The sequence below is a fragment of the Nothobranchius furzeri genome, chromosome 8 (assembly GCF_043380555.1).
Source record: "Nothobranchius furzeri strain GRZ-AD chromosome 8, NfurGRZ-RIMD1, whole genome shotgun sequence".
In the NCBI taxonomy this organism is placed as follows: Eukaryota; Metazoa; Chordata; class Actinopteri; order Cyprinodontiformes; family Nothobranchiidae; genus Nothobranchius; species Nothobranchius furzeri.
Window position 1 is genome coordinate 71,987,429 of NC_091748.1, and position 61,675 is coordinate 72,049,103.

The 61,675-nt window shown below is 42.3% G+C and overlaps 5 protein-coding genes across 8 annotated transcripts in view; 2 read left to right on the forward strand and 3 right to left on the reverse strand.

Moving 5' to 3' along the window:
• Positions 1-5,881, reverse strand: part of tm4sf18 (transmembrane 4 L six family member 18) — an 8,463-nt gene extending 2,582 nt beyond the window's left edge. The window contains exons 1-3 of the mRNA XM_015971098.3: positions 5,565-5,881; positions 2,108-2,176; positions 1,480-1,622 (exon numbers count right to left, since the gene is read on the reverse strand). Of these exons, the coding sequence (XP_015826584.1) occupies positions 1,480-1,622; positions 2,108-2,176; positions 5,565-5,744 (392 nt within the window). The 5' untranslated portion in view covers positions 5,745-5,881. The remainder of the gene's footprint in view (positions 1-1,479; positions 1,623-2,107; positions 2,177-5,564) is intronic.
• A 3,097-nt stretch (positions 5,882-8,978) lies between these two features.
• Positions 8,979-27,730, reverse strand: LOC107392973 (glutathione hydrolase-like YwrD proenzyme). Of its 2 annotated transcripts, none has more exons than XM_015971082.3 (12): positions 27,110-27,730; positions 24,183-24,336; positions 23,780-23,909; positions 21,389-21,595; positions 16,520-16,672; positions 16,357-16,447; positions 14,286-14,457; positions 13,545-13,701; positions 11,156-11,341; positions 10,961-11,045; positions 10,655-10,750; positions 8,979-9,778 (listed from the first exon to the last, which is right to left on the reverse strand). In XM_015971082.3, exons 1-12 carry the CDS (start codon positions 27,207-27,209, stop codon positions 9,642-9,644), a joined length of 1,668 nt encoding a protein of 555 aa, XP_015826568.3. In that variant the 5' UTR covers positions 27,210-27,730; the 3' UTR covers positions 8,979-9,641. The 2 variants fall into 2 exon arrangements, with proteins under 2 accessions (XP_015826568.3, XP_015826567.3); XM_015971081.3 differs by having other exon boundaries at positions 23,756-23,909.
• Positions 27,731-28,517: 787 nt separating this feature from the next.
• Positions 28,518-36,126, forward strand: tm4sf4 (transmembrane 4 L six family member 4). 3 transcript variants are annotated; one of them, XM_054752080.2, is made up of 6 exons: positions 28,518-28,621; positions 29,022-29,232; positions 29,656-29,745; positions 34,867-35,003; positions 35,196-35,382; positions 35,507-36,126. In XM_054752080.2, the coding sequence occupies exons 2-6, from the start codon at positions 29,062-29,064 to the stop codon at positions 35,519-35,521; spliced, it is 600 nt and encodes a 199-aa protein (XP_054608055.2). In that variant the 5' UTR covers positions 28,518-28,621; positions 29,022-29,061; the 3' UTR covers positions 35,522-36,126. The 3 variants fall into 3 exon arrangements, with proteins under 3 accessions (XP_054608055.2, XP_054608054.2, XP_015826583.3); XM_054752079.2 differs by lacking the exon at positions 28,518-28,621 and adding an exon at positions 28,647-28,823; XM_015971097.3 differs by lacking the exon at positions 28,518-28,621 and having other exon boundaries at positions 28,648-29,232.
• A 639-nt stretch (positions 36,127-36,765) lies between these two features.
• Positions 36,766-38,056, forward strand: LOC107392981 (transmembrane protein 69). The gene is made up of 3 exons (XM_015971095.3): positions 36,766-36,805; positions 37,090-37,134; positions 37,218-38,056. Exons 2-3 carry the CDS (start codon positions 37,090-37,092, stop codon positions 37,935-37,937), a joined length of 765 nt encoding a protein of 254 aa, XP_015826581.3. The 5' UTR covers positions 36,766-36,805; the 3' UTR covers positions 37,938-38,056.
• A 2,724-nt stretch (positions 38,057-40,780) lies between these two features.
• On the reverse strand, positions 40,781-60,557 carry slc25a24 (solute carrier family 25 member 24). Its single transcript, XM_070553980.1, has 10 exons — positions 60,086-60,557; positions 55,531-55,657; positions 55,358-55,445; positions 50,907-51,018; positions 46,709-46,867; positions 43,512-43,664; positions 43,295-43,402; positions 43,005-43,172; positions 42,775-42,925; positions 40,781-41,663 (listed from the first exon to the last, which is right to left on the reverse strand). Exons 1-10 carry the CDS (start codon positions 60,263-60,265, stop codon positions 41,482-41,484), a joined length of 1,428 nt encoding a protein of 475 aa, XP_070410081.1. The 5' UTR covers positions 60,266-60,557; the 3' UTR covers positions 40,781-41,481.
• Positions 60,558-61,675: the final 1,118 nt, after the last annotated feature.

A 61,675-nucleotide genomic window follows, 5' to 3' on the forward strand; every position in this document is an offset into this window, starting at 1 on the left:
ATTTGAAAAATGTGACAAATGCTATCGCCTGGCAGACCGAGAGGGCGGAGCCGCTAACAAATAGACAAACACCCACAACGGCATTGTGACATCATATGGTACCAGCTCACATCATAGGGAACCTCTTAGCCAACAGCGATTTCAGATTTAAATTCAAATACAGTGCAGAGTTTTGACCTGAAGCAACACTGACAGTTTTTGGTAGAAAATTTAAAGAGGGACTGCAAACCATCAGAAAATGTAACTCCACCCCTAGTCAAGATTTGAAAAATGCCATGAAAGTGGGCGTTGCCAGGAGGCAAAGAGTGGCATGGCCAAGTGCAGGAAATTTCCATCCTGGGAGAGAGGGGGTGTGGGAGGAGACTTCACCGATGACGTGAAATTGTTCCAGCCCCAGCCAATCACAAGTTTAAAATGCAGCAGCTGCTGTTCTGCCACAGGGGGCAGCACTAAGACATTTTTTAGACCTAGATTCTAGATTTAATCAAATTTACACAACCATGTCAAAAAATGCACAGAAACTGAAAGATTGCATTTGTAAAGACTCAATTATACAGTTTATAAGCAAAACAATTTTACTCTGGGGTTTAGTTACTATTTATATTTTAACTAAGATGCACTAAAGTGCCAAATTATTGACTACACATGTCTACACGATTAGACTCGTTTATATAGTTTATCAGCATAAAAAAAGTTGATATGTTGACTTGCTCTTTAAGTATGCACGTCCCAAACCCTTTTAACTTCACTAATATAAAAACACTAGTCACGGTAATGCTAACAGCAGAAATATGCTATATCTAGGTATTGCTGATGTTACTGCTACTGCTAAGACTAGCTTGAGCTACTGTTAACGCCAGCCTGAGATAGTGCTAACGTGCTTTTGGGACGAGAGGAAAACTACAAAGAAGAATGTCGTAGAGCACACGTAACATTCCATGATGTACTTGGAATGTCCCGGCTTTGAACGAATGCCATCGCTTGTCCTTTGAGTTATCCAGAGAGTTTCTCATTTTAGCCAGCTCATTTAACATTCATGTCAAAAGCAGCCTTTCCATTGTAGAGCTTTCTTATGGTGTTGCGTTTAGCCGTTTATCAGTGCTCCTGGGCCATTTTGAGCCCCAACAGTGTTTTATATGTTATATTGAGGACCACTGAAACAGTTTCCAGTCAAAAGAAAAGATTGTTCTTGAACCATTTAAAAGTAAACTGTGGTTTTAATTTAAAAAGGAAAAACGTAAAACGAGAACTCCTCAGATTTGGACTTGGACCTCTTCAACATGGAGAACCAGCTCCACCTGCTGAGCTGTGCGAAGCTCAGCCTGAAAGCCTTTTACTATGCACTAAACACACTTTAGAAAATTCACCCAGGAAATCTACAAGTGTTTGAATATTTAATATTTAGTCAGATAAATCACCCTATACACAGTAAAAATGTGAGCCTACAGGTGCAAACACCACCATATTGTGTGTCCTCACCTGCCACCCTCGTCTGCAAAGGGATACTTCCACCCTAATGAGGTAAAGCAGTAGGGACCCTTCATTAAGGTGAGCCCTGAAATAACAAAACAATACCCAGACCCCACAAGGCCGATGACAGCTGCTAGCACCGACCCGCACATCTGTGGAGAAGCACCGACACACACAGAGGAAGAAAAAACACATGTCAGCATTCGTCTGCGTACTTTAGTCACTTTCTGTGAGCTGTTCCATTTATCCAAGTCATACTGGAAGCACATAGACAGCTGCTACACACACACACACACACACACACACACTCAGCTGTGCATGTGCCTTGAATGCTGTGAGTCCAGCTTAATTTGTTGCGTGTTATTTACAAAGAAATCATTGTTTAATAATCGTAGTTGGATTAGCATTAGCATTCTGTCTAAAAGGACAACATTACAGTATAATTCTGTAAGTGTGTCAGAGAGGAAAGCACAATAAAACCATTGGAAGCTTCAGGAGGTGAAAACATATAGTTGAATATAATAAATACAGACTGAAATCAGTTAGTAGAACAGGATGTTGTAGATTTCTACCGCATGAGCAAAATGTTCCTCTTGTGTAGTTTGAGGAACAGTTTAGAGACTAAAACGTCTCTTACCATTAAGCTTTCATTCCAGCAACAGCTGCATTTCCCCAGAGTGATGAAGACCACAGCGGGAATCAGCATCTGGAAGGACAGGAATACTTTTGTTTCATGACTCTTTCTGAGCTAACAGCAAAATACAATTTTTCCCATTTTCTTTCATTTTTTTTCTTAAATAATGAAAAAGTTTTTGTGTGTGCGTTTCGTTTTATTTCAGAGGCTCCCAATTAATGGGGGGCGTAACAAACCGTGTGTCATCAGAAAATAACAGGCTGCCAGGCAACGGTCATTAAGGTACAAAACAAACAAAAGATTCTGTACAAGAACCAAACCTTGTGGCACTCCCAAATTATTCTCACAGTTTAAAGCTGCGACAGCAAATTTGGAAAACAGTTTTAAAAACAGCAGGATCATGCAATTTTAAACCTTTTAGAGCGAAGGTAGGCACAGTACATATATGATAAAATATTATCAATGGCACTATTGAGATGTCGCTTTATCTTAACCCTTTAAGCGCAAAGGTCGCAATATTGCGACAAACCTCGTTACTGATTTTAACGAGCCACAAGCTGCAAATGCAATCCCTCATGAAGTTACTGCTTCACACCTGAAGATAGTGGAGATGTGTAACCTTAAGCTGAGCAGCACCTATGAGTGTGTTTATGTTGAAAGTTTCTGAGTTTTGAGGGTTTGAAAACCGCCGAGAGGTTCCCGGTCGGGGAGAGGACGAGAGGAGGGGATGAGCGCAGCACAGAGAGGGCGAACATTGGAGCGATTAAAACATCCAATTGCCAGCAGGTCTGGTCTTTGCTGACTGATATCTTTGTCTGGTCACAACTGACTCCGATTATGAAGCAGAATATTGACTCTATAATGAAGAAATTAACTCATCCAGCTGGAAAGATGAGCTGCTGCAGCGCACAGCAACAGACAGCTAGTGCTGCATGAGAGTGGAGCTTACAAGCTTCAAACGTTGGGTTTGAAAACGGAAAACATTTTTTTCATGGCTCTTAACTTTCTGACACAGTATAGCAATAAATATATTGTGGAAAAAGATCAAACGAATGAAGTTGTTCTCTTTCATCTGTCTAAAAACCTGCACCAAAAACATGTTTCAGATTCTCTCTCTCTCTCTCTCTCTCTCTCTCTCTCTCTCTCTCTCTCTCTCTCTCTCTCTCTCTCTCTCTCTCTCTCTCTCTCTCTCTCTCTCTCTCTCTCTCTCTCTCTCTCTCTCTAAAGCAGGAGGCGGGACTTAAATGCAGGTTTGGAGAGCATGGAGCACGCTCATGTCAAACCAGCAACACAAAATGAAAGGGCAGGGTGAGCACAGATGATCAAAAACTGTATAAAATAGACGGAGAACAGATAGATGAGCTGAGAAAATATCTCGTCTCGTCTTCCTCCGCTTATCCGGGTCCGGGTCGCGGGGGCAGCATCCCAACTAGGGAGCTCCAGACCGTCCTCTCCCCGGCCACCTCCACCAGCTCCTCCGGCAGGACCCCAAGGCGTTCCCGGACCAGATTGGAGATGTAACCTCTCCAACGTGTCCTGGGTCGACCTGGGGGCCTCCTGCCGGCAGGACATGCCCGAAACACCTCCCCAGGGAGGCGTCCAGGAGGCATCCTGACCAGATGCCCAAACCACCTCAACTGGCTCCTTTCGATCTGGAGGAGCAGTGGTTCTACTCCAAGTCCTTCCCGAATGTCCGAGCTCCTCACCCTATCTCTAAGGCTGAGCCCGGCCACCCTACGGAGGAAACTCATTTCGGCCGCTTGTATCCGCGATCTCGTTCTTTCGGTCATTACCCAAAGCTCATGACCATAGGTGAGGATTGGGACGTAGATCGACCGGTAAATCGAGAGCCTGGCTTTCTGGCTCAGCTCCCTCTTCACCACGACAGATCGGCTTGGGTTTTTAAGATGATTAAAAACTTCATTTAGACAAAACAGGAAGAACACTGTAAAAATATCTTATTTTGAAATATCTGAGGTGAAGTAAAATTTTCAGGAGCGAATAAGAAGAAGGGGGTGTTCCCGTTTTGGAGTGGGCGTTCCCATTTACAAACAAGAATGCCCCATTTAGCGGCTGGCCGGATGATATTTGGAAAAGGAAGGAAGGACGGGAGAGGATGGAAGTTCCCAAGGTTTACCCACACAAAAACCTACAAAATTCTGAACTTAGCTCCAGACGCATCCCAGATGTCACCATAACACCGAGGTTAAAAGAGTGGATGATGACAGAGAGGGGAAGTAGACCACAAAAAAGAGGAAAGGAAACAGATTTTCTCTCAGTGGGATTCGGTTTGCTCTTTGACTTGGAGTTTTCCATCTACAAAAAATAAAGATTAGTTAAATTCTTTTTTTTTAGAAACTCTTTAACTGCTGAAAACTCTGGGAGCAACAGGATCCGATATAGCTGTCATTAGCTAGTAAAACGACACAAGCGTAATCTCCACTGAAATCCAGCTTTTATTTACAGTTAAATGTACAAATTAATATAATTGTAGGGTCAATTTTTCCTTTTAATTCTCTTCCTTAAAAAGATTATTTTGCACAAATCTGATGTGGCGGTGAGAACACACTTTCTATGCATGAATGAGGCAGAATTAGTCTAAACACTGTTTAGGTTTATTGTCGAAACTTGATAAGTTTTCTGTTTTTAAATAAGAAAATAAACTCTTTTAAACTCCTTTCTGCTCGGTCAGAAGATAAACCGGATCAGCGTTTTGTTCGACGGATTAACAAACAGATTCACAAAACGCTCCATTGTTCATCCTGATAAATGCAGATTCAGACTGAACGTGAGAATGAAGTTAAACACAAATAACTTCAGGTTTTGGATCAGAAACTCTTGAAAATGGACTACATGGAAAAGAAAAGCACATTGTGCATTTAAAGATGGTCACATTTCACAAATCCCTAGCAGTGTTGATCGGACTAAAGCAGGAAGGGAGGTGGCTCATGAGTCACATGGTTGAGAGTTTTCAAAGAAACTCATTGAGTGAGTTTTTTATGTGGTTCCAGACGTGAAGCGAATCTCATTTCTATTTGTTTGGGAGAATCTCTCTCCTCACTTTTTAACTTCTCCCATTTGTCAGAGGCTTTTAAACTTTCTGCACAGAGGAAAACGTTGTCAGTAAGGTCGTAACAGGTTATTCCATTGTAATTCCTAAGCACTTGGAAATCAAATCATCAGATGCACAAACGAATGATCTTAATGATCAGAGGCAAAACTGCAGGCGTTTGTTGGGTTTTTAAGATGATTAAAAACTTCATTTAGACAAAACAGGAAGAACACTGTAAAAAAAAAAAAGTGATGAAGCAACGTTTTCAGTTCTCCTCCTCAGTAAACATCCCACTGAAACCAGGCCTGAGGATTTTATTTTACTTGCTTTCAAAGTTTGAGATACTTCATTTTAAACAGGGTAAAAAAAAAAAAAAAAAGAGAAAGTCTAACCAAATGTTTCACTCACCAGCAGCCCTCCACCTCCGAGTCCTCCAAAGTACCAGATGTAATTGGCCAGGCGGTTCTCCTGGACGTAGGTGGTTTCTCCCATAGGAAACAACAGCAGCAGGTTGGCCAGGACACAGCAGAGCGCCAGCGGCAGCAAAGCCAGGCCCAGAGAGCGGGCAAAACCCACCGAGCAACACATGGCTGTCCCAGAAAACAAAATCACAACCTCAGGCAGGAGAGGAGCAATCTAGAGTGAGCTGCTGAAGGCAGAGAAGGAACAGATCGGAGCAGCTGAGGAGACAGGAAACACAAAGAGCGACTCAAATCTGCTGGCTGTGTGTGTGTGCGTGCGTGTGCGTGTGTGTGTGTTTGGAGTTAAAGGGGGTCTCCCATGACTGAACGTGCATGAGGAAACACTCACAGGAAGAGGGGGGCGGCAAAGCGCAGTCACATAACAAACACATAACAAACAAGCGTGTTTCAGTCATTTCCCTCTGAATGAGTTAGTCACTTAATGAGCATTGTTGCTAAATTAGCATTACCCTTAATTAATTAAAAAGCATATACAGTATGATTATAAATCTGAATTGACTGAATAGCAGTTTATTGATTTCTATTGTTTAAATTTCTGCAAGAAGCTGTTCAAAACAAAAATATAGGTCAAAACGGAAAAATTAGAATGAGAGACCATCTACAGGCTCAGGAACTCTTGCAGGTGTTCTGGATTCATTGATCAGAGTGTGACACTTTGAGTCTAGAATACTGAACCTTTTCACGATATTTTAACTGCCTGAGATTTTGAATGTGGGGTTTTCATTAACTGTAAGCCACCATTATCACAGTTACAACAAATAAAGACTGAAAAGGCTGAAGGTTTTGCATGGAATGAGTCTGTGTCATATATTAGTTTCACCTTTTAAGTTGAATTATTGACACAAATGAACTTTTGCACCATATTCAAACTTTTCGAGTTTCACCTGAAAGTGAAAAGTGTAATTGGATCTAAAGTTATTATCGACAGCAACCTTTTTTACAAGCGGTGGAAATTTTTATTTCTGTGCACAAGAAGTTAAAATGAGAAAAAGAACTGGGTTCGTGCCTTTTTATGCAACACTACTGCTCTGAGATTTTGTGACACAATAGAAGCTGGTGCTTCTGGGGCAATGGGACACTAGGCACGAGCACAGTGAACATGTTGGGAGCCAGCGCTCTCAGCTGTCACGTAATCAAGTAATAAGATATTCAGATAAACTGCAGAGTCGACTGAAACTGAATCTAAATGTGTTACAACCCGTACTGATTTTGGTAAATTACGTAAAACAGGATGTGTGACTGGACACGGGGCCCTTTATGAGGGTAAACCTGCTTGTATCAGGGTGCATTTGGAGCTGTAAGGAGATTAACATAGTCCAGCATCAGGCGATTTGGCGTAGAGTGTGTGTGTGAGCATGAGGCTGACGAGCAGTTCACTCGTGTTGTCAGTTAAACCCCTACATGCATGTTTAATGTATCTCTTTGTTGCAGTTTTGGTTGCATGCGCTCTGTTTGGCAGCAGGTTGCTTCTGATAAACAGAAAAACTAGAAAACCGCTAATTTTGCATCGAGTTGATGCTAAAGGATACATGTGGTCATGAATAGTGACCAAAGGCACGATGACGGGCAGTTTTGGAAAGCAGTTCTTTGAAAATATTCAGTATTTTAAAAAATAAAAAAAAAACAGTTATTCTGGTGACTGAAATTTGGCATCCAGTTTAAAAGTGTATTGCTACTGAAGTGTGCTGCATGCATAAAAAGCTGTTTTTCTGAATTAACAAGGTCATTTTTACAAAAATAAATAATAAAAACTAACTGAATCTGAAGAAACCCAGCCCCGTCTAGAGCAGTGGTTCCTAACCTGGGGGTCCCGACCCCCACAAGGGGGCGCCAAAGCCTCTCAGTGGGTCGCCAGGACCTCTCCACTTTAAGGGGTTAAAACTTCATTTATTACTTGTTTATAGCCTGCATTTTGCTCACATTTGTTTTCATGAGTGAAAAGTTTACTGATATTAAGACAGGAAATAATTAGTACAGAAAGAGTAACACACTTTTAAGAACATTTTGCTCAGCTCACTGTTTTATTTTCAAGTGTCAAAAGTTCATTAAAGATAGGACTGGTTGATAAATCACAGCCTTTACAGTAAATAATCTAGTATAAACAGTAATATACACATTTAAGTACATTTTTGCTCAGTGTATTTTTTATGTGTCAAACATTTATTGAAAGGAATGATTGATTTATCCGTGTTTACAAGAAACAATGTGTTCAGAAAAGTAATACAAACTGTCAAGCACATTGTGCTCTGTTTGGTTTTGTTAATGACTTTGTTCTGTACTGGAGCCTACTATTACTGTTACCTATTGAATCAAAGCATATTAAAATGTGCTTGAACAATTTTATCATTTCTTAATACTGTTTATACTGGAAGAGAGAATGGGAGGGGGTCGTCAAAAATTTTACTGGTAAAAAAGGGGTCCCTTGGGAAAAAGGTTGGGAACCACTGGTCTAGAGGATCCCGAGGGCTTTTAGGCCTGAAAAGGCCCAGTTCCCTCGGGTGTCTAATAGTCTAATAGTACTAATAATCCTATGCAACCATTAATTTTGAGAGGAGTATTTCTTTGTGTCTCAGTCACAATCCGGACATGTTGGCGTTTTTATCACTTGGCCAGTTAATTCCTACAGGAACAGAACCTCCAGGTAAATTTACATGAATTTGACATTTTAAACAGCATTGAGAAATTTTCATCATTTTATTGGTTTTCTTTTAATCAATTACAGAAAAAAAACATAGCAGCTTGTGTTATTTTGGCAAATGGTTTTCTTAGTTCACAGTTGAACACAACATTATAACAGTTTTTAAATTCAACTTCTTTAAAAAAAACAAAAATTCTTGTTGGAAAAACATAACAGACAAACTACTGATGAGAGGGATTTAAGCAGAATGAGAAATGATCACTCTATCATATAGGAGGCTAGTTTTCCTGCAACAGTCTGATTTCAGTCACAAGCTGTGATGTTCTGCACAATTTAAACAGCAAGAAAGCAGCAAAACAATTCCCCACCAGGACACCAGAGGGCGTAGCGCTTCTCTGGGGGTATCCTGCCACCATTAGTCACAGATTCAGTCCAAATTAATGGATTTACTACTGTGTTTATATTGTTTTAATGTATGTCAGAGATTTTTTAACACAAACAAATTCGGCTCTCATTCTCCTCCACCTTTGCTCGCATCAGCACCTCTAAACCCACGTTTTTCGTCATTGCCATCCACAAATGAAACGCTTTGTACTCCTTCAGTCACGGGTGAATAAACGTTCATATTTTAGATTTTTTTCTACAATGCGTTCCTCAATCTGTTCCATGTCTGTCGCTAAATAGCTTTATTTTTTGAGGTGGCGATGGCGGTGCTGTTGACGATTTTACAGGAAGCGACATCCTGTCCAATCGTAAACTTGCAATCTCATTTTTGACGGATAGTTAAAAAGTTAAAGAGCTCTTGTGCCGACAGGCGTACCAACGCGGACGGAGAAGTATACATTTGGCTTTGGCTGCACAAATACATCCAATGAACAAGGCCATGTGTATCATCCACGGTTGTACGGCTCTCATCTGAGAACAAGACGGAGTTAAAATTAAGCCGCAAATAAGCTGCAGTAACATCCCGCCCACCAAACCGATAGACCGCTGTGATTGGCCAGCCACAAGACTGTTTGGGCCTGCTGAGGGTCCAGTGGAGCGTAGCTACCGACCTTGCTTCTGCTACTGTCTGTCTAGATTTCTAGACAATGGAAAAAAAGAGATCTGTTTAATGATGTTTGATCTGTTTAATGATGTTTAAACTTCCTTCTTCAGTAGTGTCGGGATTAACTGACAAACTAATCATCACAGGTGTCTGAGATGGGTTTTTGTGATCCAACGAGCCCGGAGACATCTTTCATGCCCAAATTCTATTCGTATAATAATTCGTAAAGTGTGTAAAGCTAAAAATCACAACAGAATTAAAGCTCAAATCTGTGTTTCATCTTTATACTTTAGAGGTAAAACAGTTGATTTCTCTGGTTAGTATCCCACAGCACACCCGTCCGCCCGGGGGTCTGATCCAGCCCACAGCACCCTGGACGGAGACCCGGCAGAACGATTCCACCAATCACCCACCGTGATGATCTGGCCCCGCCCAAACTGACACCTCTCATGGCCTGCATCAAGAAAACGAAACAGATTATTTTCAGCCCAACTCTTTAATGAACAATATGGATTAAGGCTGTTTTTACACTTGTTACATCATGAATTTTGGATGCAGCAAACTAAAGGTTTATATATCAGAACCGAGTGGGTGTTGCTAACACGCCCGGCGTGTTCATATGGTCAGGAGAGAGAAGAACAACAAACAGAGGAAGCAACAGGTTTTATGCCACTAATATTAAACAACATGCTGTTTTAGAGGTGTAATGTTTGTTTATGGCTGCCGATTAGCTCTGCGTTAATAAAACATTCCATGTGACATTTAAACCTTTAAAGAGCAAGTCACACCTGCCAAATCTTACACAATTCCCACTTCCTGTTTGAAAAATGCAACAAATGCTGTTGCCTAGCAGACCGAGAGGGCGGAGCCGCTAACAAATACACACACACACAGGCTCACAATGACATTGTGACATCATATGGTACTAGCTAACGTTCTAGGGTACCTCTTAGCCAATAGCGATGGCAGATTTCAATTCAAATGCAGTGCAGAGTTTTTACCTGACAACGGCAGAAATTTTTTATTTTAACTAAAATGCACTAAAGTGCTAAACTGTTGACTACACGTGTCTGCAGCATGACTAGACACGCATTTATATAGTTTATCAGGGAAAAAAAGTTGATTTGGGGGTGACTTGCTCTTTAAGTAAGTAACGTGTGTTTAAAACACGACCAAAGCAACATAACAGAGTCGAGGCAAAAATCCCAAAACCTTTTATGAAAATATCTGCATCTTTCCTGCTTTAGCAGTTTAACTTCTCTATTTAAAACAATAGCAAAAGAACTCTGCAGCCATTAAAAACATTATATGTACATATTTAAAAATGTACCTGTGACTGGCCAGTTGACTTGGTGGCCTCGTCTCCTCAGCTCCACAGCCACCTCCTGGTCGATCCCCTCCTCCAAGTTAACCAACCACCGATCAGCTACAGAGAAATATTACCAAATAAAACCAGGTTATCAGGTTTCCTTTACCTAAACATCATTTACAATAAATGAGACAAAATAACTCCTCTGACTAACATGCTGTAATAAAATACACAGATAAGATCCTTTATAGTAAAAAATACTTGCATTTTACTAATTACTTTGTGATTTTATAGTAAACGTAAAACCCAATCTTATATATGACATACTTTTGTGGTTGTACTCCACAAAAACTCTGGGTGCATCCAGAGCCTGTTGAGGATTCATCTCAAACTCCACCATGTTCAGCAACACCTGAATACAGGAACAAGAGCATGTTTTCTAAAACTACACGGAGATCCAGATCCACAAAGGACCAGTTCCGGACCACTTCAGTGTTTCTGCCAGTACTGACGGCTGCATACCTGGATGTGTCCCTGCGGTTGCATAAAGGCCCCCATCACCCCCAACGCAGCCAGGAGTTTTGGTTTTTGTTGCGAATTGATTGAAGAGTCAGTGAGGAGTGCAGGAATGATGGTGTGATATGGCCGCTTCCCTCCAGCAACACAATTAAAGTGGTCACGGCACAAAGAGAAATTGGCCCCGCGATTCTGGAAAAAAGGGGGGGGGGGGGGGATAATAATAAACATCTGTACAAGAGAATGTTGTTTGGTCCAGTTCTCTCATGTTTTAATTAGGGTTGTCACGGTAACCGGTGTAGCGGTAAACCCCGGTAAAAAAGTGGACAATAATAATAACCGTCTTGTTTTTAAAAAATATATATATTATCTCGGTGGATTACCGTGGCTGCGGTGTAGGCGCGGTGACCCTTACCAGCCACCGTATTATCTGCTGAAGTTGCCGGCGGCACATGTGCACTTTGTTGTTTACAACCAAAACTTTCTTGACGCTAAAGCTGAAACAATGGCCAAAGGAGGAGACGGCAGAGCTCAGGAGGACATTTTTTACCCCTCAAAGAAGACAAAGTGGGAAGTACGGGCATTTTTTTGGATATTTGAAGAATGTCGAGGGACAGTTGATAGAAGACAGCTATCCTGTTTGCAGCACGTGCAGAAAAAGTGTCTGTGAAAGGCAGCAACGCTTCAAATCTCATGACACATCTGCGTGACCATCACCCACAACTCTACAGTCAACGCATGGCAAGCTAACGTTAGCATTTTAGCTAATAACGCGTGATCCGATGATTTGGGTTGAGGGAGAATGCAACGAGTCGCTATATAAAGCAGCCGCAGCCCCGCTACCTGCATATAAACCGTGTAGCGGACACCCCCATGTTGAAATGACGCTATGCTTTACGGGGCTCCCAGGGGCAGATAAGAGTTGGTCTCTCTCTGAGAATAATTATAAATTTAGGACATTTTCCCAAATCTGCAAAGCTCACTGGAAGAACACAAACCGAGGACAATATTTTCCTGATATAGGGTTTATTACTCAAGTAAAGGTAAAAAAGTATCTGATTAGAAGGCTACTTGAGTACTGAGTATCATCTGATCTAATAATTTTAAAATGATGACATCAAACACACATGAAATAAGAAGTTATGGGCAAATATTGGTATTTTAAAGACTAAAGGGTAAAAATGTAAACAAATAAACAACATAATTACAAAATAACACAGTTTAGGCAAAATTTAGACACAAACTGAGGACAATATTTCCTGACATACAGGGTTTATTTAGTTGTCTGAAAAATGTAACACGTTTAAAAAAAATACAGCGATAATACCGAAAACCGTGATAATTTTGGTCACAATAACCGTGAGGTTAAATTTTCACACCGTGACAACCCTAGTTTTAATATCATACAGACAGAGATGTGTCCTCAGCCTCATAATCATAAAAAACATGATGGACAAGAATGCTGTTCATGTTAGCTCATGCAAAGTGTTGTAAGCATGCAAAACAGGCTATTAAATAACATCAGCAGCTTTTCTGTTCATAAATGAATGATGGATGACTTGCACCTTTATAGCACCTTTCTGAGTCAGAGGACTCCAAAGCGTTTTACACTAAAGTGAGTCATCTATCTATTCACACACATTCACACGTTGATGGTGATAAGCTCCACCAGTCCCTTATGGCAGAAAGGATGACGACAACAGGTTCAAAAAGGCAAGAGTTATGTTTTTATGGTTGTTTGGCGGTATCTGTTGCACCCGGCATTCTCCTGAATTCTAGAGGCGTGGCTAAAGGGAGGAGCTTGAAAAAAGGGGGTTGGACCTTCAAATTGTATTTACCGTATTTTCCGGACTATAAGTCGCAGCAGCCATAAAATGTATAATGAAGAAGAAAAAACATATATAAGTCGCGTTTTGGGGGGAAATTTTATTCTTTTTCTTACACAATCTGAGACCAAGTGTTTCGCATTGCAAGACAAGTACCGGTAACAATAACAAAATAAACAACGCGGGCGCAGCAGCGCACCACGGTCTCTAGCAGAGAATGGCGGTGTTTCAAACCCTCCCAGCGGGTGGGGAGAGCTCATTCCTGGGTCGGAGCCAGCCGGCAGCAGCGCGCAGCAGTCTCCAGCAGGTGATGGTGGGACAGGGGAGCTCATTCCTCGGTCGGAGCCGGCCCGCAGCAGCGCGGCATAGCCTACATAATTTGGTATATAAGTCGCAGGACCAGCCAGACTATGAAAAAAGTGCAACTTATACTCCGGAAAACACGGAATTCAAAATGTAGCTTGCTTGAATGTCATTTCCCAGGATCAACGAGTCCACCTTAAAAGGTTAAACAACAAAGGCACAAAATGTTCACCATGCAAACAAAACCCTTTTTATGAGCGTGAGACCTGAAGAGAGAATCCACATCCCTTCGGGACCAAGCCGGTTCCAAAGCCCATGTAGGTGCTGTTGACGAAAGAACACGCATTCCCCTGATTGTCGATCACGCAGAAATAAACGGTGTCACCTGCAGTCATCAGGCCAGGCTGCACATGCTCCATGGCCCTGGACGATTCACACAAGCAGAAACACGACTTGATAAATAGGAATGTAGTTTTTTTTTTAATCAACAGGTTTTATATGTACAGTTTTATGTCGAAGCAACCGTTTTTTTTTTTTTTTTTTTTTTGGTTTAAACACTTTCCAGGCAGCCTTTTGTTTCATTTGCACTAAGGAGGTTATTGCTGTGTAATAAATCTAATCCGCAATTTCCTGCTTTCTCTTGTTTTCTCTCACTTGTCTTGTTTATTATGAGCAATAAACACAGAAACTAATGATGAATATGAGGAAGCTGTGAAGGCAACTGTTCCAAAAGAGAAGTGATGTCTGATGGTGCTGATGAAAATGGATTAGAGCCGTTTTACATTTGTATAGAAGGTCTATTTGTCTTTTAACTGATAAAGCCTTAGAGTTCAAAGTGCAGAGCGGACCAGCATGGACAAGCACACACCCTGTGTATGCAAGGGGAGAGACAAAAAAAAGAGATGAGAGTTAAGGTCAGGGGAAGCAAAAGTCCACAGCCCTATCTAAAGTCAACAGAGAGCGACTGGTACACAGTGGTACCAACAGACACACACACACACACACACCTGTTCATGCTGATGCGCTGTGATTGTTGCTTACTGTAGCTCTTGTCCAGTAAGCTTTCCAAAGGTATGGTCACATGGGCTGGGTCGCCTAGGTAACGCAGCGCATCCGTTTGTGCCAAACGCACAGCCTCAACAAAAACATGGGTGAAGTCAGAGCTGTTATGGCCTCCAGCTACAAAAACAACAACAACACAAAATCTTTAATCTCTCCTCAAGGTATTTCACGTTTTTTCACGTTAGATTTCACGTTCAGCGCTCGCTGAGACGATCCGCAGCGGAGTATGAAGCGATCGTATGAAATAAGGCTGGGCGCTCCCTCTAGGTCAGCACGTTTTTGTCGCTTCTCTGCTCCAACATCCCTGAAAACTCAGCTGTTAAGCAGCTCATAAACACAGCAGAAGCCTGTTAATCACCTGCTGATTTACATCAGGTGCTGAAGCAGAAAAACAACTAAAAGATGCTGGACAGCGACCCACGAAAGAACCAACAATGAGTTTTTGCCTCAAGTGGAGGAGTTTCGGTAACTTTCAGTCTCGCTCGAGTCATGTTGTAATGCAGCAGGAGACCTACCGAGAGGTTGAGACGTCCATCTCAGTAATGAGCGTGCCGCGCTGGTCTTTGAAGAGGGGGTGGAGTCGAAAGGCAAGGCTCTCAATTTGCCGGTTTGTCTATGTTCCACACTTTGGCCTTGAGATGTGGATCACAAGCTCCCTTCGTAGGGTAGCTGGGGAAATCAGTTTCAGAGCTCCACTTGGATATGCTGCTCCTCCACATCGAAAGGAGTCAACAGAGGTGGTTCAGGCATCTGATTAGGATGTCTCATGGTCGCCTCCCTATGGAGGTTTAACAAGCACGTCCCACTGGGAGAAGACCCTGGAAGACCGAGAACTCACTGGAGGCATTACATGTATCCTCTCTGGCCTGGGGACATGTTGGCATGTGGGCGACGGTGGCACAGGAGTTAAGTGCTCGTCCCGTAATCAGAAGTTTGCAGGTTCAAGCGCCGCTCAGTCTGTCGCTGTCGTTGTGTCCTTGGGCAAGACACTTAACCCACCTTGCCTGCTGGTGGTGGTCGGAGGGACCGGTGGCGCCTGTGCTCGGCAGCCTCGCCTCTGTCAGTGTGCCCCAGGGCAGCGGTGGCTACATCGTAGCTCATCACCACCAGTCTGTGAATGTGTGTGTGAATGGGTGAATGACTGTGTTGTAAAGCGCCTTGGGGGGTTCCAGGACTCTAGAAGGCGCTATATCAAATACAGGCCATTTACCATTTACCAGAGAGAGGAGGATGTCTAGACTGGGATGTGCTGGACCTATTACACACACGACTGGACCTTGGATAAGCAGAAGCAAATAGATAAATGGATGGATGGATGGATGGATGGATGGATGGATGGATGGATGGATGGATGGATGGATGTGATATGAGCTCACTTGATTGGCACAATCGGTGAGGGGTTGGGGCACCGTTCATGTGCATGGTCATTGCACTTTCACCTGTGCAAACCAGGTGGCCGGAAGGAGGGCGAGGGTGAGCTTGGGATTGAAAGGCTTTGCTGAATGGATGCTTTTCGCTTATCGACCACCTCACATGTACGACTTTCATAAAGCTCTGAATGTCTAGCTAAATGGAAGTCATGGACCTTGATAGTGAAATGAAATAAATGAATGAAGAAATGCAGGAAAACCTTCATCGACCTGTCCCAGGTTGAGCCTAACGCAGCAGCGAGGAGAGGTGTTTTAAATTAGCTGCAACCGGATGGATGAATGAACAGACGGACGCTTGATTTGTTTCTGTGAATGTATTCCAGGGGACAGAAGGTGCAGCAGACCTGGTCCTTCCTCAGTCTGTTACCTGCTCTGCTATCCCTGAACAATACTCTAAATCCCATAATGCTCCTGATGAGATTGTTTGTGGTTAAACATTAGGATGAGTTTTATTTTAAGCTACGTCAATAGATTTCAAAACATCGCTAAATTACGCTAAGCAGCAGTCGAACCGCTTCCAGACATTTCATGTCTAGAGTGAACCATTTCACATCAGCTTTATCTGAGCAAAGTCCACATGGTTTACCTGTGAGCTGAGGAAAGTTCTCCAGGATGTTGAGGAGGAGCAGGGCAACAAGTCCTTGACTGTTGGGAGGAAGCTCCCACAGACGCACACCCTGAACACGCAACAAAGTCAGGCAATCTGCTCACCCTGGAGTTAACACAGAGGTCCGTTTCAGATCCGTTACCTTGTACTCGGTGTTTATTGGAGTGATCAGCTCACTGTCATGGCTGCTGAGATCCTCCAGGGTCATGACCCCACCATGCTGGTTGATGACGTCAACTACGGCTTGGGCCACTCTGCCCTGGTAGAAAGCTGGTTTGCCATGCTCACCAAGCTCCTGTTGGAAATCCGCACAAATATTACAGTCAGCCAATCAATCAATCAATCAATCTGATGTTTATATTAAATCTTTGGAGGTTTATGCATTTGCATTTTATCCATGTTGTTAGAATGATGTAGTGATGCAGGAATCCGGTGACCACCAGCTACTCCTACAACATTTTCATCAGTCGAAAGAATTAAAAGGTGTGTGAATAAGGAAATGACACATCGTCATTGCTGTGGAATGACACCCCCCTTCTCCACCCCCACACACACACACACACCTCTTCCTCCTCATTGAAACGGGAGGTCATTCCATTGTTCCTACTTTCCCAGAAAGTGTGTCGTCTATGAATGGAGAGCTGATCTGGGCATTCGTAGCCGTTTTCCCGGTTTATTGAATCCCAAACAACCGAGCGTTGGAACCACGGAGAATACATCAATGCATACTTTAGAGGTGATACACAATTCCACACACTAGCATGGACTCAAGATGACCTCAGTCATAGTTCCACTGAACTGTCACCGACCGTAAACTTCACTGATAGGCCTCTTCTAAAATGATTGCATCATCCACATACAAGTTCACAATCATAGTTACAGGCTTTCATGGCAGGAAGATCTCGACTCTGCTGTTTGCTGATGATGTGGTCCTTTTTAGCTCCACCAAACTGTGACCTCCAGTTCTTGCTAGGGAGGTTAACAGCTAATTGTCATGCAGCTGGGATGATGATCCGCACCTCCAAATCTGAAGCAATGGTACTCAACTAGAAAAGGGTGCCATCTCTGGGTTGGGGAGAGGTCATCACTGAATTAGAGGAGGTGTCTATGTCTTGTTAAAGGGAAAATAGGCAGTTTAGGCTTGCTTTTAGCACCCCCTAGTGTCTGTTTGTAGAGCCAAAAGCAAAACCGATCTCGCTGTGCGTTCGTCTTTTTAACACCTTCATCCAGGGCTATTCAAGTTCGGGCCTCCAGGGCCGGTATCCAGCCTATTTTAGTGGTTTCTCTGGTCCAACACACTAGATTCAGTGGTTGAGTCACCTGTGCAGCAGCTCATCAGGCTCTGCAGAAGCCTGTTAATCACCTGCTGATTGAAATCAGGTGTGTTGAAGCAGGGTTAAAAATAAAACGTGCTAGATACCGGCCCTTGAGGCCCGCAATTGAATAGCCCTGCCTTAATCTAACAGCTGGAATGTCTACCAGCCTTCCTTAGCGTTACAGGAGTGGTTCATCACTAATTTAAGCAAATTAGCTGTGTTTATCATCTGAAATGTGCTGGAAGCAGACTGCAGCACCAGGTATGTCAGCTTAATGTTTTCTAAGTCCCAACAGAGCGGCCCGCCAGTCTGAAGTTGCAAGTGGAATATTCTGGCCACAGGGGGCAATAGGGGCTGGGTGGCCCTTCTTTAACCCTGTAACGTGCCACTTTAGCACATACTGGCTCAGGAAAATTATTTCAAAATAAGAAAAAGTTGCAAAGTATCCCTTTAAGGAGTAAGTGAAGGAAAGAGCGGGCGGGCGATCAAAGGGCATACTGGTCTGTTGTGGTGAAGAAGGAGCTAACCCAGACAGCAAACTTCTCAATTTACTAGTCTGTCTTCCTGCCAATCTTCACCTTTGGTCACGAGCTTTGGGTGTTGTCCAAAAAAGCAAGATTGTGAACACAAATATGAAAGGTATTTCCATCACAGGGTGGCCAGACTCAGTCTTAGAAATAAGGCATCAAGAGTAGTTCTGGGAGGCTGCGGGCGGGCCTGTGGGCTTGCCGCTGATATCTCCGGGGACTCTGCCGGCTGCTGGTTGTGGCCCCCCGGGGCGATCCTCTGTGCCTCTCGAGGGGGGCGAGGGCCTTCCTGGTTGCAGTCTCCTTGGGGTTCCTGCGTTCTGGGGTAGCGCCTGGATCTCTGGGACTCGGAGCTCCCCCCGTCTCCTGCGCATCTTTGGGGGGCAGATCTGTGGTCCCTCACACTCTCTGTTGTGCTCTCCTATAGAAAAGCCTTAAATAAACAAGCGCGTGTACACACACAGGTGCTCACATGGTGCTCTCAAAAGTATGGGCTTGGGCACGTTAAACACAGGTCTTAAGACTATGGTGGGCACTTAATGCGTTGTGATTTATTATCATGATTCTTCAGTTAAGCAATGTTGATTATATATATATATATATATATATATATATATATATATATATCTTTTCATCAAGTTGACGCAGTGATAGGTAGATCTTGTTGTATTGTTGTTGTGTCCCTTTGTTTTTTTTTTTGTCTTTTTTCTGCAGGTCTAGAAGCAGACTCTTGTTCATTATTGTTTATTTTTGTGGACCCCCCCCCCCCCCCCCCCCCTCTCCCCACCTTTTCTTTTCCTTTCTCTTTCACCTCTGTCTCTGTGTCTGGTCGGAATTACAAAGCATTCAACAACAATAAAGGAAAAAAAAAAGAGTAGTTCTGGGTACCGAGACTCTGTACCTCTTTAGTACCGATCAGAAACGTTCAGAAGGTACTCATACTGACAAAAGAAATCTTTCGCTGTGTTTATTGTAGTAGTTTACCATAAAATGTCTGTTATAGGGAGCCTAAGTCACTTCTGCATCATGGGTCCCCGGAAGAACGAAAAAATGAATGCAAGTCAACGGGGCTTAAAACGCTATTTTTTAATTCCGCTTGTTTTGTGCCATGGATTTCATATATGATGTTTGTGAGTTTCAAAGACACATTTTGATACCAAGAACGCGCTTATTTTCGAACAGGGGCAAAAGCTATTTTAGGTTTTGTGTAAAAATAAGTCCAGGACTACAAATGCGCTTCAGGAAAGTGACGTCATCGAACCAAACACGAAGAAAACGGAGGGAAAATGGCTGTAAGTTCAGTAATCCCACAGGCGGAAAGAACCACCATAAGTCTGGTCATTTTGTACGTATCAGCTACTTTGGGGAGAGGAGATTATGCGGTGACGTCACATATGTGACGTACTGATTTCTAGTTTGTAGTCATGCTAATTACGAACTTTTACAAGCTGATAAACCTCAAAGTACATGACTGGCGTGGTCGAAACAGCCATCATTACTTTTCAATTAAATTGCAGTACAACATATGTGTGATCCAGGGCTTAAGGCAAAGTGGATTAGAAAATGGCTCTTTTAGCCCCGTTGACTTGCGTTCATTTTTTCGTTCTTCCGGGGACCCGTGATGCGGAAGTGACTCAGGCTACCTATTGGGCTGCACTGCTCTAGTCCTCCGGATCGCTCACTCACACACAACCCCTCTCTTTGTTTACAACACTTGTGCCAAATGCGTCAAATGTTTGGCTGCATTTTGTGAAAGTAAACTGCAAAAGAGCAACATGTAACTATTACAGCGGCTTCAGGAAACAAAAAATAGCCGCGTGAGAGACTGAGGTCAGGCCATTTAACACGCTCGTTCAAACAATTTAAACTTATATTAAGTTTAATTCATATCTTTATTAAGGTAAAGCAAATTAACCAAGTATAATGTTAAACATAATCAAACAAATAATTAACCCAGCAATCAAAAGGTGGTGGTCAACAAAAAATGCGACAACCCGCTCACAATCTCCCTTCACTCATGTCACCTGAACAGGTGCAGCGGATGAAAGTAAATCACATGACCACTAATAATCTAAGCATTTACAAAACATACACCAAAACACACGAATATATTTATACACTTATCACACAAACTTCCTCTTTATACGTCTCCTACAGTAACATCTGGGATAAGATTTATGTTGATAAATATGGAAAAACCAGCAACTTCATGATGAGTTGAAGGATGCAGAAATAAACACCCCTGTCCACCACCTTCCCCGTCCGCTGCTCATTTTTCTGAAGAAAAATGGCTGTTTACTCTTGTGTTATCTCTTATTATTACTGTATGTTTACTCATCTTGGACCGAAACATTCTTTATTCCAGGTTTTCGAAGTAGATTTAACATACTTCTTGCACAAAACGATGGGTCATAGTTTGCACTTTATCTTTATTTTTTACTTTTGTTTTGCACTGAAAGGTAAATACTACCTTTTTACTTTTTTAAAACAAATATTTACATTTTGTGTCTATTTTTGTTCTAAAAAGAAAGATATTTTTATTATAGTTTACTGTTTACAGTGAAAGTTTGCTGGGATTTTGTTTGATTTAATAAACAAAAACATATTTAAATACTTTTACCTAAAAAAGTACATTTCAGGTCCCGTTATTGGAATTAGGGATGCAACGATACCACGTTTTTCCAAACCGATACCATACCGATACTTGGATCTAAGTACTCGCCGATACCGATTACCAATACCGATACTTCTACCACACACAAAAATGCAGATTTGGTATACAGAGTTTATTTTCTTCTCTGCGACTGTGAGGTAGATAAAAAGTAAAATATATGAATGGAAATCATCACAAAACTAAAATATTAGGTGAACAGAAATGACAAGTTACAGTGAAGCCATTTTCAAGCAACTGCATTGGTATCGGTTAAGTTTTACCGATACCGATGCTGGTATTGGTATCGGTATCAGTGCCGATACCGATACCAGTATCGTATCGGTGCATCCCTAATTGGAATGAACCAGGTACCAGTAAATTACTGGTACAAAAATAAATCCAAAGGAATCCAGACTGGTTTCCCCGCGGCTCGGCGCCGCTCTGAACAAAAGCAGTTCAGGGAACAAATGCAAGATGTTTTGGGGTTGTTGTCGTCTGTTTGATGAAAGCCTTACCTTCAAGGTTTGAGCCAGTCCAGTGTTTTTGTAAACTTGTCCACATTTAGGTGCATGACCGTCAATCAGCAAGTCCCCACCCAGCTCCTTCCCATCACCCTTCAGGGCAGCCGCCCAGTTCGCCCAGTGGTGTGCTGTTATCTCAGCAACAGGAAATCCTTCTTCTGCCAGCTCCACTGCTCCACTCAGGATCTCTTGCAAGGACAGCTAAGGTAACAGGAAGAGGAAACATGTGCTTTGTACAGAAAACATCAGTGAGCAGGAAAAGTTTGCCTTTGTTATGATCAGAATAATGTGAAGACAATTTGCAATTATTTATGAGAGTTTTCCTGAGATTAAAGCAGAAAAGTGAGTGTAAGAACAGCAGAGTTAGGTATGTGTGGATTATCATGTGGGGAGTGTTTTAAAGGGGACATATTTCATCTTTTTAAACAAGTTAGAATGGTTCTATGGTCTACACAAAAGATTTTCACAACGTTCTTTGAACAAAATTTCTCACATAAAGAGTTCTCACCAGCTCTGTTCTTCACAGTTTCAGTACCTTCCAGAATGAGCCATTTCAGGGTCCTGTCACTTAACAGGCTGCTGCTGGCCACGCCCACCCAAGTCCTGATTGAATGCTATGAAGTGGCGAGCTCAGATTTCCAGGAGAGACCCAGAGTAGAGCCACTGCTCCTCCACGTCCAGAGCTGAGGCCTCCCTAAAGCGGTGTTCACATCTGGGCTGGCTCTACCCCGCCCAGGTATGGTAGAAAGTATTCTCATCTGGGTAGCCTGGAATTTTTCCGTGCTCAATCAGTTGTTTTGTCAGCATTCTTGCCAAGGCGGTCTGCTTTGGGCTGAACTGTCCCAACATACCCGCTGCTGACTGATTGGCCAGATCAAATTCACGCCTACCCTTACGCCGGGGACACACCGGCCGCCGAAGCGCCGCAAAGCGCCAGGAGGCGAAGCGCTCACGAAATCCGGCCACTGCTCGTTGTTCCTCAGTTCAGACCAGACGCTTGTTTCTCCGCTCGAGGCGCGCCTCGGCTCAGCTGTAGTTTTTCTTTTAACCACTTGGTGTTCTCCATTTGCTCTCTGCCTCTGCTCTTTTCCTCTACACCCCCCCCCCCCCTCCCCCTTGCTGTTTGTGTGTGTTTGTCCGTGCGTGTGTGAACCTATGGTGTGAACCATAGCTGGCCTACGACTTTCTGCTTTGTCCTGTTTGCTCCGGTTGAAAGACACCCAAAACCACACCCCCTTCACGTGGTCACACACACACACACACACACACACGCAAGTTCGCTGTGTGTGTGTGTGTGTGTGTGTGTGTGTCTGTGTGTGTGTGTGTGTTTTTATGCAGTGTCTGTTTACAAACACATTTGACTATCGCGGAATTGTATTTTGAAATGCTTTATTTTGTTAAATTTACCGACCTGCCTCTTACGTCTAGGTTTGACTTCCTGCCAGAATTGACACGGTTCACCCGCGGCTCGCGAACAAAATAGAGCAGACGCCGAAACGATCGCTGCACGGCATGGGCTGGCGCTTCGGCGTCCCATTTGGCCTATAGAATAGGATAACAAGGGCGCCGAATGAAGGCGGTCCCCGTTTCGCGGCGCTTCGGCGGCCGGTGTGTCCCCGGCGTCAGGGGGAGCCTCCGATTGGAGGGTAAAATCAGCCTGCAGGGGCTTGACGCAGCCGCGATTCATTATCACTCTGGATACCGTGGAGTAAACATCTATTTACTGAGACGTGCTGCCAGGAAAGGAGCGCACGCACACACACACACGGTGCTGCCGAGGCTTGACCTGCCCAGCGCAAGCACAGGGACAGCAGTCTGAATGCAACATCAGAATCACGGTCTCCAAAAGCAACACCGCTTACAGCCGCTTTTGTTTAATATAAGGGAGACAAAACAGACTTTTACGCACGTCTTTCGCCCCGCCCTCATGGTTGGAGATTTCCGCGTTCCTGAAAAGTGTGTGTGAATAAACCCTACCGGTGTGGGACCCAGACCGGGCCAGGACAGATGTGAAAGCGGCATAAGTGCCTACAGGTGGGGGTTCTTTGTTCATCTTTCTTTAGACGTCACAATGGGGACATATTTAAATGGCTCGTAGAAGAATAATTCCAAAAACCAAAATCTGACAAAAACTGGATTGATGGTTTATATTCACGTTTGGAGTGTTTATAGAGGAAGCAGAGGCCGAAATGCCAACACAACATGCAAAATGTGAGATTTGCATAATATATCCCCTTTAAACGAAAACGTGTGACCTGTGTTGCATGTCAACATGGTTACTTCTAACGTTTTTACGCTGACATGACTGTTGCATTAAAGCAGAGTAGTACAGAATTAGATCAAAAGAACAAACAGCCAAACCTTCTGGCTGCCAAATAACTGCACCGTATCACACCAGCACGCGGTAGCTCCTGGTACTGTGATGTTAACGGCATCAAACACTGAAGGAGGGGACTCTGCAGTGTGACCACACCCCTCTAGGAAGTCCAGAGTCAGAGCTTTAGGTGATCGACCACTGAGGGCAAAAAGAACAAGCTCAGATAACTACTTTGTACGAGAGGGAAAAAATATGCTGGTGAGGTTTCTACGTCATCAAGGTCATGGTAATTCAAGAGTTTGAATGATGGCGCCTGGACTTCTTTGGTTCCTTGAAGATGTTTCGCTTCTCATCCGAAAAAGCTCCTCGGATGAGAAGCGAAACGTCTTCAGGAAACCGAAGAAGTCCAGGCGCCTTCATTTGAACCTTTTTGGAGAGGGAGAAAAGCAAATAGAAGAGATGATTCTCCACCTGCCATTAATCCCTCTGATCTCTCCGGTGTTTCCATCATAGAACAAACAGAAAGCATCACCACCAAGCCCAGTACTGCATGGCTCGGTTACTGCCAGAGCTGCCGCTATGGCAACGGCAGCATCTGCAGCATTGCCACCACACTTAAGGACATCTGGATACAAAACACACAACCATGACAGTTAACGGTTTACCATATCACAACTGCAGACTGAAACGTTTTATGAACATTTTTGCTCTTCATATTAGCATATATGTTAAAGGGGACATGTCATGGAAAATCTACTTTTTGGAGCTTTTTAGCATGTAATATTGTTGTTTCCTCATGAAAAATAATCCCCAAACCTGTTTTTGGCTACACTCATGCATTTTCCCATTTCAGCTGCTAATTGAGATTTTTATTCTGAAAATCCTTAAACGGCACAATGTATGCGTTGTACGTCACTCCACCTTCCTGCTCCCGACATCAGGCCCCGCTCCTCCTCCGGAAGCTAGTCTCTGGTCTGCAACCTGTTTCCCCCGGCCACCTTGGGATATGAGGCTTAGGCAACAATTCAATTCAATTCAATTCAAGTTTATTTATATAGCGCCAAATCACGACAAGAGTCGTCTCAAGGCACTTCACATAATAAACATTCCAATTCAGGTCAGTTCATTAAGCCAATCAGAAATAATGTTTCCTATATAAGGAACCCAGCAAATTGCATCAAGTCACTGACTAGTGTCAGTGACTATACAGCAATCCTCAAGTGCTAGCTTGACAAGTGTCGCGTAACAGACTTGGTGGTCCAGTGGTTAGAGATCTGGGTTAACAGGTACCTTTTGCACAGGTTCACATCCCAGTCTCAGCAGTAACTTTTTCTAACTTGCCAGTTTGATGTTTTCTGTCCTTTATTGGTAGACTCTTAAAATATAACAGCTTTACAAAAGTTTTGGATTGTTTTTTTTTTTTTGTTTTTTACTTTCTTTGCTTAGCCAGTGTGAGTTCAAGTGAGGTGAGCTGATTAAATCAAATTAAATGCTGCTTGGAAATGACCAAATTCAAAGATGTTTAGAAAATCCGTTGCAGAAAATAATCAATAAAACTAAAATATAAAAACATGAAATCTGCTTCAGCTGGCTAAATAAATTACTACAAACACCACCAGGATTTGAACCCACGTCAACACATGGCAGGACTGACTACCATTGCCAACACTGTCACCATCTTTTCTAAGACGCTGTTGTAGGTACGTGTTGTCGGAGCAGGCATGGACAGAGTTTCACTGAAACAAAGCGTTCAGGCTGATGAAACTGACTCATATTCAAGATAAATAACACCTTAATAGTGCCAACAGTAATATTTTATCATATACTGTGCCTACCTTTGTTCTCAGATGTTTAAAATTGAATGATATGAAACCACAGTGGGCACGGCCTCCCTCTTCAAACGGAGACGTGCAGAATAACCCAGTTCAAACTCCATCATGTTGGAGAAGGAATCGCGGGTAAAATGCTGGTTGAAAACTACAGCACCAGGCGGGAGCTGACTGATTTCCAGTACACCGATTGTGCGCAACCACTGGCGCCTAATTTCTAAGTCCAGTGGAAAGGAGTACAACCCCACAGAGCCACCGCAACCACACTACACTACACCTTCTCACCATACTAACACGATATGGAGCACTAAACCCGAACTACTTTCCTAATTACACTAACAGCTAAACAGTAACTAAACTACAATATCCAACAGCCAAGCTAACACTAAACAAGTATGTATAACACTAAAAGCTATGCTAAAGATTAGGATATCCTAATGCTATATGCTAATGCTGAACTACCGCTAACCGTCCTACACTCGCTTGCAAATCCAGCTCCCAACTCGCCACAAGGCGTGGCCGAGACTCTCGATGCTTTATAACTTTGACACAGAGCTGCTACGTAGTACTCTGCTGGTTTACGTAGTATTGCTCTCTTTAGCCATTGGCTAAAGTGTATTCAAAATGACTCAAACTCTATGTTTTAAGCTGAAGGTGGCGCTATACTGTGGTATTTAGGCAGAATTTTTAATTTTTAAAGAAAATGCACCAAAATGCTAAAATAATGAATACACACATTTAAAACACTATTAGACACTCATTTATACAGTTCATCAGCAAAAAAAAGTTCATTTAGACGTTACTTGCTCTTTAAAAGCTTTGATGATCAGAGAATAAAGAAAATATTCCCATGTACAAAAATTAAATATTATATTTAAGATTTATAATCCTTATTATGTATATTGAATTTATATGTTGCATTATTATTTGTTTTATGAGTGACTGAATTTACTGGTGTTTCTAATACAGAATTTTATGTTTATTCATCTTTACAGTTCCAGTTATTTCAAATATCTAACCCTAAAAAACCACAAAACCTTTTGACATAGAAAAAGATTAGAATAAATTCATCAAAATGTTGGAAAAATAAATAAAAAGGAGTGAAATAATTTTGATATATGCATGGATAGAATTGCCCTTGGTCAAGCTAGAATAAATGACTCAAGAAGCTTGAAACGGGCTGTGTCACCACGGGTTAATGTTTACGTTGTGAGCATGAAAAAAATAACTAAAAAAAAAATAACATTGTGTACGTATTGGGATTTTTTTAGGTTTCCTTTCTCTAATAGATTTTAATTTTTTTAATAGTTTTGTGACCTAAATTGCGGCTTTCTCTGGACTTTTGCCTAAATTGATCTCTCCCAATTAACTCATTGATGGTTTTGTGGTTAAAATATCGTTGAATTTAAAGGAGGCAATGCTAGATGTTTGTGTGCATTTGCTTTAAAAAGGCTTTCACAAAGCCCAACATTTTCACAACATAAAAAGAGGGAAAAAACTCTACGTGATCTAAGATTTTCTTATCGCTCCTCCGATTAAACTCTAGCAACAGTCCACTAACTCACTCACCCAGTCCTACGGTGGAAGCTAGCGGTTGACTAGACGCCACGCAGCCGTGTAAACACACCACAGGAGACCGGTGAGAGGCGAAGGTCAAGCCGGAGTCCATTCTGCTGCAACCACCAGCAACGACTGGGAAAATGCGGCAGAAATTGAAAAAAAAAATAACTTAAACCGCTTCACTTTTAGCTGTGATCGATTACTCTGATATCGATTACTTTTGACTCAGTGAGGTCAAACGGGGTCCCAGATAACATCGATTGAACATGCGGGTTTATTAGTGAACTAGACCAAATTCTTGCTTTGCAAAGTTAAACAACATATTTATTTACAGGCTAGTTTTTTATCACTAGTAAAACATTTGGATATTTGAGAGATTTTTGTTTGTAGTGAGAGCTATTTATTATCAGTTTATTCAATGCGTATTATTGTTTTTCTCTTGTCCTGATTTTAAATATAAAGAAGCGTTTGTAGCAGTTTTTTTATTCTGCAGTTTTTAAAATCGTGTTTTTGACTAAATCAAATCAAGTAGCTTTTATTCCAGACTCTTAGTCTAATTCACAAGAAGTATTCGATAAAATAAAATAAGCACAGAGACTGAGAACAAAAACAAAAAGAGAACACACTAAAATGGGGGTTTTCTCATTAGAATTTTTGAGTTTGAATGATTAGCTAATGTTTACATTCTGTTCTCCTTTTTAACCTCAAAGTCAGTGAAACCTGTGCATTAGGGACATAGGGCTGCACAATCAGCCAAGTATGGCAGAACAGCCAAAGCTTTAAAAACCAAGAAAATATCTTTACAATGTGTTCTAAAGGTTAAATTTCTTTTACCATGCAAAAGTCTCTCTGCAGCATTTTGAATGAGTTGTAATTGAGCTAAGGCACTGTCTCTGTCCCACAGCTAATTGGACAGAGTTACAATACTCAGGTGTGAATTGTAACAAAAGCATGAACAACAGTCTCTGCAGGAATGGTTTTACCTTAGATAAGTGTCTTAAGTGACAGAACGAAGAAGACTACAAACTAAAATCCCAGATTCACACCAGAACATAACTAAAAGACATCAGCGGGAACAAATCTAGAATTTTCCTTTCATTACTCGAGAAAGTTCATATTAGGTAAATTCATGTGTTTGATTTTGAGCAACTTCTCAAAGATGAAATTCAATTTTAGATCTTTTAAATAAAGATTTATGATACATTCTTTAATTTAAAAGAGCCCAATAAAGATACAAAAAGTACAAATGATTCATCACCAGTTACACATTCTGTAGATTGATTTTAGCCAGTGCAGTGGTCAAAATGCTATCCATAGATTTGTATGGATTGATCACTTTTGTTCACGCCTACACTGGGCTGCCTTTTGTGTTACTCACTGAGCTTTAGTTAGGTGCAGATCAGCCATGAGGTCTCCACTGCATCGACCGACTGGCTGTTACTCCCCCCTCTGTCTCCATGCACACAAAACCAATGGTAGAACATTAACCACTAGTCTTCACTGGTGTCTGTGCACACATAGGTATGTAGTCCTACTTTAATGGCCCTCTGTGAGTCTTGTTTGCTGCCAGGACCATGTGTGTGTTTGTGTGTATGTGTGTGACAGAGATCCTGCAGTGTCACAGCTCGCTGACATAAAAGTTAAGCGATGAGATCACACACGAGGAGAGGCGGACGCTATAAAAGCTCAAAGCGAGCAAGAATAATCCTCAGCAGTAAAACAGGTGAAGCGCATGACACCAGCCAGTGCGTTTGGAGATTTCAGAAGAAAAAGTAGCGTGTTAGTTTTAGAAGGTGCTCAAAAGCTGCAGTCGAATTCAGTTGTACTTTTAATTAAAAAGTGAATTTTGACGTCTCAAGCCCACCTAGAGGGGATCGAGACGGGACTCAACAACTCACCTGACAGGTTTGAAATTCTGCAGAACTGTTGCTGTCAACGACCTTTGAAGGAAAAGGGTCAGAATGTGTTCAGGCGGCTTTGCAAAGTGTCTGGGTATCAGCCTGATGCCTCTTTCCATCGTGTGTGTGCTCTGCAACATCCTGCTGTTCTTTCCCGGTGGAACTGTCGTGGAGAAGGATCACATCACAAGGCACGCTTTTTTTCTGGGAGGCATCCTGGGATCAGGTGTGCTGGTGAGTTACTGAAACAATAATGAAAACAAATGATGTACTGGTGAATTTATGTTGATTCCTTTTATCCAAAGAAAAAAAAAACATAGTAAAAATGTACAGGACTGTTGAGCTTTTATCATAATAAAGATTTCTACTTTTTGTAAGCTTAAAACTAACAAAGTAATTAAATATGTAAGAAAATCAGATTTGTTAAAGTTTAGATGTAAAACGTGTAAAGACATTATGTGGCTCTAGTGCATTTACAGAAGAACGGCCAGTTTCTGGTCAAATCAGTTGATTTTTTATTTATTTTTTTGTCATATTGACCACATTTGAAGGAGGCTGTGAGGTTTTAAGCACAGCGAGACGTTCTGTGTTCAGTTTTTTTACGTGTGGTCGTGTCTTTTGTCTCTGTGTGTGAACTGGGGTGTGTTTGGGTGGCAGATGATCTTCCCAGCTTTAGTCTTCCTTGGTCTGAAGAACAACGACTGCTGTGGCTGCTGTGGAAATGAAAGCTGTGGGCGAAGATTTGCGGTGAGCAGACATTTTGTTTATAAAATAAAGTTATCACACTTTTATCATTTCGATTTGGGACAATGTTGGTTACAGAAAATCAGGGAAATTTTGCGTTTACCTAGACAAATGCAAATATCCCAAAAAATAAAATTCAGCTAATGAATTGGAAAAATGTAGAATGCCGTCTCTGGGTCAGGGATGAGGTCCTGTTCCAAGTGGAGGAAGTATCTCGGGGTCTTGTTCACAAGTGAGGGAAAGATGGAGCGTGAGATCGATAGGCGGATTGGTGATATGTCTGCAGTGATGTGGGCGTTGTACCATCTGTCGTGGTGAAGAGAGAGCTGAGCTGGAAGCAAAGCTCTCGATTTACTGGTCGATCTACGTTCCTACCCTCACCTATGGTCACGAGCTTTGGGCAATGGCCGAAAGAACGAGATCGCGGATACAAGCGGCCGAAATGAGTTTTTCTTGCAGGGTGGCTGGGCTCTCCCTTAGAGATAGGGGGAGAAGCTTGGAGGGGCTTGGAGTAGACCCGCTGCTCCTCCACATCAAGAGGAGCTCAAGCATCTAGTTAGGATGCCTCCTGGACGCCTTCCTGGTGAGGTTTTCCGGGCACTGTCCCAAGAGAAGACCCAGGACAGGCTGGAGGGGCTATGTCTCTCTGCTGGTCAGGAATCGCCTTAAGATATCGCGATGTGCAGCCCTACTTCAGATGGCAGGTTTTGAGGTCCTATTTCCTGATTTTTGGACATCTCGCCCCGAGCTGGATACCAGCAACACGACTCTACCACTGACTTGTGACAAGGATGTTCTATCTCCACACAAGCCTGGAAGTGCTTCTGCCGTCAGGTTGAGACGTTCTCTGCTGTTTCCTGGATGTTAAAACAACACTCTTCCCCTTCGTGAGTCAAGATGGGCGAGTCCATGAATGATAAGTGACAGTGTGACGTAGATCTGTCAGGCTTGGGCTGCTGCCGCCACGACGCGACTCTGGATGAGCTGCTGAAAATGGATGGAATCTGACAGCTTTATCACAATGAGGACGACTCTTCATCTTGAGTTTGAAGACTTTCACCAAGAGAAGTGTTGACAACATTCATTCTTGTGCGCCTTCACAGAAATCCTTTGCAGTGGCGTGTCCAGATCTTTTAAAATGGGGTGGCCCAGGTGAGGCACTACTTTGTGCATAGGTGGCACCAATGGTTATGCTTTTTTGTTTCACCTCAAGCCTTTTGTGGACAACAAAGAGCCTATTTAAAGAGAATTCAGTGTGGTGACACCTGGGGTGGCCAATCAGATTCCAAGGGTGGCATGTGCTACCCCAGGCCACTCCCTGGACACGCCCCTGATCCTTTGTCTGCATGAATAAAGTTTTCATTAACCTTAGTGATGTCAGACCAACGTACGAGTCTGTAAGGAGCAAAGGCCTCATTAATGCAACTTGTTTGTGCACAAATGACTTTTGTGTAGGTAAACTTTTTTGCAGCATTTCTGAAGGCTTTTAGTGATGAATCTGCTCAAAGTCAGACTAACGGGGCGCCTGGGCTGTCACTCGGTGCAACGTAGAACCAAATGCATTCGTGTTAAATGTGTTTTACGGAACCCTTTTTATCAGCAGTTGCAAATTCTCCATTCAAAATAAATAAATATGCCATTTGTCATTACAGGATGAGACTCCGGTGGTGAATAAGTGACAGAAAAACAAGCTGCAACAAATTAAACCTTTTAAACATCAAATCTGAGTAAAAGCTGACATTAATAGATATAAACGTGACTCGTTGGTGGAGTTTCATCTCCTTTATGTTGCTATCAGCTGCAAAATGACCATAAACATACTTCAAATAACAAATTCATATCTTCAAGATGGCCGTCTACAAACAAATGGATGTCCTTGCAGTTGAAACCCTTCTTTATGCTACCAGTAGCGCTGGTTCTGCACCTTCCTGACCTTTGGGACACAACATGAAAGACACTGAATTAAATCGAACACCAAGAGAGCGTTTCCCTGGCTGTGAAGGAGTGAATTTTAATGTGGACGTTTTAATCTACCCAACACACTGGCGAGAAAGAGAACATTTTAAGATTTAATACTGGATAAAAACTTTTAAGAACTTTCATGCATAGATGAACACATCTGGAACAGTCTGAAGGGTTCAGCGTCCTGCTCAAAGGCACTTTGGTGTGAGGTGAGTCAGAGATCAAAATAAGAAATAAATAATTGATAATAATTAGCGAGATCAACTGGGAAATGATTCCAGTCAGCGGCCTTGTTTGGCTGCTCCACACTTCCTACTGATGTTTTACTGCACGTCACCTGTTAACTGTAAAGCCCCATCAGACCAAGGACGTGATGGAAAACAAACAAAACGGTGCTGTGTACACACCCGCCATCGTTTGCACAGCCATAAATGTAAAAACATATAAAAGATGCACACACATCAGTGAAAATTCAATCAATGACCCACAGCATTCACCCTGGTGGCCGTTTCACATGAGCTTCGTACACAAAGCTAGTATTGTTCAGCTAGACAACCCCCCAACACACACACACACACACACACACACACACACACACACACACACACACACACACTAAGAAATCGATCAGGAATGTGCAGCTCTGAGATAACACACTCACAGCTTCACAACTTAGTCAGATTTAACAACCCCAACCATGGGTCTGAACAAACCTTTATTATCATTGCTAGTTATTAGCAGTGTGAATGGGTGTAAAAGGGTGAATGACTGGTTAGTTGTAAAGTGTTTTGGGAGGATGTAGAACCCTATAGAAGGCTCTATATAAATACAATATATAAATGCTTATTAAACCAACAAAATGTTCCTGAGCACGGCCGTCTCGGCAGCTCACCGCTCCCCCAGGGCACGGGTCAAATGCAGAGAACACATGTCACACACCAGTGAGCGCGACAACCAGTGGGACTTGAACTTTAAACCAGTTACCGTTCCACGTGGAATTGAAACTAATTAAAACCAAGTCCAATATAACCTCGTGATCTCATATTTTGTCCACACTCTCTAGCATGGGCATCACAGAGAAAGCACATGCCTGATTTGAATCGTACCTCACAGGATGATCATTCAGTGTATCTTGGCTTGGACAATCCTCTACCGTGTACCATCTTGCCACAGGAGTCCCCCAAGGCTCTGTACTAGGACCTCTTCTCTTTGCCATATACACCACCTCACTGGGTGAGATCATTCGATCACTTGGCTTCTCCTACCACTGCTATGCAGACGACACCCAGCTCCATCTGTCATTTCCACCGGACGACCACACTGTCTCTGCACGAATATCAAACTGTCTCTCTGACACATCAAAATGGATGAAATCCCACCATCTCCAACTCAACCTCTCTAAAACTGAACTACTTGTCATCCCAGCAAAACCATCCATACAGCACAATATCTCAATCCAAAATGACTTCCTATCTCTGGCTCCTTCAAAGGCAGTTCGAAATCTGGGTGTTGTGATTGATGAACTCCTGACCTTTAAAGATCATGTTGCCTCTGTTGCTCGGTCATGCCGCTTTGCGCTGTATAACATACGAAAGATCAGACCATACCTAACACAACATGCCACCCAGCTCCTGGTGCAATCTACTGTCCACCCCTCTGCTCATTGAGCTCCACTGGCTACCGCTAGCAGCACGCATCAAATTCAAATTGCTAACACTAGCATACAAAGTCTGAGACGGTACGGCTCCCATCTACCTGAATCCTCTTGCAAAGGCTTACGTCTCGGCCCGGCCGCTTCGGTCATCACAGGACCGTCGGCTAGCAGTGCCTACACCACGCTCAGGACAATCCAGACTCTTCTCATGCATCGTTCCACAAATGTGGAATGACCTTCCAAGCACTACCAGAACAGGGGCTTCCTTTTCAATTTTCAAGAAACTCCTGAAGACCCTGCTCTTCAGAGAGCATCTTCTAAACTAGCACCTTCCCTGCACCCGTCCCCTCTCTACTGTCCACTCCTTGTTCCCTACTTTCCATGATTGATGTCAATGTTGTTGTTGTTATTGTTGTTGTTAGCCTCAAGGGCAATATGCCGATTATCACTTGAAAGTCGCTTTGGACAAAAGCGTCTGCTAAATACATAAACAAACAAACATAAACATCTTATCTCACAATAGCTGCCCACCCGCTCCAAGAAAAAGAAATACAGACCAAAAAGTTCATCACAATGATTAATTTCTGCACAAATTTTAATGTTCACATGCTGCACGACTCAGTCAGTGTTCAATAATCTGACCAGATTGGGGACAGATTTGATATTGCCGCCCCTTGACATCCAAGAAAAAAAAAGAGAAGGAGGAGAGCTTCGACGGGTGCAATCTGTTTGCGTTCGTTAGGCTGATGATGCAACGTACGTCTCACTCCAACGATCAATCAGGCACCAAGCATCGTACAACTGAAAATACGTCATTTACAAATGTTAAATACAATTGCTGATGAACATCTGGAGCAAAAAAAGAAAACAAAGAAAAACAGATATGCCTTGCTCCTCTTGCCATGGCGTGCAATCCAGGCAAACGTCACGCAAAGGCTTGGCACAGCGAGGCCATAGACCAAATGTATAAAGCATCAGTCAGGATGACACTTTCTGAGCGATATACCTCAACTTACATGGAAGCAACACGCCAAACCAGGTGGAATGCCAACGCCACTTCCACATCCGGGTTAACTCCCATTTATATACAATTTAGTAAATGACTTTGCTTGCAGCCATTTACATTTGAGACAATTTGTTTTTGTACAACTCAGTTTAGCAGATGATGAGAACTCCTATGAAGAAAGATGGGTGATTGACTGGTAGTTCAAAAATGTCTGTACCTGTCAGATAAACGTACAGGAGGGAGCGTTTCCGTGGTTACCCACGACTGTCATGGCAGGTGGAATCAAATGCAGCAGGCTAGATTTTAGAATTAAAGGCAACTTATATATATTTTTAAACCATTTTCTTGAGCCAGTATCTGCTAAAATGACCCATGACGTGTCACTCAGATCACACCAGCCCCTGTGGCCAGAAATTTGCAACTTCACCATTTTGTTTTGCTGAATGAGTCACTCACTCACTCACCATTTTGTTTTCCTCTATTCATTTATGTCTCCATGCAGATGCTGAGCTCGATACTGTTTGCAGCTGTTGGCGTTTTAGGAGCAGGTTATTCGGTGGTTGTGTCTGGTGTGGCCATCAACGAAGGTCCTCTCTGTCTCGTGAATGGCACCGAGTGGAGTTATCCCTTCTCAGATGGGTGAGATGTGCAAAATTACAGCTGATTTAAAGGACAGATGTCACCGAAAACGGGTTTTATCAGTTAAAAATGTCAGTGTATTCTGGGTTAGTGCATAAATACTTTGTAAAACTGCAATGGAGGTAATGACCTAGTATTAAAAATCAGTTGGTATTTGCTGATGTTTCTTTTTTACTTCTTTCCTCCTTCCAGGGACTACCTGTCTAACAGTACACTGCGGAAGCAATGCACGGAGCCGAAGGACGTGGTGTCCTGGCACCTGTCTCTGTTCTCGGTGCTGCTGGTGATGGGTTTGATCCAGATGGTTCTGTGTGCTGTGCAGGTGGTGAACGGCCTGCTGGGAGCTCTGTGTGGGGACTGCTGTGGCTGCTGTGGGGGGGTCAGTATCTAGTCAAGCTGGGTTCACTTCCAATGAGTCTCACGTTTCTCATACTTCATTCTGTTTTTCACATCCATTAGAAAAAAATGAAACCATAAAAATGTGAACGATGTTTGTCTTTCAGAGCGACGGGGCCTGAGTACTTCCTGTGGCTGACGGCGGACGTTGCTCCTATATTTATTCTGTTTTCTGTTGGTTGCTTTTACATTCATTTCATCATCTTTCTGTATAAAGAGCTCATTGATCACAGTGAGGGATCTGAAAACACTGGAAATGACAGAGTTCTTCAAGGGTTACTCTAAGTTTATATTGTTAATTAATTCTCTGTTGAGTCTAACTCCCACAACTAACCAGTGTGTGATGCACGCACCATGCTATCTTCGTTTATTTAATTCCTTTGCTTTTTCTTTGTTTAAATTTTCCTTTTCTTGTCTCATAAATATCATTTCTGCTGATTAATTTTATGGTTAGTTGCTGCCCCCTAGTGGGCCATAACCATGAGACAAACTCAGGACTGATCATTTGTCCAAAAATCAGCCTGTTTTTACATCTAACAACATGTTAAACCTCTTGGACATTTTTAATTTAATCTAAGTTAATATACTGCAGTATTGGCTTCATTTACATATTTTTTCTCAGATTGTAACCTAACTGCTGGATTAATAAAGTTTATGACGTTTCCTCCATGTCTGCCTTGTGCAACACCACTTTGATCAAATAAAAGACACAATTCAGAATGGGTTATTGAGAGTACACTTAGACTTTTATTGTTATGCAATGAAGCATTCAAACACAAAAGCCTTACAGGCTTGATAAACTACATCCTATCATCTGAGTCTTTTCTAGTTTAGATTTTTTAATTTCTATTCGTTGTTTCCACAAAATCATTCTGGCTTCCTGAATGTCAAAACAGAAGAAAGCTCTGCAGTAAGTTAACTGGCTCCTCTGGTTTTAACTGAAACAAATAAATGTGGCCTAGATGAAAACTATTTGGCCCTCGCCATTAAAAAATGACTGTGTCATGAAATTCCATTTGTAGGCACAGATCAAATTAATAGGCTACATCGGATAATTGCCAGGCTACATTATTTGCACATTTGGGATGAATCCGTTCTCGTGCGCAAAATAAGAGGTAAATATTTGAAGAAAATTACTGGTTGTGACGTTTGTTTCATGACATTACATTTTTTTTTTCTTATGTGCTGAATGATGCAAAAAACTACTAGGGGAAAAATGAAGGCTTGTTTACTAAATCGGTGTAGTTAGCGTGGCAGGACATATAATTTTATTTTATTATTATTTTATTATTATTATTATTATTATTATTATTATTATTATTAGCCCTGATGTTTTTGTAGCGGACCTTAAGTCGCGGCAACCGAGGAGCACGGAAGGAATAAACCGCGTACCCACTGCTTTAAAGGTGACGCTGTGGCCGTATGCTTTATTTTACTTAAAATATGCGAGTTTCCTGGTGAACCAAAGGTAAACATATGTCAAAAATATTTTAATGTTATTTTAGATTGTGGAAATTAGACGAACTTTCGCGCTGTGACGTTTGCGTTGACTCGGTTCGCGTCAAAACGTTTCCTTCACTGTTAGCGTCTTTCTTTTATACTTTTAGTCATCAAAAACAAATCTTCTCTCACTGAAAGCCGCTTTTAAAAATAATTAAATACTTTTTGTTTGTTTTTCTGATTTTATCAGATGCTGTCTGCTGTATTTAAGAGAATCCCCGTTGCAACACAAAAGGTACTCTTAACTCTAAAAGTGGCTTTGCCCATATAATTGACACATTTTAGAGCTGAAGTAAATGTATAAATGTTTCTTTTTAGGGTTTTCATTGGACACTTTGTCGTCAAAGATGGACATCCGTCCTAACAGGGGCATCAAGTGGATCTGCCTCCTCCAGCTCTTCAGACAGGGATTTCAAACCTCCTTGTCTGACTGGATCCTTCCAGAGGGCACAAGCTCATAACGCTTGTCTTCTTGTGAGGAATCAACACTTCCACTCCTCTGCTGTGAGGCTGAAGAAGCGAGTAAAACCTGAACCCCCTCCTAAAGAGCTGGACCTGATGCGCTATGACATGAAACACTTGTGGGAAGGACCCAAACCTGCCCTCTGCCTGGGGTTTGCTGGGCTGATCCCCTTCGTCTCTCCAACTCTGCTCATGGCTGTAATGGAGATCTATTACCCGCAGCTGGCCTATGCTCAGGTGGCCTATGGCGCAGCCATCGTCTCTTTCCTGGGTGGAGCCCGTTGGGGATTTGCACTTCCTGAGAGTAGTCCAGCTAAACCTGACTGGCTAAACCTGGCCAACAGTGTGGTTCCCCCCCTGTTAGCTTGTAGTGCCATGTTGATGAGTGACATTGCTTCAGCAGGCACCACGGTCATCATAGGGCTGGGAATCTCTCTGCATAATGATCTGTCTCTGCTGCCAACTTACCCCAGCTGGTTCAAGGCCCTGCGCACCGTCTTGAGCGTGGTGGCTTTCTTTTCTCTGCTTGGCACTCTCGTAATGAGCGGTTGCTATCCAGAGAAGAATCTTTTCTGACAGACATAAGATTCCTTCTGCAAGCTCCTCTACAACAATAAAGGTTTTAGAATCCCAGATGATTTTTAATCGGTGCCACACTTCTTTCTGCTGCAAAACTAAAGCAAATTTTCACCCATCGTGTTGGCTGCGATTTCAATGTGTTCCCTTCTTTTATGAATGATACAAGAGAAATTATTTTTAGTCCAAATGTTTTTGACAAAGTCGTGATGTTAAAGCCTCTTGGGACAATAAACTGTGTGAATTTGTATGTTAGCTTTCGAGACATCCACAACATTCATCATTTATAAACACTGCGTCGTCGTCGTCTTCCTCCGCTTATCCGGGTCCGGGTCGCGGGGGCAGCATCCCAACTAGGGAGCTCCAGACCGTCCTCTCCCCGGCCACCTCCCCCAGCTCCTCCGGCAGGACCCCAAGGCGCTCCCGGACCAGATTGGAGATGTAACCTCTCCAACGTGTCCTGGGTCGACCCGGGGGCCTCCTGCCGGCAGGACATGCCCGAAACACCTCCCCAGGGAGGCGTCCAGGAGGCATCCTGACCAGATGCCCAAACCACCTCAACTGACTCCTTTCGATCTGGAGGAGCAGCGGTTCTACTCCGAGTCCCTCCCGAATGTCCGAGCTCCTCACCCTATCTCTAAGGCTGAGCCCGGCCACCCTACGGAGGAAACTCATTTCGGCCGCTTGTATCCATGATCTCGTTCTTTCGGTCATTAACCAAAGCTCATGACCATAGGTGAGGATTGGGACGTAGATCGACCGGTAAATCGAGAGCCTGGCTTTCTGGCTCAGCGTCCGCATCACCACGACAAATTGGTTCAGCGTCCGCATCACTGCAGATGCTGAACCAATCCGCCTGTCGATCTCCCGATCCCTCCTACCCTCACTCGTGAACAAGACCCCGAGATTCTTAAACTCCTCCACTTGAGGTAGGACCTCTCCCCCGATCCGGAGTTGGCAAGCCCCACTATTCCGGACGAGAACCATGGTCTCAGATTTGGAGGTGCTGCTCCTCATCCCAGCCGCTTCACACTCGGCCGTGAACCTACCCAGCAAGAGCTGAAGGTCAGAGCTGGATGAAGCTAGGAAGACCACATCATCCACAAAAAGCAGAGACGAGATTCTCCTGCCACCAAACTCGACACACTCCACACCACGGCTGCACCTAGAAATTCTGTCCATAAAGGTAATGAACGGGCAGCCCTGGCGGAGTCCAACCCTCACCGGGAACAGGTCCGACTTACTACCTGCTATGCAGACCAAACTCACGCTCCTCTGGTAAAGGGACTGAATGGCCCTTAACAAAAGGCCACCCACCCCATAAACACTGCCACTAAGATTTATCAGAGTGGGAGTTTAAAGGTGCAGTTTGTTAGAAAGACATTATGTGGTCAGATTTGGTTACTGCAGTCCATTGACTGCAGTGACGATCTGCCTCCTACCTGCTGAGAGATATTCCAGGGCTGGATTATCGTCCCAGTCTGCCCCTGCTGTTCGCGCGCTGTTACAGTTCTGAAAGACTCATTAATGGAAGTAAAACTCCACAATTAACTTATTTATTTCACATCCATTTCACTGTAATTTTAGAGCCAACTTATTTGTTTCCAATTCATTGTCAGCTCAACGTTAGCCTCTAGTCTCCTTCACCCAATATCAGAGTAAAACTAAAAGATGCTGTGGCTTCTTATGGGGACAGGAAATAACTTCTGGGTTGCTCTTGTTTACTGGCTTCGGTTCTTTTAAGAGCTCTGGGGATTTTTACCTGCTGGTGTTGAGTTACAAACGCCTGTGCCACTGATTCAGCGAACACAGAGTGTAAACAGTAACTACGTCCTGTTTTTGTTTTATGTGAAAGGAGAAAAACTTCAGATCGTTTCTGTGCAAACTTCCTTCCAACACGATTGAGATGTTAGGGCTATTCATTTCCGGGTCTCGAGGGCTTGTATCCAGCACGTTTTAGTTTTAACCCGGCTTCAACACACCTGATTTCAATCAGCAGGTGATTAACAGGCTTCTGCAGAGCCTGATGAGTTGCTGCACAGGTGACTCAATCACTGAATCTAATGTGTTGGACCAGAGAAACCACTAAAACGTGCTGTATAACGACCCTCGAGGCCCGAACTTGAATAGCCCTGCATTAGGCTGTTTTGAGATGATTTCACAGTAGAATTCTTACAAATTGCACCTTTAACCATCCAACTGTCCTATCGGGTGATCTTCCAGGACAGGGAATGGTTGAGCAGGGTTGATTGTTTATCGTTTGTGGTCCACGAGGCAAGGGCGAGGTAGTGCTCACTCCTCAAAAATCAAGGAAAAAACCCACCTGGAACATCAGGAACGCAGGTGGGTTCGAGTCTAATACTGTGAACTGAAGAACCGAACAAACCCTTTCTTTTTATTACAGATTCGGTCTGTCCTCCTAGATGATGCAATCCAGCTGCACCTCAGAGAAAAACAGTAACTATACTTAATAAGCACCAATATTATTACCTAATAAACGGCAAATTAGTGTATTTAAACCTATTTTCAACAATTAGCCATTTGCCCAAATTAAACTATAATTTTTGTTGCTCTACGCATCAGGTGACGCTTTTTTCCTGGAGTCCTACACTGTTGGGAATCAGACAGCTGAAGCTGAGTGTGACACAATCACTAAGTAAAAGGCTGTTATATAACATCTTAGCTGGGGTAATCTGTTCCTTGAGCCCCAGGAGGTCAACCCCACGAGATCACCCGACACGCACGGCTAACACGGAAGTTCGCCAGTTGTGTAACCCTTGTGTTGGGCTACATAGCAGGAGGTACAAGGTGAAATAGTTTTCACTTTTCAGTAACTGCTCACATTTATCTGTAGTCAAATGTTTATTTTTGTAATCACCAGCATCTCTGAAGCAAACACTGGAAAACAAGGCAAAAAAACAACAACAGGGAGGATGCAGAGTCCACAGATATCTGAGAAAAAAATAAGGCACATTTCTTCTCGCTTTACCAAAGGTGCAACGATGTCCCACAGGAGGTGATTTCTGAAACATTAGTGTGACATTTGTTTTAAAAACAGTATTGCACTTGACATTTTCTCAGATTTCTGAGGGACACGCCCCCTTTACTCCCAGGGTTGCCGGTATAAAGTTGTGACATCATGACTTTTTGGTCTGAATAGCTTTAAGAAAGACAGCGGGTGATGGCTTTAACCTTCAACGAGGATCAAAACGGATAAAATAAGGTGCTTTTTTTTTTAATAATAAGTGACTGCTGTATAAGAATCATAAAACAATAGAATGTCTACCTGAACCACCACTCTGTGAATTAAAGCCATGTCACCCTGAACGTGTCAGAGCACCTGAACCTGTAAACATCTGGAAACCTCTTGTTATTGCTGCACCATTTTTTAAACTCACTTTAAAACCTCCGCCTTCATCAGCTGACGTCCAAACTTTAGCTAGCTCCGGGTAAACAACTTATTTAAATGCTGGATGGAAAGGGAAGTGAGTCTGTACTTAAGAGAAAAGGACAGAGACTGACGGGGAATGGACGGCTCTGTTGTCTACTTCTGGATCCCCAAAGCGGAGCGTGTGTACTCGTAGACCACATAGCTGATGCTGACAGCTGGTATTACTTTCATGAAATTGGGCAGGATGCCCCGGTAAAGTCCAAAGAAGCCCTCCTTCTCCAGGACATTCTTCACCATGCGGCCCATCGGCTGCTGCTCCGAGCCCTCCAGAGAAGCTGAGAAGAGAGTTGGGTCGTTTGAGAAAGGAAAACTGAAAGCCGCGTTCTGCAGAATCACAATACATAATCAGACAGCTTTGTTTCTGGTTTCTTCCTGTTAAAGGAGAGTTTTCCTCTCCAATGTTGCCACATGCTTGCTTAGTATGGGGATTGCTGTAGAGTCCCACAACAAGTCAGTGACTCGATGCAATCTGCTGGATTTCCTAACAGAAAACTAATTGACATAATGAACTGACCTCTTTGTGAAGTGCCTTGAGACGACTCGTCATGATTTGGCGACGTTATTAACATTTTTGCTCACGGTTCACCTGTACTTTTATACTTTCTAAGATAAGATCACCAGTGGCGGATTTAGCAATTTGGGGGCCCAAAGCGAACACAGACACGGGGCCCCCTTACACAAAATTTTCGACAATCTTGTCTTTAACTGGATTTTGCGAAACTCTCCCCTCTTCTGACTTGAGTTATTTTCACTTTTATTAGTCCTCCTCTTTTTTCCTGTCTTTCTCTCCTTTTTAGTGCTTTCTGCTTCCTGTCAGTGCTCCTGTGCTTTTGCCTTTCTTGTTTTTTTCTATTTTCCATTTTGGTCTATGTTTTCCTCTCTTTAAACATTTTCCATTGTCTTTCCTTTTCTGCTTCCTTTTGATGTTTACATTGAAAAACGACGTCACTTTTGGAAAGATAAAATCTTTTTTGAAGCATGCTGCTTCTTTCTCTAATTGGAGCCACTGGGATAACTCCATTTCATGCTTAAAGTTTTGACTACCGCTTCGAGTTTGTTACGAACGCTCCCGCCTCTCTTCTTCTTCTTATTTGTGGTCTTATGGCACTTGGCAAACAACAATTTGGTGCATTACTGCCACCAACTGGATTGGAGTGAAATGACTACCAATCACTTCTTGTTTGTGCATCGGAGTGTTAAAGGAATAGTCCATTGTGGCATTAACAGAGGGGTGCCAGCAGTCAGGGCTAGGGGGCATCCCAACATAAGGGGGCCCCAGGCGGCCGCCGACCTATGCCTAATGGTAAAACTGCCACTGAAGATCACATGATCATGAGATAATTCTGACATTTGTTGCTAAGAAAATGTAAATTTTGTTCCCCTTACCTTGAGCCTGCATGCGGGTACGGATCAGCGCCAGAGGGTAACTGGCCAGCTGGCCACAAGTGCTGGAGATGGTGCCGCAGCCCAGTAGCACCAGAACACCGGGGTTTGCTGTGTCTTTGGCGTATTTGGACAACCAGAAGTTCTTCAAGCTCTGGTTAGGAAAACATTGATGGACAATAAATTTAAACACCTTTTTAAATTTGAAAGTATAAAAATGTGATTGAATGTACCTCGTACACGGCCAGATCGATCCCAGCGTAGGGAATAATGCCCAGGATATTGGGAACGTAGCCCTTGTAAAACGCCTTGACGCCTTCCCTCTTCAGGATCTTCTTGGCACAGTCGAACATTCCGGAGTACTGTCCGGTTTTCCTCAGCGTCAGACGGGTTTTCATCACCTGATGAGAGAAAAGATGGTCGGTAGAGCAAAAGTAGCTCCTGTGATAACCCAGGGAGGAGCTCCCTCCAAGATCAAATCCATTACTTATGTCTGCACAGGTGAAGCCCAGTGTCAGCTCACCTCCATGGGGTAGATGGCGGTTTGCGCCGTGGCTCCTGCCAGTGATCCTGCCATGAACCTTTCGTGGGTCTGGATTTTCCCCGGTTCGCTGGAGAGCAGCTTCTTATACTGATGAGACACGATCACACATCACGACTCAGCAAAGGTTCTAAATAATCTAAAATAAAAATCCACATTTTCAACCATGATCCCGAGTTGTGTAGTAAAATATATTCACCTGTTCATAGGCCATGAATTTAATGGCTGTCTCAGGAGCAATCTTGAGAACGTTAACTCCGTTTCCTCTCCACAACGATGTCACCCCTCCTTCCTTTAACATCTGCTTGAAGCCGCCCACCAGGCTGATTTTATTGCTCTTAGAAGAATGAACCTGAAAATAAAAATGTTTAAATATACAAGCAATGTTCAGTTTATAACTAGGGATTGTCCATATTATCAGTCCACCATTAATATCGGCATTAAAATTCAATATCGTAAAATATTGGCGTCGGTTTTCAGTCTATTAATGACTCAACCTTTACACACACACATACACTCGGTGGCCACTTTATTGGGTACACCTGTCCAACTGCTTATTAACACAAATTACTAATCAGCCAATCACATGATGGTAACTCAATACATTTAGGCATGTTGACATCATCATCATCATCAACTTTATTTATATAGCACCTTCAAACTGCCAGGAGGTGAACCAAAGTGCTGTACACGCATTAAAAACATTGCTGACCCATACAACAGTCAACAAAAATAGACATAAAAACAGATAAAAGCAGGAGATAAGAGCAACGAATGATCATGAAAAAACAAGATAAAATATGTGAAATAAAACTGGATTAAAAATTGCTAAATGATCTAAAAATATGGCTAGCTCATGTGCTGAGGGAACGCCATTGTCTTCATCCGAGTCTGCAAAACCGGCAGCGAGAGTTGTAGCCTCCAGAAATGGTCAGTTTTCCACCTACAGTATGACCTCTTGAGTATCTGGCCATATGGAGACATAAGTCTTAACTGGTTCCTTTAATCTGTAAGAAAGATACTGTTGCTTGACCAAGGTCTCTCTCCAGCTTCCACTTGTCTAAGACTGCTTTGCTTCACAGAACAAGAAGGATGAACTTTCATAATTAAATCATATAATGAAATGAACAGTATTGTTAAATGAAATGTTTTGATTAATCTGTGCTTAAATTACTGAAGTTGAAATGAATATTATTATTACATTGAAAGAATAATAAGGGTGAAATGAAATATATGACCCATATATTTAATCAGCACACTGACTGGACAAGACACATTCACCATATCTCCATGACGCAAGTTAAATATAACATCACTGCACATAGATATTTTCTTATCCACAAAATCAGCGTCTTCATATCTGAGGGAGGTGTGTATCTGAGTTTGTTGGCAAACCCCTTTACAGGGAGAGTTCTGATTTATCAGTAAACCAAAATATGGCCGTTATTAAAACAGCATCACTTCCTGAGTGATTCAGTTGAGCCCTACTCTGACTGGCCATCGGAGGGAAACTCTGCTCCCATCGCACCTTTTGACAAGCTGTCAAAACCTGTTGCATGCTACAGCTGATACTGCAAACGGTCCCTTCAGAACAAAGCTGACACAGCTCTGACTCCGTAAGAGTCCTTCCATAGACGCAAACAAGTCCACCTGTTTGTCGTGACCTGGAGATGACTCTGGACTGACCTGGTTGTACTGCGGTTTCTCTACGGACTTCGGTACTGCGGGGTCCACGGACTCCCCGACATCCAAAAGAGAGTTTCTGATAAGGGTACGTAGACTTGACACATTGCATCTGATGTGGTTTTATAAACCAGCAATGATAGTTCATAGCTGACCAAACTCACTCCCACTCAGAACTCAATTTCTCCAGATACGAAGGTTCTGATAACATCACATTCACACATCATCACACCTCACATTCCATCCACTTAGATTCATTCATCACATAAAAGTGTTTCCTAGTTGTCATGTTTTTAATTGTTTAGAAAATAAATTTATTACTTTTATAAACTTGACTTTGAATTAATACGAAGACTTCTAAATCTTCTGGTTAAACATTCAATCAATCAATCAATCAATTAATATCAATCAATCAAAGATACTTTATTAATCCCAGAGAGAAATTAGAGTTTCAGTACAAGCATGAATCCAGCCTTGTATCAACGGTTCAGACGGGTGGTGGAGGTGAAATGGTGTGGGAGACATTTTCTTGGCACGCTTTGGGCCCCTTAATTCTAACTGATCATCGTTGCAACGCCACAGCCTACCTGAGTATTGTTGCTGATCATGTCCATCCCTTTATGACCACAGTGTACCCATCTTTTGATGGCTACTTCCAGCAGGATAATGCACCATGCCATAATGCTCGAATCATCTCTTGAATATGACAGAGTTCATTGTACTCAAATGGCCTCCACAGTCACCAGATCTGGTTTCAATAGAGCACCTTTGGGATGTGGTGGAACAGGAGATTCACATCACGGATGTGCAGCGAATAAATCCGCAGCAACTGCGTGATGCTATCATGTCAATATGGACCAAAATCTCAGAGGAATGTTTCCAGTACCATGAAGGATTAAGGCAGTTCTGAAGGCAAAAGGGGGCCCAACCCTGTACTAGCAAGGTGTACCCAATAAAGTGGCCAGTGAGTGTATTATACATCAAACTCTTTAGCTAATCCTCCTCCTTGATGTCAAAGTATGACAGATCTGTGGTAAAGTCTTTGAGATAAAGTTTTTTGGTACAACCTGTGAAGTAGAAATTTGTGATCAATCAATCAATCAAATTTTATTTGTATAGCACCTTCTACAACATTATCCGAAGCCCGAGGTGCTGAACAACATCATTAAAAGAAAAACATTCCCAGTACATGGGCATAAAAGCAGGATAAAAACATAAAATCATAAAATATCAAGCAATCACTATTACAGATAAGAGATATCGGAATAAGACTAATCGATAAAAAAAATAAATGTCGGACAAAATAAAATCAAGCATCTGGGTTAAAAAGAAGAATAGTTAAAACCATAATGTTAGGGCAATTCAAATGACCCTAGCGCTAAAACGCAAACAGATAAAAATGAGTCTTTAAACGAGACTTAAATTTGTGAGAATGAGATTCAGCTGCTGTCGAAGACAGAATAAATATGGAGCTTTACTTGTTACCTTAAACTGAAGTTGTCCCTTTGCACAGAAAATTTTTAAAATTTGAGCATGCATAATAGGAGACATGTGATGTTATTAACCTTGAAGGCTTTAGTTTTTCTATTTTGAGAAGGGGACGCTGCCTGTATCGGTATCAGAAACAAAGAGTTGACAATACAGTTGGATATCAGTAAAAGAGCCTAACACCATAACAAAAACTGTAAATAAATAAATAAAGTTGTGACCCACTTGCATGAAGACCTTCATCCTGTCCAGCGGGGCGGTTCCTGTGCGGGACACGGCCCCAGCCATGCCCCCAGCTGCCAGCTGCCTCCACCATAAACCAGTGGTCTTCTCCTCCTCTGTGAACTCATCTGGGATGGTCAGGCTGTCACCGATGTCCAGAACCTTAAAACAGCATTTCATTGTTGTTTTAATCATAGATTTTTTTCTCCCTTCAGGAGGAAGATTTTTTTTCTCTTTTCAGACCTAGCCTTTTTAGAAGCCATAACTCTCAAGCTCATTCATACTAATTTACATCCACAATAATAATTTATTTAAATGCAAGTTTAAACCAGTAAACTGCTATAAAAGACAAATATTTTCACATTAAGGTCGGTAAACTTGATGCCCAAAAGGACAGAGCACGTGGACTCTTCATTTTTAAGTACCTACAGCGACACGCAGTGGCCAAATAGCGTCACTGCAGCCAATAATAATAAGATTTTAAAATCACAAAAGGTGAAATTTCATCTGAAACATGACGCAGGTTCTGGAAAAAAAAACTGACAAACTGCATCCAAACATGTTTTTTTAATCAGTCACTTTTCGATTATTTAGATCAGCATTTTTTAAATAATTAAAATTGTGTTCTTTTTCTGTGCATTGTTCAAATGCAACAAACATATCATCCATTGATCATTTTTATGCATCACATACATTTATATTTTAAAATCGTAATTTAAATAATTTTCCCAAAGGTTTAGTTTAGTTACTTACACTCTCAAGTTAAATTTTGTATAAAATTCCCTTTTTTACAGAATGAATGATTTTCTTTATTTTGATTTTCCTACATTCTGAAATCAGAACCTACCATTTCCACCTCCACCTCAAATATCTCCCCATCGTCATCAAGCTGGAGGAAAAACCAGTTTGCCTGTTGCTGCTGCTGAGGCTGCAGCAGAGCCATGACCCTCCCAAGTCTTTAATCGATCTGAAGACTGAAAAGGCAATCCTCACACAGTCCTACTCCAAAGCCGGCCGAGAACCTGAACCTCAAACCCTGGATCTGACGGGGAGATCCACCAGCCATGGATGCCACAGACACACTGATTCCTCATCTCACTTCCCTGAACTTCCCCCTGAACTCATTTTCTTTCATCTCATCCTTCCCAAATCCCAGAGACGAGCTAATCTGCACAGAGGTCAGATTGAAATTAGCTCATCTGTGCTGAGTTTAGAACCCTCCAGGTAATTTATTCGTGGTGGCTGAGCCGATGAACAGAAGCAGCAAACGTCAGAGATTAGCCATTGGCTGGGTACAGCTTTGTTTCTACTATAGGACTACATAACAAATAAACATTTTATTTGGATAATTTCCTTAACGATCTACCCTTCCAATCTGTTATTACCTGCAAATGACACAAGTGGGAGGTCTTTTACCTCCAGGTGTCATTTCTCTGTGTGGGAGGCATCCTTGACTCCATTATCAAGATATGTATGGAAGAAATACAGCCTCACCAGAATATGACTTTATTTTAGACATCGAGTTTCTTCTGTGAAATTATGTACTTTTACTTAAAGAGCAAGTCACCCCCAAATCACATTTTTTTTGCTGATAAACTATATAAAGGAGTGTCTAATCATGCTACAGACACATGTAGTCAATAATTTGGCAGTTCAGTGCATCTTGGTTAAAATTCAAATATTCTGCCTAAAACTGTCAGTGTTACATCGTCGTCAGGGAAAAATTGTGCACTGTATTTGAATTTAAATCTGCCACCGCTATTGGCTAAGAGGTATGCTATGATGTCATCTGGTACATTATGATGTCATATTGCCATTGTGAGCCTGTGTGTGTGTATTTGTTAGCGACTCCGCCCTCTCGGTCTGCCAAGCAACAGCATTTGTTGCATTTTTCAAACATGAAGTGGGAGTGAAGTAAGTTTCTTGTAGGGGGTGACTTGCTCTTTAAAATACACCCCAGCAAAAACATTATCATATAAAAATTCTACAACAACTTAGGTTACCTCCTGGCAACTCAAGCCAAAGTAATGGTCATGCAATCGAGTCGAGGGGCTTTTAGCCAATCAAATTACGCTTCTTGGATCACATGACGCCAGTAAGGCTTGATAGAGGGTGTTTCTCAATGCCAAGGCGCCTGGCCTTGCGAGGCGATGTCTTGCGAGGCCAGGCGCCTTGCTTACGAGGACACGGTCCTTCCTTGGTCAAAGAAAACGGTTAAATGGAACAGACTTGCATCACGTGATCGCGGCTTCCACGGCGGTAACGTCACGTGACACGGGGGATAAGGTTATATTTTATAGGTATAAGTTTCATTATAAATATGTAATGAGCCTTTTACTTTTTAAATTATGTATATACCTGTTAAATTAAAAACATAAGCGAGTTACTACCCGCCAGCCACCGAAGATGCAACTACTAAACAACTAACCAACCATAGATAACTTCTTAGGATCTAAAGAAAAAAAATCTCTCTCTCTCTCTCTCTCTCTCTCTCTCTCTCTCTCTCTCTCTCTCTCTCTCTCTCTCTCTCTCTCTCTCTCTCTCTCTCTCTCTCTCTCTCTCTCTCTCTCTCTCTCTCTCTCTCTCTCTCTCTCTCTCTCTCTCTCTCTCTCTCTCTCTCTCTCTCTCTCTCTCTCTCTCTCTCTCTCTCTCTCTCTCTCTCTCTCTCTCTCTCTCTCTCTCTCTCTCTCTCTCTCTCTCTCTCTCTCTCTCTCTCTCTCTCTCTCTCTCTCTCTCTCTCTCTCTCTCTCTCTCTCTCTCTCTCTCTCTCTCTCTCTCTCTCTCTCTCTCCAAATATTAATGTTCTGATTTTATTGAAAAACTTGTTCTGTAATAGTTCCTTTACTATTGTGATCAAAAACATTTAATCTCAACTCCGAGGCTGCTCTGTAAATAGTTTTCAAATAAACAAAACACATAGCAACTTCTGATCAGACTTAAAATAACGTATTGATGTAAACCACACCCACTTCCGGGTTAGACCACGCCCACTCCGAGTACAGATAATTTTGATGGTTGAACAGATACAGACAGTGGTGTACTCGCTCATCCCTATTTAAAACCCGACAGTGAAGAAACCATCCTAATCTGGATTGGGAGTGCATTCCACAACCTTGGAGTTGCTACTGAGAAAGCTCCATCACCCCTGAGCTTTCTCTCCGTTCTCTGCACCTCCAGGAGAAACTGGTTGGCTGACCTCAGTGACCGAGACGGGGAGTGAGCAAGTAAAAGTTCACACAGATACTGCGGAGCAAGGCCATGTACGGCTTTAAAAGCCAATAAAAGAACCTTGTACTGGACCCTAAAATCGACCCTAAAATAAACAAATACTTAACTCAAGAACAAAAAACAAAGAAAATGTTTCATTTGAAAACAAATGAGAAAAGCAAAAATTGTGATCAAAAGATGAAGCAAGGGAAAAAGAAAATGAACAAAAATATGGCAGAAAGAGCAGAACAAAGTTACTCAGGTGTTTCAGTGCCGTCCACCTCGGGGGCGGGCATCTAACCTATAAGAACCCAGCCGATTGGTCAAATGGGTGAAAAGTGCTTCGGTTTGGTGTATGAAATGCATTATGTGTAGAAACATTAGAGCTGGCCATTGATTGTTTTTTTCTGTTCTTTGCAAAATGCATATTGCACATGCAGATATCGTGATGTGCAGCCCTACTTCAGACGGCAGGTTTTGAGGTCTTATTTCCTGATATTTGGACATCTCGCCCTGAGCTGGATACCAGCAACACGACCTACCACTGACCTGTGACGAGGATGTTCTATCTCCACTGATAGCACACGCCTGGAGGTGCTTCTGCCGTCAGGTTGAGACGTTCTCTGCTGTTTCCTGGATGTTAAAACAACACTTCCCCGTCGTGAGTCAAGATGGGCGAGTCCATGAATGATAAGTGACAGTGTGACGTAGATCTGTCGGGATTTTCAAATTCTAGAGTCTATTTTGTATAGAAGCTAATGCAGGAGATAGGTGTAGGAGACTATTTTCATGTTCAGCCTGCATGAAAATCTCTGAGTGACCGATTATAATCAGAGAAAATCATTTAAAATGGGGTTTTCAGTGTCCCACACCTTTAAGTAAAAAAATCCAATACAGAATTTCACAGAATAAATCTCAAAATCATACATTCAATGTCTAATAAAAGCTATCTTCTTCTGAGACTGTAGTTCTTCGTGTGTCCCTCCCGACCTACCGTAGAGTGTTTCCAGTAGCGGATGATCTCCTGCAGGCTGGTGGCAGGGTTGAACAGGAAGTGCTGCCTAAACTCGTTCCAGTCCACAGTCATGGTGCCGTTCACGTCAATACTGCATCACAGAGAGACACGTTTGAGTGTCAATGAAAAACCTGAACTTTGATTAACATCAGAGACACCTGAAAAGATGTGGATGTAAGTAAGTTGTTGTGTTCTTTGTACTCAATTTAACTCAATTCAGTTTTTTTCCATTGCACCAAATCACGACAAGAGTCGTCTCAAGGCGCTTCACAAAGTAAACGATCCAATTGAGTTCAGCTCATTAAGCCAATCAGTAAAAGGTTTCCTATATAAGGAACCCAGCAGGTTGCATCGAGTCACTGACTAGTGTCGGAGTCAGCAATCCTCATACTAAGCAAGCACGCAGCGACGGAGGAAAACTCCCTTTACTGGATTAGTTCATTTCAATTGTTACATGAATATTATTTAAAAATCTGTAAGTATTCTTTAAAAATAGTTTTAGAAATATTGTTTCTGTAAAATAAAAAGAATAATTAAATAAACTCCTGGGTGTGCATTCTGCTAAGCAACGTCCGAAAACAAACAAACAAACAAACAAACGAGATTGATTGTTTTGTTTTGGTCTTTTAGTGAAATGCATATGATGCAGTAAAATGCAGGAACATCAGTTTTAACAATATTTCTGTCAATTAAACATCCTCAAAACAAATGGAAAAGTGCAAACTCCATGCACCATCACTGATGCACTGATAACAAAAACTAAAGGTGCTTCAACCAACAGTAACATCTAAATAGTGAATAAACCACAAAAACAACTTGCAGGTGTGGACATTTTTCCTGTTTAATTGCTCTTGAAAAAAAATGTGACCAAACAAGGACTACCGGATTAGGATTAGAGCTGATCCGTTTCTAAATAGGAAGAAAAGAAAAGTCTAACTTTCATAACTCTAGGAGATAAGGTGCTGCACAGGCAAACGCTTGGATCGCGTCTGACAGCAGCAGGCTTGCTTGCATGTTAATGACGTCCAGAGTCCTTTTCCTTGTTTCCTACTTGTGTCCTTTAAACTGAGTCACATATGCCAGTCACTCTGCAGTTTTAGCACAGGACTTCCTGCCTGACTCACTGCCGTGCACCTCCTGCTTGCGTTTTATAGATCAGGCGTGTCTTTTGCATGTGCAGCTTCACGTTTTGTTTGCACAAATAGAAAAATGTGGCTTCCTGCACAGACCTGCAGAAAATGCAATGGTACGTTTGAAGCTGCACCCATAAAAAACCCGTTTAGCTGAAGTTAAACTTTACTCATGTTTTTAACACATTCGGTCTTTAGTAAGAATGAATGCTTTGTAAGTCATTCTTTTGGAGGGGGGCGTAGTTTCAGACGGCAGGATTTAGTCTTATTTCCTAATATTTGGACATCTCACCTCTGATTGGCTAATGATGTTTCATCTCCACAAATAACACAAGCCTGGAGGAGTTCTGCTGTGATGATGAGTTGCTAATGCTAACGGCTAGCTTCTACCAGCCGAGACACTCTCTGCGGTTTCCTGGACGCTAAACCAACGACAGCCTTCCTCGTCGTGAGTCAAGATGGGTGAGTCCATGAATGGTATGTGACAGTGTGACGTAGATCTGTCAGGATTTTCTAATCCTAGAGTTTCACCGTCTATTTTCTGTTAGACGCTAATGCAGGAGATGGGTGTAGGAGACTATTTTCATGTTCAGCCTGCATGAAAAACTCAAGAGTGACTGACTATAATCAGAAATAGGGAGCCCAAGTCACGCCTATCTGTTTCCGGATCCCAGGAAATGAGAAAAAAATGAATCCAAGTCAGTGAGGTCATAAAATTCCTTCACGCACTCTGCGCTCTTTTGATCAGGGCCCGCTTGTCGTCCCTCACTGTGTGGAACTCGTGGGGACCAGGCTTTCTCGGTCCTAGCCCCATGGCGGTGGAGCCAGCTGCCACCTGCAGTTAGGCTGTCTACCTCTTTGCCGGTTTTTAAGAGTCGACTGAAAACTTTTTTTTCAATTAGCGTTTCCAGAACATGTTTGAAGTCGTTTTGCTTTTATGTTATTTTTAGTTCTTGTTAAATTGCTGTATTATTCCTTTGTAGGTTGCTTTTATTCATTGTTTTATCCCTTTGCCTTATGCTCTACGTTTTATGTTCTATGTTTTAACTTCTCTTTTTATGACTATATGTCTTTTTACAATGTGTTCTAGCGCCTTGGGCGCCCGAAAAGGGATGTGGAAGGTGCTATATAAAAATAAAGCTTTGATTGATTGATTGATTGGTTGGTTGGTTGGTTGGTTGGTTGGTTGATTGATTGATTGATTGATTGATTGATTGATTGATTGATTGATTGATTAAAGCTTTATTCTAATCCCGTTTGATATGTGCCATGGATTACATGGATAAATATGATGTCCGTGAAATTTGAAGACACATTTTAATTCCAGGTTAGCATTTTTAACGCCTCTATTTACTTATTTTATTTAGTTATTTTAGCTTTTGTTTGAAAAAGCGCAGAGGACTATTCTTAATGCCAAGGAACCTTGCGTCGATGTCTTGGCCCCGCCCCGGTTGCCTAGGAGATACGTCATCGGGAGCCACCAAGACGTGTTCCAATGTTCATGTTCAACAGAGGCGTGTGTTCTCTGTTTGTTAGCCATTTAGCTAGCTGAGCAAGGATACACAGGAGGTGTCTGACTGTTTGAGGCTGTGGACAGGTGTCTTTTATACAGATAATGAGTTCAAACAGGTGCCATTAATATTGGTAACGAGTGGAGGACAGAAAAGCTTCTTAAAGAAGACGTTACAGGTCTGTGAGAGCCAGAGATTTTCCTTGTTTGAAGTGACCAAATACTTATTTTCCACCCTGATTTACAAATGAATTCTTTAAAAATCCTGCCATGTGAATTCATGGATTTTTTTTCACATTCTGTCTCTCACAGTTGAAGTGTACCAATGATGTAAATTACTGACCTCTGTCATCATTTTAAGTGGGAGAACTTGCACAATCGGTGGCTGACCAAATACTTTTTTGCCCCACTGTGTATATATATATATATATATATATATATATATATATATATATATAAACTAATACATATAAAATATAACGTTGTCTCCCGTGTCACGTGACGTTACGCGACCGCCATGGAAGCCGCGGGCAGTGATGCAAGTCTGTTCCATTTAACCGTTTTCTTTGACCGAAGGACAGTGTCCTCGTAAGCTAGGTGCCTGGCCTTGCAAGACATCGCCTTGCAATGCCAGGCGCCTTGACATTGAGAAACACCCTTACTGTGTAACAAATGTTCATCTCACCAAACTAACGTCATTGAACCAGACCAGGCTGTGAGTTTAGCAAGTTTCGAATCCTTCCACCAGGACGACAGAAGGAGCATAAAACATGGAGAAAACCACAATAATTCTGGCCATGTGGTAAGCAGCAGCTACGCTGGGGAAGATGAGGTTTTGTGGTGTTGTTATATATGCGACGTCACAAGCTAGGCAAACAAATCTAAAAGTGCGTGACAGACATAGTCGAAACTCACATAATTACTTCTCGTTTAATTTGAAGTACAACATATGTGTGATTCAGGGCATAAGGCAAAGCAGATTAGAAAATAACGTTTATATTCCCGTTCACTTGCAGTTATTTTTTCTTTGTTCCGAGGACCCATGAGCCGAACAGAACGGGAGGAGCTCCCTATGATGATTAAAGAGCAAGTCATCCCTACCAGATTCTTACTCAACTCCCACTTCCTGTTGGAAAAATGCAACAAACGCTGTTGCCTTGCAGACCGAGACGGCGAAGCTGCTAACAAATACACACACACACACACACACACACACACACAACGACATTGTGACATCATATGGTACCAGCAAATGGTCTAGGGTACCGCTTAGCCAATAGCGATGGCAGATTTAATTCAAGTGCAGTGCAGAGTTTTTACCTGACAACGGCACAACACTGACAGTTTTAGGCAGAAAATTTAAATTTTAACTAAAATGCTAAAGTGCAAAACTATTAACTACACGTGTCTGCAGCACGATTAGACACATTTATAAAGTTTATCAGACAAAAAAAGTTGATTTGGGGGTGACTTGCTCTTTAAAAAAAGGTTTTTCGGTGAAACCGACCTTTAAAGGGAACATTTTTAGTTTTGTGTGGATTAATGAAGACCATGTTTCATGCAAACTGTTTGTGCTCTTCATCATGTGACCCCCCCACCCCCCACCCCACCCCCCACCCCCGGTTATCAGTCCCTCACACTGGTCTCCACCTTTAACTCCTGACGCTCACGACTCTTTAGTTTATCCTTTCAGTTCTAGTTTAGTCTGGTTTTTCTCTCTTTTTAAAGTCATGTATCCATAACAGGAATTGTCAATGAGCCGAGGGTTTTTACTCAACAGGCTGGAGTACCTCTGAAGGATTTTATTTGCATCCTCCTCGCTGATGTTCATGCCAAGGTCAGCGAGCGACTGCTTTATCTCCATGTAGTCGATTTGACCTGTTATAACAAAAACAAAGTAGAGCTGAAGTGCGTGAGATAACAGGACATTCTTTTAGTTTTGAGGGTAAACTGAAGTTTGTACCATCGTTGTTTTTGTCCAAGCTCTTGAAAGTTAGAAGTAACTTCTTCTCGTGGTCCATCAGGTACTTGGAGAACTCGTTGAAGTTGAGCCCGTCATCCTTGTTGTCGTCTCCAGAGGAAATTATTTCCTGAAGACAATCAAAGAAAACATGATCAGCCCGGCACCAGGAGGTGCCTGGTGGGTTTGCTGCTGGGTGTCTGACCTCCAGGCCGGCTGAAGGCAGAGATCTGGCTTCTGCAGAGAGACTCGGTGACTCTACCATCGCTGCTTCTAGCAGCAGCTGCTTCATGGCTCCAGATGGGGGCAGAATAACACAAAGCTCTACTTCTACTACGTTTCCTGTCTTTGGCCTCTATGAATTCAATAGACTTGAAGGTCCTACTTTTGATGTATTTTCACTGAAATTTTTTACTTTATATTCTTTAAAACTATGCAAATGCTGATTGTTTTAATTTCCAGATGAACTCTGAGAGTAAAAAAGGAAAAAAGAATGAATCAGCTTTATTGATCTCTTAAGAGATGAATTATGACATCTCAGAAGGAGCAGTGGGCAGATTTATTACTAGTTATCGGTTTATCGTAAGCTAAAGAAAAGCTGTTTAACACAAACATACACACACACACACACACACACACACACACACACAGCCTCTCCTAGCTCAAACCTGTACAGATAACAAACTTACTAACTAATGAGCGTGGGCAGTGCAACATCATTCCTATCAGAGCCACGACCCTGCAGCTTAAAGGGGCATTATGGAAGTTTGACAGCCAAAACATGTATAGAAATAATAAATGTCTTCTTCATACATTCTCCTGCAATGCCCTGGTCCTGTAGAATGAGCCCTGGCATTTTTACTGTGATTGCCTGTTTTTCTGTAAAATCACAGAAAAAGAGAGATGCTCGGGTCGAGCAGGCTGCTTCATGCGCGTTCACGCTCAGGCATCGCCCGTAGCATTTGCTATCCGTAGCTTTAGCAGCAGAGAGAGAGGCAGTGCCAACTCAGCGACTTTGTCGCTGTTCCTAACGCCTAGTGATGAACCTAGCTACATTTCTGAGGACCCTTAGCTACTTTCTGTAGAACTTTCTTCTAGATATTTCCTGCAAATTAGCAACAAAATAGCCATTTTCGCTTTGAACCGTTCTTTGGTTTGACGTTGTTTCAGCTGTCATCAAGGATATAAATCAGGGGTGTCAAATATGCGGCCCGCGGGCCGGATGTTCTGTAAACTTTATTTTCATACTTTACAATGTAGAGTGAAAATAAACGTATCGTTGTGAGCAAGTTTTCTCTGTAATGAGTATAAATAAAACAAAGCTGCGCTCAAGGCTCACACAAGAACTTGAATCACATCCTGAAGTTGGCCGCCACTCAGGATGTGACTTCTGATATTGATGTGCTGGTGAAAGCTAAAAGATGTAAAGTAAAATGAGTCAAATATACTTTAAGTGCTGCATGAAACTGATCTTGTCATGTAATCTGTAAGCTCTTTGAATCACTAAGGAACGTTTTTTTAATTTGTTGATTTTGTTCTTTTTTTCAAATTTTCAAGTACACTTCAGGTGTTGTACTTGTACTACACTGTCCTCAGGCTCCAGCCTTGTTTTATATTGATTGTATTAAAATAAAGAAAACAATCTGAAGTTTTTTTTTTATTTACCGGTCCGGCCCACTTGGGACTAAATTTCCCTCAATGTGGCCCCTGAGCTAAAATGAGTTTGACACCCCTGATATAAATGTTACAGATACAAAGGACGTCACTGGCGCTTTAGCTCACCTAGTGAGATGTTGGATTCTCGTGCAGAAGACCTGGGTTCAATTCTGGATGTGAACATAGTTCATTTAGAGTTTCTTTTTTACATTAATGGTATATTTTTTTTTACAGTAAGATGCCCAAATTTTTATTTGAGACTCGCCGAACGGCATTGAATTCACAGATAAAAAGATGTGGGTTCAACTTTCATTTTGGAACAATTTTTCAAGCAAGGGAAGGGAATGATCTGAGCATGCAGGAGGACTGACCCATCATAAACCTTTGTCGGCTGTGCTGAAGAGAAAGGTACAGAACCAAATTATTTAATTAATTAGCTGCACGTTCTCCTGTCCTCTGTCCTCCGGGCCACACACACACACACACACACACACACACACACACACACACACACACACACACACACACACACACACACACACACACACACACACAAGGGGCTGTCTCAGCTGTTATTTTCGTTAAAGAGTGTGCACGTACAGCATGCGCTCCCTGTGCATGAGCCTATTGAAGCTGCCGTTACACTTTTGGCCTGAGGGGACAATCGCGAGCATAAAAATTCAAAAGTCCGTAAAGTCCCTTTAACCATTGAAGATGTTTTTTTTTTAAATCAACCCCTGTCTGTTGTTTTAGCAGGTAAACCTTTTTCCACACAACCCAGATCTCGGATAAATTACGTTTTTTGTGGGGGTTTTTGTGATGAGGAAACTAAAATGACGTGAAACAAAAAAGTTCTGAAAAATTCTTAAAAGGAAATAAAATACGAGTAAGGTATAAAATCAGAAGTGGTGTTTTAGATGAAGTGTTACATTTAAAATGCTGCCTTGACTAAATGAAATCTTGTAAGTTAGGATCATAAATGCTGGAGCAGTTTGACAGAAACTGCCTTGCTCCGGGGCACTTTGGCTAAGTCGGAACTGTAGCTGCATTTAAACAGCAGACGAGACATTCCACTGGGAAGATCTGTAACTAATGATAGATTACCTATAACGTGTTTTTGAGTCAGAGGACTCCAAAGTACTTTACATACAGTGAATTATTCACTCATTCACACACTGATGGTGATGAGCTACACCGTAGCCACAGCTGCCCTGAGGTGCACTGATGGAGGAGGGGCAGGCATACATGCCAGCGGTCTCATCGACCACCAGCAGGCAATGTGGGTTAAAGAGCAAGTCACCCCCTACCAGAGTCTTACTCCGCTCTCGCTTCCTGTTTGAAAATGCAACAAATGCTGTTGCCTGACAGACCGAGAGGGCGGAGCCGCTAACAAATACACACGCAGGCTCACAATGACATCATAATGTACAACTGACATCATAGTGTACCTCTTAGTCAATAACGGTGGCAGATTTAAATTCAAATTTCAGTGCTGAGGTTTTACCCGACGACTGTGCAACACTGATAATATTTAAATATTCAGCCTAAAACTAACTAAGATGCACTAAAGTGCCAAATTATTGAGCACACGTGTCTACAGCACGATTAGACACATTTAGTTTATCAGCAAAAAAAATGTTGATTTGGGGGTGACTTGCTCTTTAAGTGTCTTGTCCAAGGACACTTTCTCTGAAAGTTTCCATGGAGTGGTGACAACTTATTTTATCATTGATCCTATCGTCTAATCTCACAGCTGAAACACGCATCCTTCATAATCCGTGCACAGGAAGCTTACCGATGCTGTAGTAAAACAAAAGGTATAATAATTTATTATTAATAAAACCTTGTTGCAGCACTAAAGCAGAAAAATTAGATTTTGCAGTAAATATGCTAAATAATTACATACAAATAGTTTTAGAGCCCTTTTATTGGCATAATCTGATATTTAGTTCTTACAAAAAAATGGGTCCCACATGGGCCGTAGTGTGACGTCATAGGCACAGATCCCCTGTCCTCTTTTTTGGAAATGGAAATATGATCACCCTATATTCAACAAACTGTCCACCCGGGCTTTTGCGCTGCACAGAGACGCTTCGCTGCCTATGACTTTGAACGTCAGTTGAGAGTCAGTCTCATGCAGACTGACCAATGAAGAGAGGACCTCAAGTTAAGACCCTCTCCTCACTGGTCAGTCTACACAAGGTGGGTCAAAGGTTACCCTCAGTGGGTTACATAATGTCAGGCATTCAAGTACTGAGTATATTTACTGCATATTACAGTAAAATATTCTGTATATGACCACATTATGATGATCCTTGGGTCGTGATGATGGGGCCCTTGAATATTGTTGCCCAGGGTACAACAAAGTGTAAATCTGGCCCTGCACTCACATCTCCAGCAGGTTTATGGCCTAGGTGTGAGTCTGCACCCCTGAGAGAACGCCCTTCTTCCACTTCATGGATTAATAAATCCTCAGGACTGAAGAAACCTGGAGGAGAATTCTGGCCACCACCTTGTGAGTGGTGATGCTTTTCACCTCAACAAGAAGCAAGTCCAGTTGACATGCCTGAATATTTGAATTATAAACTCAATGTGACAATCTGATCACAGGGATTATGAGATGTGACAATAAAACTCCTGTCTGATTTTCTAACTATTTAAATATAGCAGATGAGTTTTAACTCACGTTTAAATGAAGTTCTGCATCATTACGAGAGACCTGATGGTCTAATTCTTCTATCATACATAACGTGTTGTATTTATATGTGACATAAGTGATGTGCATAGTGGGAGAATTCATAAAAGTCATAATTAACATGAGGACTACTTAATCTGGGTTTAAAAAATAACAAACCTTACATTTTATTATACAAGATAAAACCGTAACTATCTTTGGCTCTACCTGAGCTTCCCCTCTCCCGGTTTTGATCCCCATGGCATCCAGACCCTCCTTCAGCTCGGACACATCCACTACCCCATCCTTGTTGGTGTCCAGCTTGGCGAACAGCTCCTGGTACGTTTTGATATCATCTTCTGCGCAGCGACAGTCGGTAAAAAACAGCTTCCTGACGCCTGAATACATGTTTGTTTGATTGTTTAAACAGCAAAGGGAAACCCAAGGGGAGGCCTGCGGAACCACACACACCGACTCCTGAGGCGGGGATTTCTTGCTGCTGGAGAAAACGGAGCGATCGCAAGAAGATGTTCGCAGTGCAGCTTGAAGGAAAAGTAGCAGAAAATCCTCATGGGTCGCTTGAACGATGAAAAGTTACAGAAAGCGGAATGCGGGCGAGGTAGGCTGGCAGAAGGGTGGAGGCACTCAGATCAGTCCTGTGGTCTGGGAGGACTTCCTTCTTTCACTGCGCGCGCGCGCGCAGACACACTCACACACCCTACAACTGCTGTACGAATGTGTGTGACTCATGTTCCCTCAGGTATTTCTACAGGTGTGTTTCTGCTGGAATTAAATCGCCTTCCCAATAATCCGTTCACTATAAATGGATCCACACAGCCATACAATGTGTAACACGAGTCCGACTGTAGTTTTAGATCAGTGAGTTATACCCATATTTATATGTCGATGGTCATACCTAAAGGTGTGTGCAAGGAACCCCCAAACTCCCCCCACCACACACACACACACACACACACACACACACACACACACACACACACACACACACACACACACACACACACACACTAAATCCACCCTAGACCCAATAAAGAACAATCAACGTTGATGGAAATATAGTTTGTTCTAACAGAAAAAGAGTCAGGCTTTGACTTAAGTCTGATTATGTATTTGCTACCCCCCCCCCCCCCCCAATTGCCTTTATTTATTTATTTAAGGTTGGCTTTATTAATCCCCAAGGGGGAAACTGAGTTGCCATGGACATGTAAAAAACAACAATAAATAAAAAACAAAAACAAAAATATCACATTCACTGGACTCTGCTATAAATCACAACCATGATATATAAACATCCAAAATAAGCTCATACAAAATGGTCGTTGTAAAAACGCACTGCAGCGCATGTTTGTTTATTTAAGTGATGATGATGATGATGATGATGATGATGATGATGATGAACAAAATTATTTCTTTAAAAATATAAAAGTTGCATGTTGCAGTTCCTCATTTAATCCACCAGTTCGCACCAAATATCACATCACGACTCCTCTAGTTTTATTTATTTATTTATTTATTTTGACTCCTCTAGTTTCCTCTGTCAATCTGTTCTGACGAGGAAAGGGGGCGGGCTTTATGTAAAGCTCGTTTAATTTGAAGTTGTCATGGCTACACAGATGGGTGATGAGGAAGCACTTCATGGTAAAAGCACGAGTCTTAAAACCAGTAACGTTACATACTCTTACTTTGCCTGGTTTCGTCCTGTGAGCCTGAAAAGAATCTGATTTCCCACAACTTTCCCATTTCTTCTTTCTTCCCTCATAGACAGTTTTATTTTACCGCAACACCATCAACTTTTTA

Excerpts from the sequence above, each read along its gene's own strand:
- LOC107392973 (XM_015971081.3), bottom strand. The coding sequence starts at position 27,209 with ATGGACTCCGGCTTGACCTTCGCCTCTCACCGGTCTCCTGTGGTGTGT. Across the intron at positions 16,448-16,519 it reads CAATAAACACCGAGTACAAG|GGTGTGCGTCTGTGGGAGCT; the intron begins GTAACGGATCTG and ends TTGCGTGTTCAG. Across the intron at positions 9,779-10,654 it reads AGTCAACTGGCCAGTCACAG|GCCATGAGAGGTGTCAGTTT; the intron begins GTACATTTTTAA and ends TTCTTGATGCAG.
- slc25a24 (XM_070553980.1), bottom strand. The coding sequence starts at position 60,265 with ATGTATTCAGGCGTCAGGAAGCTGTTTTTTACCGACTGTCGCTGCGCA. Across the intron at positions 51,019-55,357 it reads GCAAATAAAATCCTTCAGAG|TATTGACGTGAACGGCACCA; the intron begins GTACTCCAGCCT and ends TCTGTGATGCAG. Across the intron at positions 43,403-43,511 it reads AATTCATGGCCTATGAACAG|TATAAGAAGCTGCTCTCCAG; the intron begins GTGAATATATTT and ends GTGTCTCATCAG.
- LOC107392981 (XM_015971095.3), top strand. The coding sequence starts at position 37,090 with ATGCTGTCTGCTGTATTTAAGAGAATCCCCGTTGCAACACAAAAG. Across the intron at positions 37,135-37,217 it reads TCCCCGTTGCAACACAAAAG|GGTTTTCATTGGACACTTTG; the intron begins GTACTCTTAACT and ends GTTTCTTTTTAG.
- tm4sf4 (XM_054752080.2), top strand. The coding sequence starts at position 29,062 with ATGTGTTCAGGCGGCTTTGCAAAGTGTCTGGGTATCAGCCTGATGCCT. Across the intron at positions 29,233-29,655 it reads TCCTGGGATCAGGTGTGCTG|ATGATCTTCCCAGCTTTAGT; the intron begins GTGAGTTACTGA and ends TTTGGGTGGCAG. Across the intron at positions 29,746-34,866 it reads GCTGTGGGCGAAGATTTGCG|ATGCTGAGCTCGATACTGTT; the intron begins GTGAGCAGACAT and ends GTCTCCATGCAG.